Source organism: Eschscholzia californica, unplaced genomic scaffold (genome assembly GCF_041429995.1).
Source record: "Eschscholzia californica isolate CP2 unplaced genomic scaffold, dmEscCali1.0.p SCAF_1, whole genome shotgun sequence".
In the NCBI taxonomy this organism is placed as follows: domain Eukaryota; kingdom Viridiplantae; phylum Streptophyta; class Magnoliopsida; order Ranunculales; family Papaveraceae; genus Eschscholzia; species Eschscholzia californica.
In genome coordinates this window covers 51,505,130-51,577,218 of record NW_028238198.1, presented here as the reverse complement: position 1 = coordinate 51,577,218, position 72,089 = coordinate 51,505,130, and the positions used below count along the sequence as shown (strand labels likewise).

General features: G+C 36.5%; 2 protein-coding genes and 2 long non-coding RNA genes across 6 annotated transcripts; 2 read left to right on the top strand and 2 right to left on the bottom strand.

Moving 5' to 3' along the window:
• Positions 1-10,636: 10,636 nt before the first annotated feature.
• On the top strand, positions 10,637-14,940 carry LOC147567494 (trihelix transcription factor GT-1-like). Of its 2 annotated transcripts, XM_086654114.1 has the most exons (6): positions 10,637-10,866; positions 11,193-11,665; positions 12,390-12,428; positions 13,276-13,401; positions 14,091-14,315; positions 14,515-14,940. In XM_086654114.1, exons 2-6 carry the CDS (start codon positions 11,212-11,214, stop codon positions 14,712-14,714), a joined length of 1,044 nt encoding a protein of 347 aa, XP_086510240.1. In that variant the 5' UTR covers positions 10,637-10,866; positions 11,193-11,211; the 3' UTR covers positions 14,715-14,940. The 2 variants fall into 2 exon arrangements, with proteins under 2 accessions (XP_086510240.1, XP_086510241.1); XM_086654115.1 differs by lacking the exon at positions 10,637-10,866 and having other exon boundaries at positions 11,065-11,665.
• Positions 14,941-42,028: 27,088 nt separating this feature from the next.
• Positions 42,029-46,265, bottom strand: LOC147567493 (uncharacterized). Its single transcript, XR_015230777.1, has 3 exons — positions 46,061-46,265; positions 45,917-45,965; positions 42,029-42,307 (listed from the first exon to the last, which is right to left on the bottom strand). It is a non-coding gene; the product is annotated as an uncharacterized LOC147567493 (long non-coding RNA).
• Positions 46,266-48,434: 2,169 nt separating this feature from the next.
• Positions 48,435-51,754, top strand: LOC147567492 (uncharacterized). 2 transcript variants are annotated; one of them, XR_015237727.1, is made up of 3 exons: positions 48,435-48,701; positions 49,734-49,817; positions 49,915-51,754. It is a non-coding gene; the product is annotated as an uncharacterized LOC147567492 (long non-coding RNA). The 2 variants fall into 2 exon arrangements; XR_015237728.1 differs by lacking the exon at positions 48,435-48,701 and adding an exon at positions 48,712-49,239.
• A 6,902-nt stretch (positions 51,755-58,656) lies between these two features.
• Positions 58,657-67,689, bottom strand: LOC147567491 (uncharacterized). Its single transcript, XM_086657429.1, has 3 exons — positions 67,454-67,689; positions 67,244-67,327; positions 58,657-59,431 (listed from the first exon to the last, which is right to left on the bottom strand). Exons 1-3 carry the CDS (start codon positions 67,687-67,689, stop codon positions 58,657-58,659), a joined length of 1,095 nt encoding a protein of 364 aa, XP_086513555.1.
• Positions 67,690-72,089: the final 4,400 nt, after the last annotated feature.

Here is a 72,089-nt window from a genome sequence, read left to right as displayed (position 1 = left end):
CGTGGAGTCCAAACTGGCTTAAACACTTCCAGATATGTAGCCGACTGAGATCTCTTCGAAAGTTTCGGGATTCAGTCGGTAGGTCGTTTGGCGCTTCTACTTCCCCAGTTCTGGGCGTAAGACATTGGCTGAACCTGTGTGGACCCTCTTACTCCTTTGAGGATCCCAGGGCTGATCTGTTCATGCCAAGGGAGTTTTGCAAGGTTGGTTTCCTCTGCCTGACCTCCTAGTTAGGGAATGTGCGATGAGATGGGGCATCAAGGGCTCAGCTGTCATGCTGCCTTAAGCCGGGTTGACCCAATGGACTTTAGGTTTGATCTTGACTCTTCAGACGTTAGTCAACGTATTCGTGGATATCTTGCCGAAGTGATAGACTCTAAAGGAGAAGTTTCCTCATTTAGATACGTGGAGTCCAAACTGGCTTAAACACTTCGAGATATGTAGCCGAATGAGATCTCTCCAGAAGTTTCTGGATTAAGTCGGTAGGTCGCTTGGCACTTCTGCCTCCCCAATTCTCGGGGTAAGACAATGGTTGAACATGTGGGGACCCCCCTTACTCCTTTGAGGTCCAAGGGCTGATTTGTTCATGCCAAGGGAGTTTTGCAGGGCTGGTTTCCTCTGACTGACCTCCTAATTAGGGGAATATGCGACGAGATGGGCCATCAAGGGCTCAGCTGTTCTGCTGCCTTAAGCTGGGTTGACCCAATGGACATTTTGTGCATCATCAGGTACCACCTTGGATTTTTCCACGAAATTCAAATTAAAATGTTTGGTAGTGATTGGGAAGTTTGAAGTAGTGAAAAACTAGCATCCATGGTTGTCTTTTTAAGATAATAAGTCTTAATCTTTCTACTTAAACAAAATAGAGCACAACCACTTTAATTTACTTACTATTTGATAAATTAGGGAAATAATTATCTTCTTTAAAATAATTGAAAAAAGATGAAAACCGTAATTTTAAAAATGAAAATTAAATGTAACAAATATCTGAGTCGAGGATACCTCTGTCCTTAAGACAATTTACACCCTGTATATTAGTACCAACAGTGATGGTGTACGTCTCCCAGGATAAACCAAATTACCTATCAAGTTAAAGATGGTACTTCTTAGTTTTGATAGTTTGTCGAACTTTGTAAGTGTAAAATATATTTCTGCATTTCATCTTATTCCCATTATCAAGCAATATACACAAATATATACAACTAGGATTATCTCTCTTAGGAAACATATCTAGGAATATATCTTAGGTATCTATATAAGTAGGAAACAATCAGACAACTAATATATGGTTGTTATCTAGCTAATATTAAGTATACAGCTAACACTCCCCCTCAAGTTGGAGCATATATATTAATCATGTCCAACTTGTTACAAAGATAATCGACTCGAACTCCGTTTAAGGCTTTCGTAAAGATATCGCCTAGTTGTTCTCCAGTGTTTACATATCCTGTAGAAATCAAGCCTTGTTCAATTTTCTCACGCACAAAATGACAGTCAACTTCAATGTGTTTAGTTCGCTCATGAAACACCGGATTAGAGGAAATATGAAGAGCAGCTTGATTATCACACCATAATTTTGCTGGTACAGAAATTTTAATACCTACTTCAGTCAAAAGCTGATGTATCCACATTATCTCACAAACTGATTGTGCCATAACTCTATACTCCGATTCTGCACTAGATCGTGACACAACATTTTGCTTCTTGCTCTTTCATGCGACCAAGTTTCCTCCAACAAAAATACAGTAACCTGAAGTTGACCTCCTATCTATTTTAGAGCCTGCCCAATCAGCATCTGTAAAATATTCTATATGAGAGTGCCCATGATTTGCATATACAATTCTACGTCCGGGTGCCCCTTTCAAGTAGCATAGAATTTGTTCTAGTGCTGCCCACTGATGAATTGTTGGAGATGACATAAACTGACTAACAATACTGACTGAATATGCAATATCTGGGCGAGTTACTGTAAGATAATTCAGCTTTCCAACCAACCTTCAATATCTTTCGGGATCTTCGAATGGTTCTCCATCTCTCGTAAGGTGCACAGTCGAAGTCATTGGAGTACTACTAGGTTTTGCTCCTAATTTTCCTGTCTCGGTTAATAAGTCAAGGACATATTTTCTTTGAGATAGAAATATACCCTGTTTACTCCTTGTAACTTCAACACCCAAGAAATATTTTAGCATCCCTAAGTCCTTCGTGTGAAACTGTGTATGAAGAAAAGACTTGAGAGATGATATTCATATTATATCACTTCGGGTTATAACAATGTCATCAACATATACAACTAACAAAATGATACCAACTTTAGATTGTTTAGGATTTCTTTAAATCAAAAGTCTCAATAGCAGAACTATATTTTCCAAACCACGCACGAGGACTCTGTTTCAAACCGTAAAGAGATTTTCGAAGACGACAAACTCGTCCGTACTCCCCTGAGCAACAAAACCAGGAGGTTGCTCCATATACACTTCCTCTTGAAGAACGCCATGAAGGAATCCGTTCTTGATATCCTGTTGATGCAAAGACCAATTATACGTAGCTGCCATCGAAATAAACAAACGAACAGATTTCAATTTCGCAACAGGAGAGAAGGTTTCTGAGTAGTCCACTCCATACGTTTGGGCATAACCCTTTTGTCACAAGACAAGCTTTTAATCGTGCAATGGACCCATCAGGATTGCACTTGATCGCGAATGCCCATTTGCAACCGATAGGTCATTTCCCTAATGGTAAATCTACCAAGTCCTAAGTACCATTGTCATTTAAAGCATTCATTTCCTCCATCATTGCATTATGCCAACCAAGATGAGATATGGCTTCTTTAACAGTTTTAGGAACGGTAATAGAATCAAGGGAGGCAATGAAAGAACACGAGGAAGATGCCAAATTATAATATGAAACAAAAGAAGAAATAGGATAGGTACATTGGCATTTACCTTTACGCAGGCCGATAGGGAGATCATCCTTACAACGTGATATGTTGAAGAAGGAGCAGGTACAGGATATGAATCAGAAGGTTTTCGTCTGGAGTAAACAAGTATAATAGGAGGCTTACCTCTTAATTATTCTTGAGCAGATTATAGGACTTAATGGAATAGACTAACAAATCATCCTCCTCTTGACGAATGGGAATAGGTGAAGACGGGAAGTAAGGTGTGTCTTCCTTAAATGTAACATCAATTGAAACAAGATACTTGTTAAGGCTAGGACCATAACAACGATAACCTTTCTGAAGACGAGAATAACCAAGAAAGACACACTTTAATGATTCTGGGTCTAATTTAGTGACGGATGGACGAACATCCCTAACATAACAAGTGTTGCCAAATATGTGTGGATCAACAGGAAACAATGGTTTATCAGGGAAAGGAGTCTTATAAGGGATCTCACCATTAAGAACAGAAGATGGCATGCGATTGATAAGAAAACATGCCACAGAAACAGCATCAACCCAAGGTGGCCAATACGTGGACAACCGTTTTTCTTATATGGACAACTATCTTATGTGGACAACCAAAATAATTAATTTTTTTATATGGACACCAGTTTCTAAGGGGACAACTCTCTATTATTTTCACTCAAGTCCTTTTAGAATTGGATGTATTATTTTAACACCTCCCTTTTTTCTCATAAACCCTAAGTAAGTTTGGTCTTCTTCTACTACTTCATCTTCATCATCAACCCAAAATTCTAGAGAGATAATTTTTTGGAGAAGATTATGACATCAAACAAAGGGAAGGGAATTGTTGAAGGATATTCCTAACCAAAAAGATCAGATCCAAAAACCCTAAACCCCGTTAAACTTTTAAAACCTAGAAATCAAAAATTTCAAAACCCTAGATTTTTTTACAAAGAAGTAGAGTTGCTCGTGCTTCGTGGAAAATCAACAAAACACGAGAGATCTTAATTTCTGAGTTTTTGTAAAAAAAAAAAATTGACTTGCCAATTTCGTAGATTTCCTACGAAAATTTGGTAAGACAGAAGGAAACTTGCCAAGAAAGTCTAGCATATTTTCGTAGATTTCTCACGAAATTCTGGGAATTTCTTCTTCACTTCGATTTTTTGCCTTGAAATCGTTTTGTATTCTTTCAAAACCCATCAATGTAAGGTTTGATTAAAACCCATCTAAGGTTTGATAAAAAAACAAAGGGAAGTAGTAGAAACTATAGTTCACTAAAAAACAAAGAGAAGTGGTAGAAACTATAGTTTACTAAAAAATAAGGGAAGTCGAGATTGATCAGTTTTATCTTCTTCATTCATCTAGGATTTGATAAAAAAACAAAAGGAAGTGGTAGAAACTATAGTTTACTTTTAGTAGCAGTACAAGAATAAGAATAAGACTAAGAAGAAGGAAGAAGAATAAGATGATGAAGAAGAAGACAACTTAGGTTTTCAATTTCGAACTATTATTTTGTTAATGGTCCACAAGTTAGTAACTGTTAGTATTTAAGACTTTATGGAGGTGTCCCCTTATTAAATCAAAGTCAACTAAGTCAAGCATAATTGACTCGCACCGGGCCCAAAAATAGTAGTCCATATAAAAAAAACAGTTGTCCACGTATTGGCCACCCAACCCAAAATGGTTTAGGAACGTTCATTTGAAATAGAAGAGCTCGAGCAGTTTCTAGAAGATGTCTATTTTTACGCTCTGCTACACCATTCTGGGATGGAGTATCAACACAAGAAGTTTCATGAAGAATTCCATTCCGAACCATGTAAGAGTTAAACAAAGTGGATGTATATTCTTTTGCATTATCACTCCGCAAAGTACGAAGGGAAACATTAAACTGATTTTGAATTTCAGCACAAAATACAGAAAATAATTCTGAATGATTTTTCATTAAATATAACTAAGTTACACGGGAATAATCATCCACAAAGGTAACAAAATAACGAAATCCAGGTTTTGACAAAATAGGAAAGGGACCCCAAATATCAAAATGAACTAACTCAAACGGAGTTGTTACTCGTTTATTGACTCTAGGATACGAACTAAGACGATGATGTTTTGCAAACTGACACGACTCACAATCTAATGAAGACAACTTACTGTATTGCGGACAAAGTTTCTTGAGTAAAGGAAGAGAAGGATTACCCAACCGACAATGACCCTCAAACGGAGAAGTTATACTTGAGCAAACAACAGATTTTGGTACTGATGTACCGAGAATGTAGAAACCGCCAGATTCATATCTTTTTACCAATAATCTTCTTCGTCATAAGATCCTGAAACAAACAATGATCAAGATAAAATGAGACTAAACAATTGAGTTTACAAGTAAGTTGACTGACCGATAGCAAATTAAAGGATAAATGTGGTTGATGTAAGACAAACGACAAGGGGAGCAAAGGGGTAGGATTGATGGTGGCAGACCCACGAACACAAGATAATGACCCATCAGCTAAAGTAACCGTTGAAGTGGAAGTGTGTGGTTGAAAAGTATAATAGAGTTTAGAATTACCTGTCATATGATTTGTGGCACCAGAATCAATGGCTCATTTGGAGGATGAAGAAAGAAGACACGTGTTGGGTTTACCTGAATCAGCAATAGCAGTGACGGAAGGAAATGAAGACTTAAGTGACTCTTGATATTCCGTGAACCTGGCAAATTCATCGCTTGAGACAAGAATAGATTTGTCATAGTTATCATTGGTGAATGCAACGTTAGCCACCTGTTTTTGCTGATTTTTGTACTGAAGCTTTCGACATTCAAATTTAGTATGACCTGGTTTGCGACAATAGTTGCAAATGATGTTTCCAGATCCCTGTGAGCGTCCTCCTTTGGTTTCATTATAATTATTTGATCTCACAGGTGTATAGTTACTGTTTTTACTTACCAAAACACCACTGAGCGGAGCAGGTGGAGTACTTTCCGTGCGAAGAACACAACTAATTAAAACATCCTGTAAAGTTGTCATCTCAGAACCAGAAAGAATATGTGACTTAGCTGACTCAAAATCAGAAGAGAGACCAGCAAGAAAACTCATGATAGCCATCTTCTCACGTTGTCTTTGTTGAACCTTCACATCAGGGCTAAAAGGCAACAACACCTTAAGTTCCTCGTATGTCTTCTTCAATGCCATAAAATAGTTTGTAAGGGACTGATCTTGCTTCTTTGCAGGGTAAAAGGCTTTACATACCTCTCGGAATTCCGAATTTGAAGGAACAAACGAGCATCCTCTCGGAGCCATGTTTGTCCTGAACTCCCTTTCTCTATTGAATCCTCTCTTGGAGGATCATCAATCAAACAATTATCTTTGTCTATACTACGAAGATAAAGACGAACAGTTTTACTCCAATCCATATAGTTGGATCCATTTAGCTTGTGATCTATGATTTTAAAAAGCACCGCCACTACGTCCGTTACAGTAGAGCACTTATCCATACTAGTGAAATTAAGTGAGAGGGAAACCAACAAAATATAGAATGAAAGAAGGATGATACGAACAAAACCTCAACAAGGCAGCAAACAAAAGATCAACGATAGGGCAGCAGCGAAAAACAACCAGTAGCAGCAATGTATACTCTAATGTTCTGAAAGAAGACCCTTACTCTGAAAATTACTTAATGAAATATTTGTAAACCTAAATGCTCTGAAAATCAACTTGATGTTCTGAAAAAAAAAACAGAAGAAAAACTCAATGCTCTGATACCATGTAAAGTATATTTCTGCATTTCATCTTATCCCCATTATCAAGCAATATACACATATATATACAACTAGCTAGGATTATCTCTCTTACGAAACATATTTAGGAATATATCTTAGGTATCTATATAAGTAGGAAACAATCAGACAACTAATATATGACTGTTATCTAGCTAATATTAAGTATACATCTAACAGTAAACAATACGAACTTTTAAACAATGATCCTTAAACTATAATGCTTGAAAATGAATGCTAAAATATGTTAATAATTGATGATCTAGTTTGCTGAAATTTTCATGGTATTTATAAGAGTAATGGCAACACTTTGTACGGGTGCCTATAGACAAATGGGTATTTCCAACAGTTACACTTGACTGTTGGGTTTCAGGTTTAATTTCGACCATCAGATCTATCTAGATCTAGCGCCTCAAACGCCTACCCTTAGATCGCCAAATGATCTATCATATACGGCACCTAGCATCTCCGTCGACGAGTCGCCTAGATCCGTTAATTACATATCCACCGCCGGAACAAATCTCTGATCTTAAAAACAAATGACTCCGATCGCTCCTAGCAACGATGCGCAAAGTGCAAAGTGTGTGCAGGCGCCTCTAAAGGCCCAATGCGGCCACACCACGCGCGTGCGCCTCTAAAGGCCCAATATGGTAACAATAATAAAACTAGACGTTGTAGTTATCCTTATATATTCCTCAAGTAAATCAATGATAACTCATTCATATGAAATCAGATTTTGACAAACTTTATGTCTAAATTCAAGAGCGTGATGAGGCGAATCCAATTGTCCATATTGATCCTGATTTGGACAACGTTTGGTTGCCCAAATTGACCAATAAACAGATCCGGTTTCTACACATGCAACATGAGTTGATTGGAGTATAACAGTACAAAAATGATAAAGATCCGAATATTGATGACTCCTATAAAAGTTTTCCCTTTCATGCCATATTTTATTACGTATATACAACCTACATAGTTCACTTGAAGAAATTAGAGGGATAGGGAATGGATAAATATGTTGCTTCTTCGGAGAAAAATTTGTTCACTTACAATTTCCTGTTTTTTCCTGCTTTTGAACTCCCTTCTGAATTACGGCAATCATCTTCATCGTCTAGGTAGTTCCTGCCTGCAACATTAGATTGTTGATCACTAAATAAGCTATTCTTTAAATAACCCTATACTTCGTCTTTTAAGGGTTTCCATGTCAGTTTCTTTCAGTGAAAGTTCCGATATACCAGGAGCATGTTGTGGAGACATCATTTCATTTAGTGCACGATCAACAATTGCTTCCCAGTCGTCACTATTGTGATGATTGATGAACAATTGCTTCCGAATCAACATTAGGTTGTAACAAGATTAAGCATTAAGGAACCAATATCATCAACGTTTATTTCCCGTCAGATTGTCAATACCTAAAACAAAGTACGTTGAGTTATCAATCAAGCCATTAAAACGTAAAAACCTGTATAATATACCTTAAAATATAGTTAATTTTCTATTCCTCATCTAAATACCTAATTATCGACCTCACCTTAATGTTGTTGCACAATTGCAAATCATAATAAATCATACCAAAGTGGAAAGTGCAATTGGGGTGTACCATAAGAAAAGACTACGCAATGGGAGTCGAAGGGCCCGAAACAAAAAGGAGAAACATACCCTTAATTCTCGATGAACTTAAATCTACAAACTTGTGATAAGAGCCCCTCCTATGCTGTAAAGTCAAGACAACTTATACTCTCAAAGAAGCACTTTCATGCCAAACAAACATTAATTAGCAAAATATGGCATAACTCATTGGTAATAAATGATCAATACTCATGTTTTGAAGAATAATTACCTATTGAAATTTTGAAACCAAAACAGAAAAAGAATGAAATTTATTGAGAATAATTATAGAAGAAGAAGAAGAAATCACCATCATATGAGGGTGAATTGTTAGAAGCTGACGCATCATCCCCAAAACTTTACTTCCCCTAGAATCATTCTCTATTGCGCCTTTAAAACCTCTAAAAGAAACGCTAATTAAACAATATCAAACAAGTAAACAAATTGAATGACCACATATGTAGCCTTGTATCATCTCTACATGTCCTTCAACATCGGGGTCAAGATTAGGACGACCAAGTAAGAAATAGGAAGAAGTAAATGAGCACCAATCAGGGGGATAATCTGACCTATTACTTTGATTTGGAGAACTTCATTTACTTGAAGAACTTCATTCTTAAAATCAAATGAAAAAACAAGTTCTAGAGAGAAACTTCGACCCGAGTAACAATTAGGGAAAAGAATAACCAACTTCGATTTCGCTGTTAAGAGAGAGAAAATGATCGAAAGAAATAAAGAAAGAGGGAGTCAGGACAAGAGCAGATGCACTGTCCAACTAACGAGAAAATCATTTTCCACCTTGTGTTGTGGTAAAATATTTTTGAAGTTTTTCGGACCTTATTATTTCTCACATGAAATTCAAAGTAGCTCTTGTAAGAGATGTGCTTTGGTCTCTACAAAACAGAGGGAAGCTTGTGAAAGTTAGTTCACCATCTTGAAGCCTACTTTGCTTTGAAGCCAAATGAAATGTGGGCAAGAGTTAGCTTCGCAACCTGAGCCTTATTTTAGCTAGAGACTCAAAATAGGGAGATCAACTAGAAGAAACTCCGTCACCTCGATCACACATTTTTCAGAAAGAGAGCAATGGCGACGTGGAAGGCTAGACCGAGTCGAAGATCTAATTTTTATACACGAACCATTATCATGTGCCAAAGGATCGGTCAATGTTGAAAGATACACGCTCATCAGATATTAACTAACCTCCAAATACACACTTGGCTATCATCAAGACCAATGCTTACTACCGCATCATCTCAGCATGCTATGGTGAAAACGTATAAATCCTAAAAAGAGATGGAAGGTCACATTCTACCGTTAGAATTGTGAATTATTTCCTTAAATTACGAAAAAACACTCCACTGATCTGAGCGACATAGTGTCTTTTTCATTTTTTCGAGGCTTTAGTCACTTCAATCCAATGGAAAATATAAAGAAAAATTCATTATTTGATTGAAAATCTTGATAAAAAAGACCTAGAAAAAACACTTTTAGTCATCATCACACTTAGCCCCGTCTTTTTTCCACCAAAGTTGTGTTTGATATCAGGAAAATAATTCCATGGAACTAAAAGAATTCCTTGGAAAGTCTTCCAAGGAATTTATTCTGTGGAAATAAGAGTTCGTTCGTTTCATAGTCATTTATTATTCCGTGGAATTAGGAACTCTATTATTTGGCTGACAACTAAATTCTACGAATATAATATTCAATTACGAGTTTTTATTTACTCCTTATGTAGTCAAAATGACATTTTTTTCTTTTATGTTACCAAAATTACATTTTCGTTCTTATGCTGTCTAAATTACATTTTTACCCTTATGTTTTCAAAAATATATTTTTACCCCTATGTTGTAAAGTTATTTAACCTCGTGTCATTTCAATGTAGAAGTGTAGAATGCCATTTTTACAAGATAAAGGTAAGAATGTCATTGAGACCACTTAAAGGTAAAAATGTCACTTTGACAACATAAGGGTCAAATACGTCATTTTAGCTAAAAAAAATGTAATTTTGACAACAGAAGGGTAAGGTGTCAATTTGATATTATAAAAGGGTGAAAATGTAATTTTTGCTATATAAAATTAAAATGTCATTTTAACAACTTTCTAAACATGTCATTTGGTAAGAAGGGCAATAATGTCATTTGTCCAATGAATAAGTAAAACATTTATTTTGCTAATTTTATGGGTAAAATATCGTTTAGAACATATATGGAGATAAATATTAGGTTTCAAGTATCTGAAAATACCTAATTCAATGAAAATAGATTCCCTACGAAATTAAAGCCATGAAATTAAACGTCGTATCAAACAGGGAAAATACCTAATTCAATGGAAATTCTTTTATTTTCGTGGAAATAAGAGATCTCAAACCCACTCCATACTTCGTCATTCGCTTCATCCATACTTCGTCATTCGCTTCTTCTAGATTCACGTTGAAGTGAGAAAGAAGATAAACGAAGCCGAGAAAACGGAGGAAAAGAAAAACAAATAAGAAGAGAGACCCTCTCTCTCTCTCTCTCTCTTCCCGTCGGCCTGAATCGCAGATTATTTGGGATTTTTCATCTATAGCAAGAAAACTCGCACTGTAAGTTAATCTTTTTACCCTTTCTCTCACTTGAACTAGTTCACTTTAGTACATTCTTTACTGACTTCAGATTTTCAGCCATTAACACTACAAATCAAGATTCTGGGTATTCATCATTAGAGAAAAACATTTGAGCTAAACCCTAAAACATTCGTAGTTTGAAACTTGATCTGTTTCTTTTCTTTGATATCTGTTTGCTTTATTAAACCTTTAACCAAAATTCCAAGAAATGGGTTTTCTTCCGCATCGTTTCTTTATCAAAACCCATGTCTTCTTTTTTTTGCCCTAATTATGTTTTCAGCACCTGATTCTTGAGGTGTTGTCAGATTGATTATTACCGACAGTATGATTGAAGTTGCCGACAGTAGTGGATTAGAATCTCATCAAGAACAACATCAACGATTTATTTTAGCTGATAGTAGTGGGGAAGATCAAGAAATGAAAGCACCAAAGAAGAGAGCAGAAACTTGGGTTCAAGAAGAAACCCTAAGTCTTATCAATTTTCGGCGAGAAATGGATGGGTTATTCAATACTTCAAAATCAAATAAACATCTTTGGGAAGAAATTTCATCTAAGATGAGAGATAAAGGATTTGATAGATCTCCTACAATGTGTACTGATAAATGGAGGAACTTGTTGAAGGAATTTAAGAAAACAAAGTATCAAGATCAAGCTATTTCACCCAAGTTGACATACTATAAAGAACTTGATGAATTAATCAAGGGGAGGAACAAAAATGTGTCTCCTAAGACTTCTGTTCATTCAAAAGATGATACTTTCTTTCAATTCAACGAAAAAGGTATAAACTTCCCGTTCTTAAGGTTTCTGTAACTTGAAATGTCGAATTGATTGCAGTATTAGCAATTTCGATTATTTTTATTATGTCAGTACCTCAGTATGTCGTTTACCCTACTGATTTACCCTACTGATTTAAGTATCTATTCATCATCTATTGCTGAGACGTTGCTGGATTTACTATACTTATTTGGCTGAGTAGGATCTCTCATTTTCATTCTCAACTTGCTATTACATTTATGATTTATGATTCCGTGTTCTTTTCTTATTAAAAACCTATCTTGTTTAATTTCTGAGATTCTCAAAATATCAATATCTTATTCATTCTTACTGCTTTTCAATAATCAAATAGATTGATTGCTCATAACATTATGTACAATATATCGATATATATTCCAATATCAACTACATAGGTTACAATCAATTGTTTCTGCCTGATCAAGATTGCTTTCACAGCTTCAACTTTTCCTATACCCCCAAAACCATAAGTACAAAAAGGACGGAAAAGTCCAACTCTCGGTGCTTTCTATATACCCAAGTCTGCAGTTCCTTTTGTTGAATACACTAATATTAGTATTGGTAGTCATAAATTAAAACATTAGGAGACTAGTTGTTTTATTTTAGTGTCATATGGTTTATTAACGACCGTTCTTGAACCTGCGAAAGGTGAACTGTCAAGAGTTTTAAAATTAATTCTAACAGCCGCTTTCATTTTCTTGCTTGCTTAGGTCTCAGCGATGCAAGTATTCCATTTGACTCTGTGGAAGGTACTTTACCAAATTTGAATTCTATATATGTATGCACCAAAATGGTAAGAAACTAATATATAACCTTGTACTTTCTCCGCTTGTAGTTCACGATCAAAATTAATAATATCAAAAGAAAAAGAGAAAGAAAGTAAATGCGATAAAATAAAGGTAACGATGTAACGCAAATCAATCCACCGAGAGTAGGTCAGAAAGCTTATCTATATCAAGTATACTTGCATAAAGAGGGAAAGGATTTTGGTGTGAGGTCAGGGATCTGTCTTTCTCCACCAGTTCTTCTTCACGTTAATCTTACGAAGGAGAAGTTCTTAATGTAAACATAGAGAGGATCGACGTACTTAATACTTTAACAGAGAAATTTCGGTAGGAAGTATAGATAAATAATGATATTACCAATAGGCAAATAAGAAAATTTTCAGTCATTATCAATATAATATTTTATATCAAATTTAGAATTGTAGTTATTGCTTCTCAGTAATACGAGAACAAAAGTTTCAAGATGACACTTCAATAGTTAATTCTATTTCATGCTTGTTTGAATGAAGGGTTATAATAAGAAAAGGATTTATGGGGACCAAACTTTATTTGAATTTTCATCTTTCCATGGATTCAAATCCGAAGGCGTTTTTTAGGAACTCTTGGACTTGTTTCTAGAAAAACAGACTTTCTGGGATCATAATCCTTTATCAAGTGTTAAATGCTTAAAATGTTGAGCGAAGTTCATGAACTTTCATTTCAATATAACGGTTATTTTAGTTTCAATATTTCTTGCTCCTCTTGAGTCTGAGAATCCTTCTTCAAGAAAGAGAAATATTAATGAAAATTTGGTTTGCTGGATGAACATCAGGTGACAGAACTTTCAATCTTGAAAGGAGTTCGGATCATGAAAGCCACCCACTTGCCATCACAAATGATGCCGATGTTGCAGGAAACGGAGTTCCCCCATGGAACTGGAGAGACACGCCTGGAAATGGTAATTAGTTTTAAATAGATTGCATGAACAAACTATTTATAATTATTGGTTTTAGTTTTGAAGAAGTGATAGGTCAAACCTTATGTGATGATGTCGTTTTAAAGGTTTATTCCCTCGTAGAGTCTAATTAGATAACGGTTCAAAATCAATCCTTTCTTAAAAACTTAGAAGTTAAAACCCTTTGTTGAGACATAAGAGGGCCGAGGAGCCTAGCCAGTCGCCAGTAACTTCAATTGTATATTCATTCGTCAGCCTATCTTTAGTTCCCGTCTTCCATTAGAGAGTAGGTATTTCCTTGACAAGCAGACATGTTAAGAATAAAAACATAAACGCAAACACGACGTTGAAACTAAAGCTTGTAGCATCATGGCTCAGCTAAGTTTGGTAATTTTAAGACCTACCAAGTAAAAGAACAGCAAAGAAAACTTTTATCTTTACCCGGTACAGTGGTTATCAACCTAGATAACTTCTCTAAGACAACAGCAATTTTGTGAGTACTGCCAGAGCAACAAAGCTGTATCATTAATATGACTAGCTCAATCTAGTATTAAATGGCCAGTGGAGTCAATTCCCTTCCAAGTGGATTTTAATCTAGTAATCAACATTTTATGGCGCTTCAAGATTTCCAATCAGTACTATAAGTTTTCAGACAAATAATTTGTTCGTGTTTATTGGTCAACTTTTTGTAGGTGATAGCAATACCTCGTACGGTGGGAGGGTTATCACAGTCAAGTGGGGAGACCTCACCCGAAGGATCGGTATCGATGGAGATGCAGCAGCAATTAAGGAAGCAATCAAGTCTGTTTTTGGATTAAGAACAAAACGAGCATTTTGGTTGGAGGATGAAGATGAAGTTGTTCGGAGCTTCGACCGGAACATGCCATTGGGAACTTACACTCTTCACCTTGATGAGGGTAACTTTGCAACACTACTCTTCTTAAATTTGATGTACGACGTGAACATACTTTATCGCCTTCGGTACTTAAACCTGGTTTCTAGGAAAGTGCTACTTCTCTCACTATATCAACGACATTAACGAAGTAGGACAAAGTGCCACCTCAAGAAGTCACCCTTTGTGAGTCAAAGAGTTATTTCCTTCCTTTTTTCTTTCAGGAATTACGATAAAGATTTGTTACTATGACGAGTCTGGTAGGATACCTGTTCGTACAGAGGAAAAGACACTTTACAATGAAGATGCGTTCAACGAGCTCCTTGGTCGCTATGGTTGGAATTATCTTAAAGAATTGAGTGGCTTCAGAACTGTTGATTCTTTGGAGGAGCTATGTCCTGGGGTAATGTACCATGGTGTTTGATGATAATCTCAATGAAGCATAAAACTAAGCATAAAACTGAATCTGGCGAGGGTTGCTTCATCTGATGAGCCAGTAGTTTGGTAATGTTAAAACTAATTCATATCCTGCTCAACTGTGCATACACTAGAGATGCAAAATTTTTGGCATGTTGACTTCTTACAATTGTAAATATATTAGATATGGATTGCTTAATGGCATTATCATATATACATGAACTTCTTAGTTAGCGACTTGAATTGCTCTCCCCAATTGCCCCGTCTTTTGAGAAGTTATGTTCTGTTACCTTGTTTCCCTTTCGCAAGTTCATAGGTTATTCCGAATATACCAGGATGAGTGAGAAGTGTACACTGCTAGGTATTTCTGTACCATTTGGTACAGGAAGACAGATTCACTGTCACTGCAGTTGCTTTCAACTTTGAGGCGTTCAGCTACTTACTCTTGGTAGCATCTATATGGCATGTGAAATGTATGCGCATCATTATGCGGCTATCAACCATGATATGAAGGAACTATCATTAGTGTACTTGAATCAGTCAGGTTTTTTTTCACTGTTTCGGGATTGAAAACTGCTGAAGCTGGTTAGGTCTTCTCGATTGCTATGGTAAAATCAATATCATGGTTTTGGGCAATGTTACCTGGTACAGGGGTTGATCCTGTACGTGGCATGAGTGCTAGTACGCGATACACTACCATGTCAGAATCGGGTATGCCAGGAGTATACCTCTATGGGACTTTTTGGTTATTTTCTTAAATATAAACTTTAGCAATCCATATATAATGTACACACCTCCACTCAAACATTCTGTATCCATAAAACTTAAAAGTTTAACTAGTTGAATGAGAAATATTTCATTATCTGCCTTAGTAGTGGAGTTTATAGGTTTTTTTCAGAGAGAAATTGGATTAATTACGACAGAAGAATCAGGTACACCAAATTTGGGATAGTGGATGACGAATCCATCAGAAAAGAATATTAAAATCCGTTATAGGAGCCTAGGGGAAAACGGAATTAACCTTATTAATATATCTGGAAATGAATATCCATATTTCAACAAAAAAAAATCCAAAAAAAAAGGGTTAATTCCGTTTTGGCCCCCGATTTGTGACCAACTGGCCGTTTTAGCCCACATAAGTGTGCGGCAGTTCGTTTTGGTCCCAAGGACCAAATTTTTGACGAAATTATCCTCGGGGGCCAAAATAGAATTATTTCTGAAAAAGGGTAAAAACAAAAAAAAAAGCCACATCACCCCTTTCTTTATCATCCACTTCACCTTATCTCTCCTCCATCACACCACCTCCTCTCCACCTCACCCTTCTTCTCTAAGGGGAGCTTAGAGAGAGAGAGATTGAGGGAAAAGGAAGAAGAGAGAGAAAGGAAGAAAAAGAGAGAGAAAGGAAGAAGAAGAGGAGAGAGAAAGGAAGAAATTATTATTATTTTTTTTTTAGTAAAGGTGGCCGGCCGGAATTTTTTATTCCGGCCGGCAACCTTTCGCCGGAGAAGAAGGGTGAGGTGGACAGAGTGATGTGGTAATTGTGTGGACAAAGAAAAAGAAAAAAAATAATTACAGAAATGCCATGGGGGTAGAATTGGGAGGTTTAAAAAAATTTGGGACCATTTAGGAATTTTTGGGACCAAAACGAATTGCCGGACACAATCGGGGGCCAAAACGGCCAGTTGGTCACAAATCGGGGGCCAAAACGGAATTAACCCGAAAAAAAAACGGAGAAAAATAAAGTAAAAAAGAAAGGTCAGTGTGTTGGGGAAACAAGAATAGGTTCCGGAAAAAAGTGGGAACCCCAAAAACATGAACCAGACACTTTTTAAGTCGCTAGCCGAGTTAGCCGACGACGTCGGCAACTTCTTTCTCTCTATCTTCTCTCTCTCCCCCTATCTCTCTCTAACTCCGACGATGGGGAGGCACGGATTTCTTGTTTCTAGACGATCGATCATACGAGAGAAAGAGGATGAAACTCTGACCCGTATGGAAACGGGTCAGGTCAACCCGGGTTCTGTCCCGGACCCGGATTGGGCCTCAATTTTAGGCCCGACGGGCTAGGCCCGGCCACGCTTGGAAAAGCCTGGATTGAGTCCGGCAACTTGTTTTTTTTTTTTTTTTTTTTTTTTTTTTTTCCTTCCTTTTTTTAAATATTTATATTCCTCCTAATGATTTTTATCCTATTTAGAAAATATACTAACTTAAGGTGGAGAAAAAAAAATTGATAAGCTTTAAAAAATCTTATCTAAAAATAAATTTAGGTAAGTTGTTGAATAAGAAAAGAAATATTTATATTTCTGTTAAGGATTTATTTCCTTAAATAAGTTTAGAAAATCTTTACCTTTTAAGTTAGAGATATATATAAAAAATATAGGTAAGTTTCATTAAACCCTTTTTATGTAAACTTTAGAAAATCTTTATGGTGTTTGGAGTATTGATAGATGAAGCTAAAGCAGCTTTATGGTGTTATACAAAATGTATGTTTAAATGTTTATTGCACCGGCCGGGACCAAATACATGTTCCGACTTTTTTGCAAATAGGTGCTATAGATTTTTTATATCTTTAGACGACATATATGATAAGGGAGACGAGTATGTATTTACTAGTCATTCTTGTTGGACCCATTGCCCTTCTTCCATATGCTCCAATATTAACACTCCACAAGATTCTAGTATGTTATTTATATATCTTTCTTCTATCATCCTTTTTTTTTTCTTATGAATATTGTATGGAGAATTTTTGTAGGTACTCTCAATTTTGCCATAGACATATCCCAGAAAGTGTAAAAATGACTGAGTTAATTTTATTATCCTAGAAATAGAAAACATTGTTCTTGAGGCACATACAAATAATTAGGATTGTTCTACTACTTTTGTGTGATCAATGTCTTTACATTCTTTTTTTTTTTTTTTTTTTTTGTTTTCTTGATTAATCAGACAAAATAAATTTATCTATTTTTGCAGGTGAAAAAGAATTACATAGTTGTCAGGATTCCTGTTCTGATAAGTGCACCAAGAAATACTAGCTTCCATATCGTTTCCACTCTAGATAATGGGTTTATTAAATTTACGAAGGAAGGTCTTAGTACTACTCATGATACTATTTTTGAAAAATAAAATTGTACTACCTAATTATATTGGATTCGTTTAATCTTGTTGGTAAAATTCAAGTGGGGAATATGTTTTGGGTAATTCCGTTTAGACTCAAATTTGTGGCTAATTAGCCAATTTGGTTTCTATACGTGTCTGACAATTCGATTTTTCTTCGGTTATATTCGGAAGTTAGATTGAACCTCCAATTTTTGTCAAACTTTCTATTCTATGTTTATGACATTTTTATAAGAAAAAAATGAGAGAATGGTCCAAATTTTGCCCCATCAATACGCGTTCAGCCCAAACTCGGACCGAAATGCGTTTTAGGTCCAAATGTCATGGACAGCTAAGAGTTTTCTGTTTTTCAAAAAAATTATACCTGTTTTGGCCCTCCAATGGAAACGCTCTTATTTCCTGTTGTTTTCTGACGTGTTGTCAGCGTGATGGAGAGGGAGCATTTAATATCTAGGCTGGAATTAAACCCCCAAATCTCTTAAAATCTTTATAAATATCTCTAAATCCCACAAAATACTCTGTTTCTTTTTGTTTCTCTCTCTAAAACCTTCTCAAAACCGACGATTCTTCCCTATTTCATTCAAATTTTGAAAATTTTGGATAAAGTTTAGGCGAAAATTAAGCCTCCCGCCCAAATTTGTGAAAGATTTCATCTAAAGTAATTAAGCCTCCCGCCAGATTTTTGAATGATTTTTGAAAATTAAGCATCCCGCTGATTATTATTCTATATCTCTCTAAATTAATTAAGCCTCCCTCTCTCTCTAAAAATTCTCCCCCTCTCTGTCTAAACTAATCTTAGGAAGTTGATTATCTTCTTCCTCTCTCTCTTTCTAAAATTTTATTAACTTCTAATATCTCTCTCTAAAAAAAATTCTGTAAATATTTTTAGAAAAACAGAGGAACAAGATATGTAAATTTTCTCTCTCTATAGAAATATTTCGAAATCGATTGATTATATTCTCACCTCTTATATTCTTGCCATCTCTATCTTTTTGAGAAAAAGAAAGTAGTAAGATTGGAGAGAGAAAATTCTTGAGAGAAAATATGAAAAAGGAATAAAATTTAGAGAGAGAAAAAATAGGAAAAATCTAAAGAGAAATTCAAAAAGTGTCTAGTACAGAAGAATATCTCCAGTAAATTAAACAGTTTCTGGTTTACCAGAAACATCTCAGCACAAAAGTGTCTAGTACACAAGAAATTCTTAGTAAATTAAACAGTTTCCGGTAAACCAGAAAATTCGCAGTACAAAAGTGTTTAGTACACAAGAAAATTTCCAATAAATTAAACAGTTTCCGGTAAACCAGAAAATTCGCAGTACAAAAGTGTTTAGTACACAAGAAAATTTCCAATAAATTAAACAGTTTCCGGTAAACCAGAAAATTCGCAGTACAAAAGTGTTTAGTACACAAGAAAATTTCCAATAAATTAAACAGTTTCCGGTAAACCAGAAAATTCGTAGTACAAAGGTGTCTAGTGCACAAGAAAATTCCTAGTAAATTAAACAGTTTCCTGTAAACCAGAAAATTCCGAGAACAAAAGTGTCTATTCTTTGTGAAAATACCCAGTAAATTAAACAGTTTCTGGTAAACCAAAAAATTTACAGCACAAAAAAGTCTAGTAGACAAGAGAAATTCCCAGTAAATTAAACAATTTCCGGTACACGCGAAAATTCTCACTACAAAAGTGTTTACTAGATTACTAAGAAAAATCAAAATTAGTTAGAAATTGGTTAAAATTTGAGAGAAATTAGGAATTGGTTGAATTAATAAATATGGAAAGTTGGAGTGAAAAAATAGAAATTTGAACCAATCTGAAAAAATTCGAAATTTGAACCAATCTGGAAAAATTCGAAATTCGAGATAAGAAACAAATCAGGGAAAAAAAAAGAAAGAATTTTGAACCAATTGGAGAGAGAAATTTAAAGAGAAATATTTGTTGAGATTGGAGAGAGAATTTTAAAAAGAGAGGAAGTTGTTGAGATTGAAGAAAGAATAAGAATTGGAGAGAGAAAAAAAATTCTAAATTAGTTAGAAATTGGTTAAATTAGGAGAGAAATTAGGATTTAGTTAAATAAATAAAGAGAAATAAATCTGAAAAGAGAATTAGAGAGAGAAAGTAAAAGAGTACTGATGAGACATGAAAATGCCCCATCTGAATCTCTTAATTCGGGTTAGTTAATCCATTTCGAGCAGTTAGTTACTCTCATGAATTACTTGTTTCTCTTGTCCGGTGTCTTTTACAGAGTTCTATGCGAAAAACTGATAAAACCGGGAGAAAGAGACAAAAAAGGCATTTTGGTCATTTAGAGATTCTGGTAATTCTGACCATTGTTTATATTCGATTGAGAAGTATAGTCCAAGACGAACCCAATGGCGAAAACGAAAGTCAAATCGGAGTCCGGACGAGCAAACTAGAATGGGTCAAAGTTTTAGTCAAAATCAAGTCAACTTTAGAGATGCCAACGACACGTGGCGCTGATCAGAAACTCCATATCCTCGCGCGCGGGATGCTCTCGGTCGTTGCTGTAGGGAATTCGGGACTTGAACGGGATAGAGATTAGGTGTATCGCACTATCTCTTTACAATGCTCCACGAAGGAATCTGACGGACGTGAATGAATCCGCGCAGATCAGCAAAGAAGGGACAGCATTCTAGCTCTCTGTTGATGAACCGGAAGGTAGCAAATCCCTCCTTATTGCCAGCTTTCATTAACCGACTGGCTGGTCCCCAAATTTTATGGGAATATAATAATACCAATTCCTCCTTTATTCTCTTCTCCTCTACTATTTTGGAAGAAAGAAAACTTTCTCTTCCTTTCATCTCTGAATAAAACTTAAAAGAGAATGCTATCAATTGTTCCTAACTTTCTCTCTCTACCTTCGTTTCAATCGTGTCAGTCCAAATTTCAAAATCCTCTGAAATTTGCGCGTTTTCCCGGGTAAGATTTGGATGGCATTTTTCGTAAATTAGATGAGGAAAACGGATCGTTCCGTAATTTCCAAGACCCCTCTGACGCGTTGGACCGGAAACGCAATTTTGCTTAGTAATGGATTGGGCTCTCTTTTTCGGCCCAATTTTGGACCTCCCGCCCATTCCCTCTTCTTCTTTCCATTTTATCCTCCTCTTATTTCCTTCTTTCTCTTTTATTTCTTCTAGAGAATGTTTTCAAAATCTCTTCCAATCTTTAGTTATCTCTTTCTTTCTATTTCTATTCTCTTTTAAGTTTTATTCAGAGATGAAAGGAAGAGAAAGTTTTCTTTCTTCCAAAATAGTAGAGGAGAAGAGAATAAAGGAGGAATTGGTATTATTATATTGAGGGAATGGGCGGGAGGTCCAAAATTGGGCCGAAAAAGAGAGCCCAATCCATTACTAAGCAAAATTGCGTTTCCGGTCCAACGCGTCAGAGGGGTCTTGGAAATTACGGAACGATCCGTTTTCCTCATCTAATTTACGAAAAATGCCATCCAAATCTTACCCGGGAAAACGCGCAAATTTCAGAGGATTTTGAAATTTGGACTGACACGATTGAAACGAAGTGACCGTTGCAGAGAGTTGTCCCATCTTACACTCGCACGCCTCTCGAATCAGCTTCATTTTTCGTCCTCATCCCCCCAAAAACGTTCCAGTTTTCCAAATCTAAGAAGTTAACACAAAACGAACCACCACCATCAAAGCATAAAGCAGAAAATCTCTTGTTATTTAAGCTTAAAGCTGAGTGAAATCAAAAGTAAATCAAAAGTAGTTTTCATTTTTTGTTGGAAGAAAAGTGTTATTCGAAGAAACCCCAAACCGGAAGATCAAACAAAGGTATTCTTCCTAACTTTCTCTCTCTACCTTCTGTTTCTCTCTCTACCTTCTGTTCTTAAAATACTATCAATTGTTCGTGAATGGCAGAGGAAGCTAAGTGATTTCATTACTGTGTGGTGTTTCTTGATTTTAGAAAATGGTCAAACAAACTACAGCCAAAAAATCAACAACGAAGGTAGTGGAAGAAGAAACCAGATCTAGTAGATCTATGCCACCTACGGAGGAAAAAAGTCAGAGAAGGATGAGCCCTAGAAAAAGGGTAAGTTCCCTAAAACTTTTTTGTTTTCTTCTACTTTTGTCTGTTTACAAAATGATGTTATAAAATTTCTGGAAAAATTCTCAGTGTACTGTTGGAACTAAATAGTAGGGGTAAACCAGATGATTTCTTGTACACTGAATGCTAACCATGATTAAGTATTCTGTATGAAATACACGAATGATTTCCTAAAAAATAGCCTCTTTCTTATGTGGGGGGGTTCTTAAATCTGTGTTTTTATAAACTTTCATTTTATAAACACAAAATGCCTGGGAAATTGTTAAGTTTTCTGGTATGACGAAATAGTACCAGTAAACCAGTTGATTTGAGAAAACTGAATGCTAAACATGGTTTTGTAATCTGGGTTTAGGGGTTTGATGCATGTTACTTGCTGAAAATGATAGATGTGACATGATAAATTCCTAGGAAATTGTTCAGTTTGCTGGTATGAGTTTAGGGTTTAGAGTTTGCACACAAACAAATATTTGAGAAAACTGAATGCTAAACATGGTTATGTATACTGGTAAACCAGTTCTTAAATCTTCAATTTACTTATAAGACCAAGTATGAATGGTAAACCAGTTGATTTCATGAGGGCCAGATGCTACAGATAAGGTTTTTATTAAGAGGTTTCTCAAATGCGAGACATTATGTAATGTATAAAATGGGGATTTGATGCATGTTACTTGCTGAAAATGATAGATGTGACATGATAAATTCCTAGGAAATTGTTCAGTTTTCTGGTATGACGAAATAGTACCAGTAAACCAGTTGATTTGAGAAAACTGAATGCTAAACATGGTTATGTATACTGTATGGAAAAACATAAATTTCAGCTTTTCCTTATGTAAGTGTTTTTCGAAATTTTTTCAGGTCTCAATTGAGGAAAACAGAGAAGGGAAGAAACCAAATGAGGCAAAGAGAAAACTGACAAAAGATAAGAAAGAAGAGTTACCGCAAAGAAGTCCAAATTATCGGTCACTGAAGTGGGTTCTGGTAGTCAAACCAGAAAGGTCCAAAATATACTGGTTGGCTCTACTAGTGAGCCAAAAAATGTACCCGATAATTTGACTACCAAACTGACAAAGGTCTACAAGTATTCACTGAAGAACACTTGGACACAGCTGAAAATTACTTTTCCAAAGTTGTCCCAGAGGCAGAAGGATTTGTTGGCGGAGACGCCATTCAACTACTTGATCCAAGCTTTTATCAATGATAAGATCGATGTGGACAACTCACCAAGACCCAACAAAGCTGTGTTCCAACTTCTATGCTTGTATTCCTCCTCCACTGAAACAATCAACCTAGCTAGCAAATTATTAAAGGTGCACCCTCAAGACATTTCCCTGATTCTGGGTATGCCACTGGGAGGTAAGGTTAATGATGTTTTCCCAAGCACCCACGTCCTGAAGAGACCAGAAATTGAGTTTTGTGAGAAGTACTTCGGAGAGGTGCCTACGAAAGTTTCATGCATCAAGATCGGCAAGGCACTAAGAATGGCTGTCAGTGAGGAGGATGAGATGGATGCAGTCAGGTTGATAATCATGTGTATTGCTGCTAATATTCTTTTCCCGACAACTTCTGGCTAGTCGGTTTCCACACAGATTCTCCTTTATTTGGAATCAATGGAAACCATCAAGACTTACAATTGGCCAGTCGCGGTGCACCAATTTATGATAGACCACATCAACAAGCACCCGAACGACCCAATCAAAGCTTCTGGCTGCCTGCTAATCCTTCCTGTAAGTATGTTTGAGTTTCTTTCAATTACAAGTTACCATTGAAGTTCCTTACTGAAACAACAGATATTTGTTTGTGTTATTTAAAGATATGGTTTTGCGAACATACTACATCGTATGAAAGAGAGGAGAAGTACAAGGATGAAATCCCAAGGATTTTAAGGTGGCCTCTTAGCAGAATAGATGAAACATTTGTTGATAAGCTTGCAAGTCTAACAGAAGAACAGGTACAACATGTCATTTAGATGCCGGAAACTTTCTGGTTTCCAGAAAACAGTATAGTTTCCTGTAAACCAATAGTTTTTCAGAAAACTTACAAATTTGCTGAAATACTTATGTTTTTTAAAAACTAACTGACAAACTTCTAACTAATGTGTTTTCTCTTTCAGGTCACTGAAGAATATGTTGTGCCACTAACCGAAGAAGAAGAAAAGTTGGTGAAGACAACAGAAACTGGCGACAACGTAGATGAGATGTTTCTCCTCCTTGAAGAGCATAAGGAAAAGAGTGCCACCCTCGAGGCAGAACTTCATCAACTAAAGCTCGAAAATGAGGAGCTAAAGAAAGAACTGGCAGAAGCAGTTGATGAGAGAGAAGAGGCTTTGAAAGCTTACTCTGAACTTCTGGCTGAGGGGATGGTTCATCAAAAGAAGGAGAAGCATCAAGAGCAGACCAGTTTCCTGGCCGAAGAGGAGAGCAGGTTTGTGGCAGCAAAGAAAGCAGCAGCAAAACAACAGGGGGTCGAAAAAAAAGTTTCAGGAAAGGGTCAGGATAAGACCAAGGGTGTTGAGAAGAAAGTTTCGGGAAAACAACAGGAGGTGGAGAAGAAAGATTCAGGTAAAGATAGAAAGGAAGTTTTAGGAAAAAAGATTCAGCAATGGAGGAGTCAGGGGAAAAGGTTTCACCAAAGGAGGTTGCTGTAAAGACAAGGAGGGTTCAGGAAGTTTTAGCAAAGATGGGTTCAGGAAGACAGGTTCAGGGGAAGGCAGGAACAGGAAGTAAGGCAGGGAAGTCGGGAAATTCAGCAAAGTCAGGAACAGTAGGAAAGGCAGGAAAGGTAGGAAATTCAGGAAAGGCAAGAAATTCAAAAAAGGCAGGAAAGCAAGTGATTGAAGAGATATCTGAGACTGAACAAGAAGAAAATGAGGAGGAAGAAGAAGATGAGGAGGTAGTGGAAGTTGAGGATGAAGAAGATGAGGGCTCGGAAGAAGAAAAAGAGGAAAGTGAGGAAGACGAGTCAGAAGAAGAAAAAGAAGAAGAAAAGGAAGAGGAGGAAGAGAGTGAAAAAGAGGAGGTTGAAGTTGAGCCGAAAAAAATTGTTTAATTTACTGAGGATTTACTGAGGATTTCTCTCAATTTTTTTTCCAGATTGGTTCTTGTTTACGGAAATTGTTTAATTTACTGAGGATTTCTTGTGTACTAGACACTTTTGTGTTGGGAAATTTTCTGGTTTACCAGAAACTGTTTAATTTACTGGGGATTTCTTGTGTACTAGACACTTTAGTGTTGGGAAATTTTCTGGTTTACCGGAAACTGTTTAATTTACTGGGGATTTCTTGTGTACCAGACGCTTTAGTGTTGGGAAATTTTCTGGTTTACCGGAAACTGTTTAATTTACTGGGGATTTCTTGTGTACTAGACACTTTAGTGTTGGGAAATTTTCTGGTTTACCGGAAACTGTTTAATTTACTGGGGATTTCTTGTGTACTAGACACTTTTGTGTTGGGAAATTTTCTGGTTTACCGGAAACTGTTTAATTTTCGAAAAAAAATTTTGTGTACTAGACACTTTTGTATTGGAAAGTTTCTTGTTTACCGAGAATTGTTTTATTTACTAAGAATTTTCTTGTGTACTAGACACTTTTGTACTCGAAATTGACTTGTTCACCGGGAATTGTTTTATTTACTAAGAATTTTCTTGTGTACTAGACACTTTTGTACTCGAAATTGACTTGTTCACCGGGAATTGTTTTATTTACTAGGAATTTTGTTGGGTTATGTAATAGGCACCGAATTTCTCTCTAGATTTTTCCTATTTTCCCTCTCTCTAAATTTTATTCCTTTTTCATATTTTCTCTCCAGATTTTTCTCTTCCCATATTTCCTATTTTTATTCGTTTTATTTCTGTTTAAACATGTTTTCTCTCTCTAATCTTACTACTTTCCTTTTCTCAAAAAGATAGAGATGATGGCAAGAATATAATCGATTTCGAAATATTTATATATAGACAGAAAATTTATATATCTTCTTCTGTTTCTCTAAAAAATTTAGAGAGAGAAAGAAAAAAAAAATTCCAGATTTCAAAAATCTTTCCAAAATCTGGGCGGGGGGCTTAATTACTTTAGATGGAATCTTTCAAAAATCTGGGCTGGAGTTTTAATTTTCGCCAAAACTTAATCCCAAATTTTCAAAATTTGAACGAAATAAGAAAGAATCAGCGTTTTTTAGAAGGTTTTAGAGAGAGAAACAAAAAAAATAGAGTATTTTCGGGATTTAGATATATTTGGGAAAAATTGGTGCAATTTCAGAGATGATGGAGGAGATAAACTTGAAAAATTTAGAGAGAGAAAGAAAAGGAAAGAATGGTGCAATAGCAAAGAATTTGGAGAAGAAAGATTGGAAATGTAGAAATTTAGAGAAAGAAAGAAAAGGATAGAAGGGTTCTTTAGCAAAGAATTTGGAGAAGAAAGATTGGAAATGAAGAAATTTAGAGAGAGAAAGAAACGGAAAGAGGGAAGGGAAGGAAGTAGCAGGAATGGGATGGGATAGAGCATTTAATGTTCTTTCCTGTTTCAGTCACACATCTCAGGGAAAAGGGGGAGGGTCCCGTCCAAGGGCAAGATGGGAAGAAAACTAGCAAAAAAAAAAGGAAAAAAATAATTCTCTGACATTTGGACCATTTACTCATTTTCTGCCATGGTTGGACTGAAAACTAGTTTACCCCACAAAAATTGGACCATTGACTCATTTTTTGAAAGAAGAATTCTAATCAGAAGAGAGAAGGTGATGGGATTATCTTCTAGACAGAGAAGGAAAGAAATTTAAAACCAAAGATAGAGAGAGAGAGGGCTCTCGGTTAAAGGAAGATAATAGGGAGGATCTGGATATTGTTCCTATCTTCATGATCATTCAAACAACAACTAATGAAGAGAATTCGATTTTTAGTGAGAGACAAAGCTGGAGTTTCTTAACAAAGGAAGATAGAGGAAGATAACAGAGAGAGAGCTGAAGATTGAAGAGAAAAAATCAAGAAAGATCTCGGCTCCAGCTGTAGAGAGAGAAAGGAAGAAGGAAAGAATGGATTTTTATTTCTCTTCTTATTCTATAAAGACAGAGAAAGAGCAATATGGTGATCATCTCGGATTGGGGGAGCAATCCACTGAATTTAATTGGGTTTTGATCTTCTTCTCTTTTCTTCTCATTCTCTCCTGAGCTTCATCGAAATTATTGAAAGAGAGAGAAAGAAAGGCAGAGTACTGTGAGCTTATATAGACAGGTTTTATGTATAGAGAGAGAGATAGGTCTGAATCACCATTATCTTCTGTATTCTCTGTTTTGTATTTTTAGAGAGAGAGAGAGAGATAGAAACAGTGATTGTAGAGAGAGAAAGAAACAGAGAGAGAGATTGTCAGAGAGAAAGAAATCAGTACACTCAATTTATGCTGTTTAATCTTTCTTCATTTTCTTTAGCAATTTCCATTCCATATTAGTGTTAAAACAAACAGGGAACTATTTGTTGGAAAGAAAAGAAAAGAAAAGAAAAGAAAGGAAGAGAGAAAACAGTAGAGAGAGATAACAATTGAGAAGATGAGAAAACTGGTTAGAAAATAATTTTCTCAGAGAGAAATTGTTTCCGAGAAGACGAGAAAATCAATTTCCTTAGGGGACCGTTTGGCTGCAACAGAGAAAATCAGCAAGAAAAGTTAAATCTTTTTTCCTCTTTTCTCTTAATTCTTCATACTTATTAGTTTAATTTCATGAATAGCTAACTCTCTCCATCTAGGGTTTTACGATGAAACCCATTTTTGATATTTTAGAGATATAATTTTTATTGATTAACTTTTGATTAATGCTTCATAGTTTAATTCGTTTTAGTTTGATAAATAGATTTTCTTTTCACTATTTATACTTTTCGATTTGATGCATCGTGCTTATGTTAAATCATTTGACGGTTCATACTTATTAATTGATAAATAGTAGTTTAGAGATTTATTTATTTAAAATAAAATGATTACATTGTTATGTTTTATTCGGTTTTAACGAAAACATCACCCGGAATTAGGATAGTTCATTATCCGAAATTCTGAGTTATAAAAAAAAGAGAATTAACCATTTTAAGTATTTGTTTCTAAAGGTGATTTTATGTGGTGAATTTCTAAAATCCTAGGTCCTCTCCCCCATTTAAGTTCGTTGTATCATAATTTGTTTTATTAATTTATTCGTTATTATTTTATCACCAAAACCAAAATCATTTTCAAAACCGTCTTACTTCCAAGTCTTAGAATAGGTTTCACTTAGTCTCTAAGGAACGAACCGGTCTTACCGGAATTTATTACAACTTGACACCCGTGCACTTGCGGGTGTAGACCTATTTAGGGTAACCTTTTAGGCCCATCAAGTACAAGCATTCGAGACAAGCTGAACAATTAAAAAAAAAAAAGTAAAAGAGTAGAGAGAGAAAGTAAAACGCGGAGTGGAGAATCCCGTGATTTTTCAGAGTGGCAATTCCGTAAATTTCTTGGTGGCAGCTTCCGTAAATTTGATGGAAAATCGAGGGGTTCACGGTAATTTTCAGTGTGTCTGACCCTTTGGACTGGGTTTACATATTTACCCGGTAATGGACTGGGTTTATATTTTGGGCCCAGTTTTGGGCCCAACGCTCATTCCCTCTTTTTATAATTATTAATTTTTTTCATTTGCCCACCTCTTATTCCTTGCTTCCCCCCTCTCACTTCTCCGCTTCCATTTTTCCTTCTCCCCATGTCACTTGCTTCTCCTTCTTCAAGTTAAGACCGCCCACCAACGACGTTTTACCAGCGACCTTGAATTCTTTTTTTAAACTTTTCTTTCTCCTTCCACCTCTTTCTCTCGCCGACATAAATGAAGCCCTTTTTGCCTGAATCTGGAGATGAATTCCGGCAAAGAGGTTCTCTCCTTCGTCATAACAGAGAGAGACCCCTTAGTCGAAAGAGAGAGGTGTTTTTTTGTTGAAGAGAGAGGTGTTTTTTTGTTGAAGAGAGAGGTGTTCTTGGAAAGTAGTAGTTTCAAATAATTTTATGGCCCAAAAATTCAGTGTCCCTAAAGAATATGAGAAATTTCATCGTATTCTGTTAAAATTTGTGTCCCTCAAATCACTTCAAATCTCCAAATCTCCAAAGAACCTACAGACACTTGTGTCCCTCAAATTTCATTAAAAATAGAGTTGTTTCAAAGAAGTTATGTCAAACAAATTAGTGTCCATAAAGAATATCTTCCTCTCCAATAAATAGTTTTGAATGTCTCCAAAGCATCCCCAAAGACGGGTGTTCCTCAAATTTCATTAAAAATGGTGCAGTATCAGATAATTTCATGTCCATAACAATCTAGTGCCGACCCAAAATTTCATTGTACTTCTTTAAATTTGTGTCCCTCAAATCATTACGAATGTCCCAACAACACCCGCAAAGGCTTGTGTCCTAATTTCTTACTCCTAGTCACTAGTTTCTTATAAAATTTAAAGTAAAACTCACTTATCATTTAGACAAATTAGTAATTCTATTTTCAATTCGTGTTTGTTTCATAGCTAGAATTTCCATTTAAAGTTCAGAACGAATAACCCCCACTAACTTGTTTTAGTTCTTTGCTTCAAATGTCTGTATTTTCTTAAAGGAAATAATCTTTAAATCATTATTACTAGCTTAATTAAATTATGCCAGTAAATAGGTGTCGGATTAAAGTTTTTGGAGTTCGCACTTTGATCCACAGATGAATAAATTTCCTTAAGCACACTTGACCAAAAAGATAAAATATAATAACACAAGTTGGTCAAGCATTGAAACATGAAATTTGATAGCATTGTTTTTCAACCGGGAAATGTTGACCTTATTTCCTTGAGGAACTGGTAAGAAATAATCTATACAATAAAACAGAAGGGATTTGTGCCGATTGGAACAAATATTATGAATATTGTGTAGGGATTCTTTGTGATGTATAATGGAGTCATGTTCTATTTTAAAGATTCAGAGCTCCAATTCTAGCCTTTAGATTTTATCTCTCACTCATTAAATTTTTTAATTGCCACATTGATTGATTATTGCCACATTGATTGATTTTCCATTTGTAGAGAAATTATAAAGGTTTGTGAATAGCGACATTCCTATTTTATTTTGAAGAAGTTGTTCACTATAAGCATCCACAGATTCCGCGAGTATGAAGTACAAATTAAGGAAGATTATTTCTAAATTAATTCATTTGCATAATTCACTATAGCAACATTCCCAATTCCTATGGAAATCTTTCCTCTTCTCATGGGTAACATTTTTCTACCGTCTATATAAAGGCTGCGACTTTGGGGAATAAAGAAAAATCTCTGGGGCGTAAAAGTCAATCGGGATAGATTTAGGGAGCATATTTATTGTTCAACCCAAGTATTCACTTCATCGAACTTTGCCCCTTAATCTTCATCTTCACCACCACCACCTCCATCCCCACCCCCACCCCCACCATTGCCGCCTCTTCTCTCTTATTTTCTCCATCTGTATTGTTTGTCTCTCTCTAAACTATCTCTCTCGGCCACTCTCCCCCCTCCAAATCTAAACTCTAGTTATTTGGTAGAGAAAATTTTACCTATTCCCTCACTTCTTCCCAAAAGCATCTGAAACCTTCCTTCAAATCAAAGCAAACATTTTTCCCTGTAAATGACAAAATCAAGAAATCCCTAATTCCCTCTACCTCACCAAGTTGATCTTCTTGATAGATTAATGGAGACTCAGGTTAGTGCTCCTACTAGGGGAAACCTAGGTAATTTTCTCTTTCCTTCTCAGGAAAAAAATTTCCATTTCCTGTTCGTTTCAAAATTGACACGAACATGAGGAAATAGAGGAATTAGAAGTCATGAAATTAGGGTTGGAGTTGGGTATCTTAAAATTTGGAAACAAGCTGTTGAAAGAGAAATAAAGGAAATGGAGTTTAAGAGGGTCGTCGAGAATTCGAATAGTGTCGAGAAAGTTGATGATGATGATAATCTATAGACCTTGGAACGGAAGAGTGATGAGTTTAAGAAGATACTTGAAGTTCCTAAAGAAGAGAGAGATCGAATTCAAAGAATGCAAGTTAGTGATATTGTGCTGCTCAAGCTCTTCTTAAGGAAACTCCTCCATTGAAGAAAGATCTAATGAGTAGTGATGATGATCAAATTACGGCCGAGATCAAGTGAGAGAGAGAAGTCGAGAGATATAAATTCAATGAGAGAGAGTTGAGCAATATAGAGAGATAGAGAGGGATAGAGAAAACGAGCCAGAGAGATACATAGAATGTATGAGAAAGAAGAAGAGAGAGGTGCCTATGGTGGTTTGTGGTCGAAATGGTGTAGGAAATTGTGTCAGTGACGGTGATGAGAAGATGAAGATTAGGGGGTGAAATTCGATCAGTTGAATTTTTGGGTTGAACAATAAATACGTCCCCTAAATCTATCTTGATTGACTTAGTCTTTATTCCCCTGAGATTTTCTTTATTCCCCAAAGCCAATGTCTCCACTTTTCTCTTCTTCATCAAATCCACTATTTTCTCTCTCCAACCTAACAACTACAAATAATTTCATCTTCTCATAGTTTTTCTTTCTAACAATTACTCCATCTCTTAATCTATACCCTACCAAATGGTCTCTTTTTTTTCCTTGTTTTCTCTTTCCAATAATTTTTTTTTATCTCTGTAAACTTATCATTAGTGAAACATAGTTTCAGCTTGTTTCTCTAAAGATGCCATATTGATAATTTGGTGGGATAATTGATGAATTTAGATAATTTGTAGAGTTTGATGTGTGAATATTTTTTTCTTCTAAATTTGCCTTATTCTCTTTGTAAAATTTTCTATTTCATCTGTACACCGCTCAATTTCGGTCAATACCTTCTTAACCTTTTGAATACTATCTTTTTAGGGTTCATACGAATGAAACATTTTAGGACATAACATTATACAAAATTCACTGTGCCAGAAGACAAAGGCTATACCTTAGTACCCTTATAACTTTTGTCTATTTTTATCTCAAATACCATTTAATAACTTTTGGAGTGTGATCTTTATTTGTTAAAGGCCAATATCATCAATGGAAAAGTTTTTTTTTTTTTTTTTTTAAAAACTAATCGTAAAGTTTTAACCTAGCAATTTTTCACATGTTTAATGTGTGGAAAATTTTGCTTGTACTTTGTGCTGATCGGATGGAAATTGTTTTTTCTTGTTGATTATAAGATTGAGAAACTCTACTGAAGTTAGACTAATAAAAATAACAATGTTACATAAATAGAATGACAAATCTAATTGTAAATTAGATATGGAAGCAATTTATTATTTATCATGCACAATATCCTTTATATCTTTAACCATATTCGACTTTTGTCTGGTTTTCCAGAGGAAGGGTTCTGATGAAGCGACCATTCTCTTCGTCGGAACATAGAGAAAAGGATGGAGAAAGGGAGAGGAGAGACAAGAGAGAGAGAGAGAAGAAAGAGATCGTCGAGCGTCAACGACCATCTTCGGCTGACGACTTGAAAGGTGTGTTTGGTGAATATTTTTTGAGTTTTCCACTTTTTTCTTCGAAAATTTCTCTTGTTTCTCCAAAACATCGACCTTTTTGTTTTTCTAGTTTCTCCAAAACATTGATCTTTTTGTTTTGCTAGTTTCTCCAAAACATCGACCTTTTTGTTTTGCTTGTTTCATGTTTTTACTGTTTTGATGGTCTTTTATTGTTATTAAACAAAACAGTTGTTTATCACAAACACACAGTTTGTTTTTATGAGAAATCAACTACGATCTACGTTAGTCATTACATGGCATTGATACATCAAGATGTAGTAAGCACGATAACCACCAAGTTAAACTAATAACTAAAGAGACCTAAAGCCCAACAACATGAACCATGGATTTCACTTCATCTGGAAATCAAACACGATAACCACCTAAGTTAAACTAATAACTAAGGTGACCAATATATGGACAACTAATAATCATATGTGGACAACTATTTTTGGACCCGAATCAAGTTAACTGCATTTGACTTTATTGACTTTTATTTAATAAGGGGACAACTCCATAAGGTCTTCAACATCAAAATACGAATTAATCCAGGGACCGTAAACAAATATAATGGGTTAAAATAAAACCTAGTCGTCTTCTACTTCATCTTCTTCTTTATACAACGTCAACTACATCTCTCTTGGTCTTCAATGGGGAAGGTTTGGAATAAGGCCATGTGAGATTAAGCTTCATGACTATAAATAACACAAATTATAAAGCTAGCAACTAATCCCCCTAACTGTGATTTGTTTCTTCCATGATGAAATCTCACCTGGGTATTACAGAAAATGAACAACCACCAAGAATCTTCAAATGGGTTTTGTCCTATACCTCAATCCATGAATGAACTCTGCCTCTTTCTCTCTCAAGCTTTCTTTGGTCACCTCAAGCTTTCTTTCGTCATCTCAATCTTTTTCGTGCATTGGAGAGATCATCATCTCTATCTCAAGCTTCAACTAATTTTGTTTCTTTGACCTAAAGGAGATTTTGTGTTTCACTAAATTCAGAAGTTCTTTTGTTCTAGTTCATCCAAGAGTGAAATTATTTCACGATTTGCCGTTTCCAGAGAGGATCTCTCCTTGTTGAAATCATCTTGCATCTATTCTATCAACTCCTTGTCCAGATTTAAGTCACCCACGACTTCCTTGTTTCGAGCATCTGCAACCTTCACATTTGACATCTATCATCTATGTCTGTACTTTTAGGGTGAAGAAGAAGAAAGTCTAGGTTTATCGAAGAAAAGAAGGAAGACCCAAAATAGAAGTTTTAATTTTTAGAGGGCATAAGTGAAAAATAATATATTGATGTCCCCTGTAAGAGTAAGGAGATAACTTTGTTAATAAGAGAAGATAAAGAGAAGAGAGAGTGCCTATATAAAAGTTTGTTAGGTTGTTGTAACTAACTGTTTTTCCCTCTCATTCTCTAACTACACTCAAACTGTATAAATATGAGCTCTTAGCTCATTATTGAATAACTAATGAAAATCTTCTTGTTGATATTTCTCTTCCTTCCTGATTCTCTCTCTATACCTAATGCAAAATCTCACATGGTATCAGAGCTTCTAGGTTAAGAAAATTTTTCGAAATCAAGCTTCAATAATGGAGTCAGAAAGTTCAGATCGATCAAATTTCTCCTCTTCAATCTCAAAATCTCATTCTCCAGCTTTGAACATAACGAATTATATCTCAGATAAACTTGATGAATCGAATTTCTTGGTTTGGAAAGATCAATTTGAGGCAATTCTTATTAGTAATGATCTATACTGTTATGTTGATGGATCTGTTAGTAAACCAGATATTTCGATCATTGATTCAGAAGGAAGAAGCTTACCTAATCCTGATTATATCAATTGGAGAAAACAAGATAATTTCGTTAAATCTTGTCTAAAAGCAACCTTTTCTAAGTCAATTTTAGCTGATGTTCTAGGTCTTCAAACTTCTCGAGAGATTTGGAGCTACTTAGAAATAGTTTATACTGAAGAATTTGAGGCTAAACAAGATCTTCTTCGTCGTCAACTTCAAAATACAAAAAGAGGATCAGCATCTGTAAGTGAATACCTTCGTAAACTCAAATCTCTTGCTGATTCATTAACTGCTGTTAGAGATAGAGTTTCTGATAAAGAAATGATTCGGATCATATTATCTGGTTTAGGTAAAGAATTTAATCAATTCATAATCACAATTAACAATAGAACAGATAATATTACACTTCCTGAGCTTAGATCTAAGCTCCTTCATCATGAACAATGGCTTTTGAGTCAAGATCAAGATGATCAATCAGCATATTATGTCAAAACCTCTCAAGGTGGGAAACCTAATTCATATTCAAACACAAACTCTTATAGATCAAATCAGTCTGGCTCAAAATTCAACCATAATCAGCCTCCAAGACAATATTCAAACACAAATGCTACGAAATCAAATGATTCTCAGATTAGAACACAAAATTCAGGCTCACATTCAAATTCAAATTCAAACACAATCTCAAATTCAAACATAAACTCATATTCAAACACAAATCGAAATTCAAACACAAATTCAAATTCAAACACAAGCTCAAATCAAAATTTGCATAATCAGAAAGCAGTTAACTTTGATTTTTCGAGCATTCCTTGTGGAATCTGTAGGAAATGGGGTCATCAAGCCTATAAGTGCAGATTTCGATATGAATAAGATAAATATGCTCATCCTCAAGCATTTACTGGCTTGCATATTTCAGAAGATGATAAATTTGATGAGACTAAACAGGAAGAGTGTAATATTACTATTGTTGAAGAGTGTTATACTGCCTCTATGAAACCTGATTATGCATCAGGAGGTACTTGGTTAGCTGATTCAGGAGCTTCTAGCCATATGACCAATAATGCTAAGGTACTGGCTTCATCTCAACCTTATTTAGGTTCTCAATCTGTTATAGTGGGAAGTGGTAAGTCTATTCCTATTGCTAGTTCAGGAGATGTCCAAATTCAGTCCAATTCCCATGATTTTTGGCTGAAAAATACTTTGGTAGTACCTGAATTGAGAAAGAATCTCTTATCTGTGTCTAAGTTCACTAGGGATAATCAATGTTCAGTGGAGTTCTTTCCATGGGGATATGATGTTAAAGACTTAGCTACTCAAATAATTTTGACTGTTGGTCCTATGTTAAATGACTTGTATCCTATTGAATTTGACACTATTATCTCTCATGAAGAAGCTTATGTGTCGAGTGTCAATGGGTCCTTAGTCTTGTGGCATAAAAGACTTGGACATACCTCTAGAAGTACTCTTGAAACTCTTCATAAGTCTGCACTAATTAATCTTGATTCTTCTGAATCTTTAGGAGTGTGTGAACCATGTCAATTAGGTAAGAGCAAGTCTCAACCTTTTGAACTCTCATCTAGCATTACCCCTACTCCTCTTCATATGATTCATTGTGACATCTGGGGACCTTCTCCTGTTACATCTATCTCAGGAGCAAGGTATTATATTTTGTTTGTTGATGACTACAGTAGATATTTTTGGATTTATCCTATGAAGCTTAAGTCTGATAGTCTCAACTGCTTTAAGCAATTCAAATTGACATTTGAGAAGCTTCTTTCTGCTTCTATTAAAGTCTTCCAAACAGATGGTGCTCCTGAACTCTCTAAAGGAGATTTTAAGAGGTTTTTGGATGCTAATGGGATATCTTTGAGATGCTCTTGTCCCTATACTCCTCAGCAAAATGGTAGAGCTTAGAGAAAGAATAGGCAGATCACTGAGATGGGTAATACATTGGCATTTCAATCTTCTGTGCCTAAGGAATATTGGTTTGAGTCTTTTGATACAGCCTCCTACATTATAAACAGATTACCATCAAAAGTTTTAGATGGAAAATCTCCTTATGAAGTATTATTTGGTCATGTTTCTGATTTTTCAATGCTCAAAGTGTTTGGATATGCTTGCTATCCACAGTTAGGAGCTATTAGAGAAGACAAATTGAGTCCCAAGTCTGTGAGATGTGTTTTCTTGGGTTATAGCTCAATTTATAAAGGCTACAAGTGTCTGGATATGAGCACAGACAGAGTATATTTCTCAAGACATGTGGTCTTTGATGAGGATCTATTTCCTTTTGATATTGATCAAGGCTCTTTATCATCTAATGTTTCTTCTTCTCAAGTGATTCTTCCTATCATCACTACAGCTGATACACCTAGTGCTCCAGTGGTACCATCTTCTTCTTCTTCTTCTTCTTCTCAGCACTCTGTGTCTGTCCCAATTCAAGAAGATTCACATACCTCATCTCATATTGGCCCTATTACAGAGAATAGTGATGCTCCTGCTCCTGCACTAGCTGTTCAACCTATACATACTATGACCACACGATCTAAAGTGGGTGTTCACAGACCAAAGTACTTACCAGACTTTGTCTCTCATTTCTCTGTGTGTCATCCCTTACCTCAGGCCTTTGTAAGTCTCTTAGATATTCCTTCTGATCTTACCACCTATAAACAAGCTTCTAAGAGTCCTGCCTGGTGTCAAGCTATGCAAGAGGAGTATGATGCCTTGCAGAAGAATGGTACTTGGAGCTTGGTCCCTTCTACTCCATCTATGAACATTTTGGGTTGTAAATGGGTTTTTAAGACAAAATTGAAGTCAGATGGGAGTATTGACAGATACAAGGCAAGGTTGGTAGCCAAGGGGTTTCATCAACTAGATGGTCTGGACTATTCTGAGACTTTTAGTCCAGTGGTTAAGTCCTCCACTATAAGAGTGGTTCTTACAATGGCTGTTACCAATAAATGGCTCATAAAGCAGTTGGATGTATCCAATGCTTTCCTTCATGGAGTTCTTGATGAAGATGTATATATGATGCAACCACCTGGGTTTGTTGATTCAGACAACTCCTCTCTAGTTTGTCATCTCCATAAATCTCTCTATGGCTTAAAACAAGCTCCTAGAGCCTGGTACACAAGGTTTTCTGATTTTCTTCAACATTATGGGTTTCATAGGAGTTCTACAGATAATTCCATGTTTGTATACAAAAATGAAGTGGATACTCTTGTTCTCCTACTCTATGTTGATGACATTATATTAACAGGCTCTTCTTCATCTGCTATTCAAGTTCTTATTGAAACTTTGGGTCTTGAATTTGCAATGAAGGACTTAGGTCCTCTACATTACTTCTTGGGGATTGAAGTTACTTCTCTTCCTAACTCTGATCTTTTGTTGAAACAGCAGAAGTATACTTTGGAACTTCTTCAAAAAGCTGATCTTTTGGATTCCAAGCCTATTGCTACTCCTATACCATTTGGTAAAAGATTATCAGCTAATGATGGGGTACCATTGCCTGATCCCACTCTATATAGGAGTCTTGTTGGGGGTTTACAGTACTTGACAATGACCAGACCAGATATATCATTTGGTGTCAACTATGTGGCTCAATTCATGCATTCTCCAACTGATGTTCACTTACAGTTAGTTAAAAGAATTTTGAAGTATCTCAAGGGCTCTTTGGGGTCTGGTGTTCCTATTTGTGCAGGAGATACTTCTTCTCTCAAGGCTTATAGTGACTCTGATTGGGCTGGGTGTCCTGACACTAGAAGGTCAACTTCAGGTTACTGTGTGTTCCTTGGCTCCACTCTTATTGCTTGGTCTTCTAAGAAGCAGCCAACAGTGGCCAGGTCGAGTACAGAAGCAGAGTACAAGGCCTTGGCTTTTGCTTCTTCCGAGCTTCTTTGGATTTCCTATGTTCTTAATGATTTGGGAATCTCTCACTCAGGCACTTTTGAGCTATTTTGTGATAATATGGGAGCTAAACACCTTGCTATGAATCCTGTCTTCCATGCTAGAACTAAACATGTGGAGATAGACTATCACATTATCAGAGAGTTGGTAGCTTCAATGGTTCTTAAGTTGGAATTTGTTTCTTCATCAATGCAGCTTGCTGTTGTATTCACCAAGGGGCTTTCTAATCCTTTGTTTAGTTCTCTTCTTAGCTCCTTGATGGTGTTTGCTTTTTCTCCAATCTGATTTCTCACTGCTCATCAGCTTGAGGGGAAGTGTAAGAGTAAGGAAATAACTTTGTTAATAAGAGAAGATAAAGAGAAGAGAGAGTGCCTATATAAAAGTTTGTTAGGTTGTTGTAACTAACTGTTTTTCCCTCTCATTCTCTAACTACACTCAAACTGTATAAATATGAGCTCTTAGCTCATTATTGAATAACTAATGAAAATCTTCTTGTTGATCTTTCTCTTCCTTCCTGTTTCTCTCTCTATACCTAATACGAAATCTCACATCCCCTTATAAGCTGTTGTCCATATAAATTTTTTAAAGTTTCTTGTTGTCCACTTAAAATAGTTGTCCACATAAGAAATTCGGTTGTCCATATATTGGTCACCATAACTAAAGAGACCTAAAGCCCATCAATATGAACAATGGATTTCACTTCCTCTGGAAATCGAACCTGGGATCTCCATGGTTTTGGAGTTTATGTCAACACTAGCAACCACTTGGGCAACAAAGTGTTCGACACCAACACACAATTATTTGTCCTATCATACTATTTTTTTTTTCAAAAAAATACTTCAATTGTCCAATTCTTTTTTTAAAGATAATTTTCACCAACACATAGTAGTCGTTTCTACCATATTACACTTTGTCTTGAACAAACTCATGTTTGTTTCTAACACATTAATGTTCTTTAATTTTTCTTTTTTATAATTTATGAATTAAGATATTTGTTTATCCCAAACAAACTCAAATTTATCCCGAAATATACTAATGCAAGAGAAAGGCAAGCACAATCCACTTCTGATCAATCAATCTCTATTGAGTTTGATATTTCACATTGTATAAGAGCTAGGTTATTATTTAATCGCTCCTTGATTATTTTTTTCTCTATGGCTTCTTTTCATGATACTACTTCTGAAACTATGTCAATTTCTACAAATTCTTCTCATATTTTTGATGTTCATCATTTGGATTCTCCGACTTCAATTCTCATTCCCCAATTTTAAGCGGACATAACTATGCCTCCTGGTCTCGTGGGATGAAGATGACCTTAAGGGCTAAAGATAAGTTTGGTTTTGTTGATGGTACGATTCAAAACCTTCTTCTCCCTCTGACTTGCATGTATGGGGACGTTGCAATGATCTGGTAGCAAGTTGGTTGGTTAATTTTGGTACTCCAGATATTCGTCAATCAATTCTATGATGAATCGGCTGCTGCTATTTGGCAAAACTTATATGAACATTTCCACTAATGCACCTAAAGTATTCCAACTTAAGCGTGCTATATCTTCTCTTAAGCAATATGGAATGGATTTCTCTACCTATTTCATCAAGCTCAAAACACTTCAAAATGGACTTCAATCACCTATGGTGCTTGAAGCTTGTCTTTGTGATCAAGGCAAGTCTATCCTTGATTGTACTAATCAAAATCGGGCAATGGAATTTCTTCAAGGACTCCATGAGCGTTTCTCGGCTATTCGAAGTCAAATTCTCTTAATGGATCCCTTCCCATCTCTCTTAAAGATCCATAGTTTGGTTAAACAAGAGGAACCGCAACAAACCATTATGTATGATATTAATCAAGGAACTGAGGCAGCTGCCTTGGCGATTAGTCGTTTCGACTCTTCCCGGTCTACTCCATCAGATCGTTTTGACAAGCCACGATCTAAGCGGGCTCGCCCTTATTGTGACCATTGTCGTATACACGGTCATGTGAAAGAAATGTGTCATAAATTTCACGGTTATCCGCCTCGTAATCGGCAAGGCTCGACCGTCGCTTTGGTTTCTAATTACACCAAGTTTCAGGAGGTGCTGTTAGCCACATCAATGAGTCTCAATACAGATCCAATACTCAACATCACAAATCTACTAAAGAAGCAAACGGTAATGAAGAAAAGTCAGTGTTTTGGAGAAACAAGAATAGGTTTCGGGGAAAAAAGTGGGAACTCCAAAAACATGAACCAGACACACTTTTTAACTCGCTGGCCGGAGTTAGCCGACAACTTCTCTATCTTCTCTCTCCGCTCTCTCTCCCTCTCTTCTCTCTCTCCCTCTCTTCTCTCTCTTTTTCTCTCTCTCCCTCTTCTCTCTTCTCTCTCTCTGTAACTCTGACGAAGGGGGAGGAACCCCATTGCATGGTTTCTTGTTCCAGACGGTAGGAACCCCATTGCCTAATTTCTTATTTCCAAACGATCAGACGAGATCTGGTTTCGTCTGGAAACCAGATATATATATATACAGAAAGAAAGAGAAGATGAAAATGTGATCGGGATTTTTTGTGGAGGTCGCCGTAATTTCCGATGGAAGTCGTCGGTGTTCATGGTGGAAGTGGAAGATGAAGAAAAGGGAAGAAATTGAAAATATAAGAGTTTAAGCATTTGAAAGAAATTTTTCAAAAAACATTGTTTCCACCAAAATTTTGTAACCCGAATTTTTTTTTGTTTCCCTAGATCACCCACCAAAAGAAAATAAAATATAACATAGATGCACAAGAAAACCTTGAAGCCAAATACTTTAATAGGATTTGCAACAAAAAAAAAACTCTTAATAGGAGCAAGAAGCCCAATAACTATTAAATTTTAGTACCACTAAATACCGAATTATTACTCCCCTTCTCTCTTTCCCCATAACCGCTCAATAGTAGATCTCTAGGAGTTTTGCTTCTCCGGCGAAGGGTCTTCTCTTCGCCGGTTCCTTTCTTCGTTTCTTAATAAAGGTTGTTTCTTTGTTGGTCTTTTAGGGCCGTTTTGTTGATCTTAGGATCTTTTTGTTGTTTTTTTCGAATTCTAGATCGAGTGTTTTGGTCATGGAAAACCATTGGGTATTTCTTCAACAACTTAAAACTCTCTCTACCGATGCACCGGAACTAGTCATAGCCCAAAGTTCATCCCAAGAAGTTCAATCCGTAAACTATGTTGTGGTTTTTGGTACAAAATTTTGTAGTAGAAGACTCAAGTTGCTGCAATTAATGGAAGAAACCACCGACAATCCTAGACAAGAACTCATAATTAGCAAGGTACAACCACAATACAAAGAGGAGTTCGTACTTTTCCATCCAGGGAGGCGGCGGCTAGAACTACACGCCGATGGTAGACGGTTGACGGTGACGATTGACGGCGATGGGAATGGCGACGGTTGACGGCGAGAAGAGAAAAAGGTGGAAGACGTAGTGGTTAGATAACCACCCATAGATGGGCGTGGTGACTGCACCAGAATAGCAGCCCACTAGTTGGACCATGCAACTCTAGAAGCACTCCAAGTGGTCATAACTTGACTTGTTTGTCTGTTTTGGTTGTGTCTTTGTTTTTCAACTTCATGATGTAATTCTCATTAGCCTTTCGGCCTATAAATGAAGTTTGATTCCAAAAAAAAAAGCCCAATAACTGGCCAATAAATTACAATATTGACGCTGGAGCCCATTCTGGTTTTTAGTATTAATCTTAATAAAGCATAACTGATGTCAGGATGATTTCATTTTTATCATCACTAGGTATAACCCGTGCCTCCGGCACGGACGCTTCAATTGAGCGTTGTATGCGTCCTACTGTTGTCAAAAGACCTTTGTGTGGATAGACATTTTGTTATTACAATTATGGATCTTCTGTTTACTAAAACAAACCAAACCGAATATTTGAGGATGTAAAACTTCAAAACTAAATTAGATTTGCTTACTGTCATTATACAATATGAAAAATATAAAATTACAAAATTTGTAACAAAATCATTATTAACTTCTTCGAATTTAATTTTTCAACTGGTTTTAAATTCTATAAAAATTTAAGGACAAAGAAATTGGAACTTGAGAAGATAACGTAGGTAAAAAAATGTACATTACTTTAAGCCGAAACATCAACCTGCTTCTTCTGAGGTGTTTAAATATTAAATCGACGGAAGTTGGAGAACATAAGTTGTGCTTGATTTGTTCTTCTTCTTTGCAATTGATTTAGCTTCTCTGCATCGGAAGACAAAAACAAAAACCCCTTTTGGTCCAGTAAAAATTAAATAAAGCCAAATTGATTAATCCCTAAAAAAATTCAGTTTAAAAACTTGTGAAATTTAGTGGCAAGAACTGATTTAGAGATATTTACTCAGAAGAAACAAACCTGCTTTGTAATTCGCTAAAGAAGAAAACTTCATACAAAACAACAATATAAACCGATGAATGAAAGAAACATAGGAACCCATTGTAGTTGATTTTTTTTTTCGAAGTTTGAATGAACATTGTAGTTCAAAATAAACTACTAAAATAATTTTTTTCTCAAATTAGCTAGTAAAGAGAAGTCATTGACTTATTTCCCAAAACTATATAACATCTATTATTTTTCAAAAATACAATATAACATCCATAGTTTCTAATCATTAAACTAAAACAAATGCTATATAACATCTAAAGCAACAAAACTATGGATGTTTTGGGACATGAAAAAACTAAAGCAACAAAACTATATAAAATCTATGATTCAACTTCAATTTTGAAAAATATGTAACTTGCCAACTAGGGTGAGGGTTTTTTGAAGAGAGAGAAAGTCCCCTTTCTTCCCTCTTTTTTCCCAAAACAAACCCTAAACTACTCCAAGAACAATCAAAATCCACCTAATCTATCACCCCAATCCCACATGCAATTACTTTTTCTCATCCAATCTACCTACATAAGTTCACAATAGAATAATCACCACCTTGCCACTAGTATCCTCTCCCAAATACCCGACTTGGTAGCCAAGAGTAAACCCTAATTTTATAATTCTCATCACTCACAATAAACCACCTCTATCAGCCAAATCACAAACTCTTTCAACAAAAACGAACTTTAAGAGTACCACCATAGCAACCACTTCATATGTGAAGTTTCTCTCCCAATTTCAATCAACCAGTTTAGATATCAGTTAGATCTAGGTTTTCACCGATCCTTAGTTTCTTCGGGATGGATTGGGGATGCATTCAATGATGATCTCCCCTTCTGTGTAAGTTAATTTTTCCATTTCAGTCATCGGAAATTAGCAACTAGCACTGAGGTGAATACACGCAACAAGTATTTTCTTCAATGGAACGGGGGGAGTAACTACTTCTCGGAGGCTTCACCACTATCGAAGGAAACCCTCAAACGGTCGGAATCATCTATCAGGGAAGTCATCTTAGAACCTTCGGCTAATACTTACTATATTAGTTGGAGTTTATGGGTTTATTAGTCCTTATTTTACTCCTTTGGATTTCTCTGAGCATCTTGAACCTCACGTTGAACCTCTATGCATATTTCGTTCACACCTTGATTCTTCGTTATATAGTGTTTTCACCTTGTCGTTCTATTTGCGAAGGTTTTGATCAAGTTTCCATGTTAGTTTCACTCATATTTAACGATAATCAATTTAGGTACACTAATCGCACAGTAGCTGGCCAATTTGGCCTCTGGATCAGTCGAGTAACAAATAGAATCCATCTCACATTTCCATTCGACCCCGGACGTCACTATACTCCGAAAATAACTTTCCATCTTCGCCATAAAGTTTTGGTTGCTTATCTTCCATATCTTTTTTTGTCGACTACTTCTGTATATGTGGATCAAATAGATTTAACTTTCAATTCTATCAGACCAATAATTATAAGCATTTATCTATACTTTCCCTTCGATCCCGGTTTGTACTCAACTTTGTATTTTAATCGCCATCATCGTCTTGCAGTTGAGGTTTCTTATCTTCCAGCTCACTTTTTGTCGAGTACATGTGTCTTTGGTAATATTATAGATTCAATTCTGATTCCAATCTCTGTAACATGTTCACTTCCACCCCTTTTCGCAATTTTATTGCGATCCTTTGTCGGATTAGCAGGGTATTCATACTCGGGCTATGACGGCGATCCCATTTCCCAGGTGTCTGAACTATTTCTACATTGTAGAATTCGATCGGATATGGTCTCTGTATATGGAGAATACTGGCGGGATACCCCGGAATCATCCTATGATTCCAGCTTGCAGACACCCTTGTTTCTTTCGGAAACTTTGGGTGAATGTTTAATCCATCTAAAGTGTTACAAGAGGTTAGATACGAGATTCATCTTTATAGCTACCAGACGGACTATCAAGACTAAATATTGCATCTTACTCAAGAAGAGCTGTCAGCCTTGCAAGCCACAGAATGAAGACTGCTCGACAAACCGAAGTTATACAGTGCACCTCTTCAGTTCTGATATTTTGTTGTACTACTTTTCTTACTGTATTTGTATTTTTCTTTTTAACTTACTGTAATAGACTCGTTTATGTTAATGTATTCCCTTTAACAAAAAAAAAAAACTTCAAATTTGAAAATGAGCAGGATATTGATTGGAAAATATTCTTTTTAATAACTATCTTATATAATATATACGACTGCATGTTTTGGGACATGAAAAAACTGAGCTCCGAAAATATTAATTATCTTTAGGTGCCCTTTTAAAGTGAGCACCACAATTTATGACTATATATGTTGTATGCATCTCTGGAATCCAACTGAACACAGAAAAACAGCATAAATCCTATGGTGGAACATCTAAAGCTTGTTAGGAGTTGGGACAGATTGAAAAAAATTCATAGGCAAATCTGTGCATGATGTCTACAGTGTTTCATGTCTTAGAGAGTCAACTACAACTTAAGAATGATGGAGATATTTGCTTTTCGTGATGGTCATGTTTAATTATTACACAAATAGGTATAGGAAATGCATCATTTTACCTGAAGCCAACTACTCCAAAAATGTACATAAGAAGTAGATTTCAGCTGTAAATAGTCAAGTGGCAAAACGACCCATTCGGAGTTTCATTGGTTAAAATTGCTATTACAAAACAGACACCCATTATTTGAAGTGTTTTACTCAATATACAAGCCAAGAGGTGACCCATTCGGAGTTTTATATGTTAAAATTGCTTTTACAAAAAGACAGTAGATCTAGTACTAAAAAGATAGAGAAAGTGGATGCAGAGCAGTAAGATTGATTGAAGTCTTTTATCAAACAATGCCGACAAGAGTCTTAATAGTTTGAAATTGGTATTTATATATTACATTTCCTGGAGCAGTAATGAAGCTGGCAACCTTATTAGAAAGGGACACTAATATGAGTCGGTTTTGTTTCGAACGTGCATTAAGTCATATTCCAATCTAAGGAAACTTATCTAATGAGACCATCATCCCCTACTGAATATGTTATACATAGAATATGTTATTTCAAACGTACAATAAGTAAGGGATTAGGATTCTAGCATATGTTATATTAACATACTCACAAGTCACAAGTAAGGGATTAGGATTGTAGCATCTACCACTACTGAATTTGAGCATCTAACACTACTATTATACTGTATTAACATACTCACAAGTCACAAGTAAGGGATTAGGATTATAGCATCTACCACTACTGAATTTGAGCATCTTACACTAATGAATTCTCTGAACAGTCTAACACTAATGAATTCTCTGAAAAGTTGGGTATAATCCTTCCAGGATTTATATCAAATAGGTTGTGTGCAACTACCATTTTCATCAATATATCAAATGTGAAACAACTAATAACAGAACTCAGAAATCAAAGAAACTTACCGATTGGATGATCAGTGAGACGCCGAACTCAGAAATCACCACCTTATCTCTGCACCATAAAAAAAAAAGAATCAATTCAGAAAACTAAGAAGTTGAGAAAACTACACAACCAGAAAACTAAGAAGAAAACTCATTACAACTCACCCTAAGAAGAGAAAACTCCTGAATGATGATCAAATACTTAGGTTTCCACAGTTTTATAGTGGATTTCAATGATAAAATGATGGGATTGACCATTATTTCTGGCGTTAGAAGTATTTAATTTTGGAGTTACGAAAATTTTAGGTTAGGAAATGGAAGATCGTGGGATAGGAATTGGAAGATTGGGTGCTGAAGAGAATTGATTTCAGAAATAATTTCCCCCGATATCAGTTACCGGATATCTTAGTATTTTTAATGTTTAGATTTTTAAACTGTTAGATTTGATATGGACGGTCAGATTTATATGTGGGTTTGTCTATTTGCACGGGATATTTTGACGGTGAGATTGAACGGTTACTTTTTTAACGGTTAGATTTGAAGTTATTTTTTAACGTATAGATTTTTTAATGATTAGATTTGAGATGGACGACCAGATTTATCTCTGGGTTTGTCTTTGGTTTGTCAAAAAGTTTGTCCTCGTCATCACTCTTCATTCTGTTTTATATAATAGATGATGTCATAATGATTTCATCTTTTATCATAAAACCGTCATTTTTCCAAAATCTCATTTAGCATTACACACTTGAAATCCCTATAAATTGACTCCTCACTTTGCTTTATTTTTCAATCAAAACTCAAAATCACAAAAAGAAATCTAAGGAGAGTGTTTGTGGACTGTCATTTTAGGACTAGTATGATGAAGAACAAGAAATTCATGTTGGCCGTGCTGATGATAACAGTTATAGTTTTTGGGGTATTGACAGATGAAGCTAAAGCAGGTTTATGGTGTTATACAAAATGTATCTTTAAATGTGAATTCCACCCGGGACCAAATATATGTTCGGACTTTTGTACAGATAAGTGCTTGAGTTTTTATATCTTTAGACGACATATATGATAAGGGAGGCCAGTGGCGTGACTAAGAATTCGGGGGTCTGGTGTGAAAAAAAATTAGGGACCCTTTCTTCCAACAACATTAAAGCGTAAATTTCTATTTCAAATGTAATACATTTAGCAAAAATCAAAATGGACTAAGTTAGAAATTTTTTTCTTTCTTCACATGAATCTAAGTTGTGTATTTTTTGTTCCGAAAAAATTTATTTAAGCAAGAACCACAAGCATCGAAGTAAACTTATTCAATGAATGAAACAACAAGTATTACACTTCACAATTAGTCTTTAACTATACAAACTAACCTAAATCTATTGGAACAAAACAAAACTAAATCTATTTGATTATCTATTTGTAATAGTTGTTGTTGTTACTCCTAATGGTTCAAGATAACAAAGAATCGAGAAAATAAACAAAAAAGAAGACCTTTTGAGTTTTTAACTTGTGACTCCATGCCTATTTTGTAATTTGTTTACCAATTAAGCTACACATTTTTTTCTGAATTATTTTACATTGTCTAGCTATTATTAGACTTGGTTCGTAGTTTAGGGCATTCGGACAAAATAAAAATTTTGTAGTTTGAGGGGGCCCGGTGCGACTGCACCGGTGGCACCCCCTCAAACACGCCCCCGAGGGAGGCAAGTATGTTTTTACTAATCATCCTTGTTGGACCCATTGCGCTTCTTTCATATGCTCCAATATTGACACTCCAAAAGATTAAAGTATGTTATTTATATATCTTTCTTCTATCATCCTTTTTTTTTGTTATGAATATTGTATGGGGAATTTTTGTAGGTACTCTCAATTTTGCTACATATTGGGGAAAGTGTCAAAAAGACTGAGTTATTTTTATTATCCCAGAAATAGAAAACAATGTTCTTGAGGCACATACAAAAATTAGGATTGTTCTACTACATACATTCTTTATTTTTATGTTCTCTACATTAATCGAACAAAACAAATCAATCAAATTTGTAACTACTTCTGTTGATTCTTTGCAGGTGAAAAAGAATTACATGGTTGTTTGGATTCATGCTATAAGTGATAAGTGCACCAAGAAATACTTGCTTTTATACCATTTTTACTGTAAATAGTTGATTTAACAAATTTATAAAACCTCTTGGTACTACTCACGAGAAAAATACAATTGTACAACCTAATTATATTGTATTTGTTTAGTTCAAGAGAAAATGGCTATTTAGGTACTAAATTTTTTTAAAATAGCTAAAAAAGCCTCAATCTATTACTATTAGCCATTTTCTATCAAAATATTAGGTCTAAGTAAAAGTTAGGTTTAAAATAATATTGATAATTATTATTCAGGTTTTTTTAAAATATTTTAGTTCCTGAAATACCCTTGCATATCAAAACTCACTTTTCTCTCTAACAAACCAAAAATTTCTTCTTCTTGGAATCTTCTTCTTCTCCGAATCTTCTTCTTCGGTGCTTCTTCTCCGAATCTTCTTCTTCTTCGAAATCTCCTCGGCTTTTTCATGTGTTCTGATTCATTTCTCTCTCTCTCTCTCTCTCTCTAACAAGTTTAGTTCGTCATAGTTTCTTCTTCTTCTTAGATTTCTTCCGACATCGTTATCATTGTATGAAAACCTTGTTCGTCAGTAATGGAGGACGAGAGTTGCTGTTAGAGTTGTTCAGATGGCTTGTTTACTCTGTCAAAGGGTACAAGAAAACTTGGTTTCTAAGACTAATAATCAAGTTAGATCAAAAGACGACGATTCACCTGTTACTGTTGCAGGTATTTAGATTTCTTCATTGACATTTATGGGGTTTTCTTCAATTTAATAATAGATAGTGATTTTGCTTTGTTTTTGTGGGGTTTAATTCTTTCCTAATTGGGGAAATGGGTAATTAGGTTTCTTGTTCTCTGGTAATGGTTACATGCATTTTCTTTTGCTGTCATTTGAGGATCGAATTAATTGAATTGGGTGGATTCTGTTGCTCATGAAGAAGAATAAATTGAAGCCATTAAAAAAAAAAAATTATATGGAAATGCTTGAATTCAAGGGCAGGAAAGAATCGTTCAGGTAGGTAATGAGGTTGGGTTCTTGGTGTCTAGGCCTATGAAGAAGTAGCATTTGGGAAAGATTAATCTCCTCCTTTCCCATTTTAAGGTCATCCAGAACTTGGTTAAGTGAAATTTTAATTGCGTTCGCTTCATTGTTATGGGTTTAAAGCATTTGTATTTGGGATGATAAACAAATACAAAACTTGAAGTTTCTCTGGTGTTTTTTCGTGAAAGAGATGATAAACAAATCAGTATCCGTAGTTGATAGGTGAGGATCGTTCCTTCATTTTCCTTGTAGCTTCGTTTTTTAGTAATTTCTGGTTGCATTAAACACTTAATTTTGACTCAATTTATTTCATTTTTGTACGATCTCCACTTTTGTGATTCTGTCTTCGTTTGATCCGCAATGACGTTAACTTTTTGTATCTGAACTATGTTTATCTAGGTTGTTTTAGGGTTTGATTAGATCTTTCACGAGGTTAGTGTAGAATTTGGCTCCATTTTGGTCGATAAATGCTTTAGGTTAGTGATTTAGGTTTACATGATGTAAACTTTATGTCTGTAAACTTTAGTCGACGTTAATTTTGGGTTTAGCTCATTTTTGTATAAACATGGTACTTTTGGAGTTTTAACATCATATGATCGTATGCTGTAGTTTGTATTCAAAAGGTATCTTTGAAGTTTTGGCTTTGTGATGCTAGTGTTAAATTTGTGAAGCCTTTGAGGTTTTGATCCTACAACTCGGGCTTGATCTTCTAATAGGAATTTGGGTCATAAGGACTGAATTTAGGCATTGGATCCTACCCCTTCTTTCTCTCCACAGCTTCATCAAGTCTTCAAGTACAGGTACTGTTTTTCTCCTTTATGGTCAAATTGAAGTTTTCATGATTATGGGTAATGGAGTTATAATAAGATATTGGTTGTGATTCTTGTGACGGTGCAGGTGAGACCGTGTAAAGTTGAACTGCTTGGGGTTAGGTTGGACATTGTGTGTTTGAGGCGTGTCGATAATAGTGTAAGCCATCTTTATGTTGTTTAGGACTAAATGCTTATGTTGATCAGTTTGTTAGTTTTAATGGAAAATAAGCTCTGCTCTATATTCGTTTTCTCCCTAGATGTAGCTAAAGGTACCTATCATATATTATTTTTCTATTTGAAACCAGAGCGGTCTGATTACTAGTCGAAATCTCTAATTTGTCTGTGTAGTTCTTTCAGTTTCATCTTTCTTGTATTTATTTCCCCATTATCATGTCAAGTTTACTTGCTTGTACACGACTCACCACTTTCATGGGTTCTTTCTCTAGTTTTGAGTTTATGTATGTTTTTTCTTTCTCTGGAATTCACCTATTGCATCGGATATGTTTAGGTTGCACTTAGGAACTTTACATACTCACACTAAAGTGCTTAACTTCACTTCCCAGTACCAATCTCAAGCTAAAGCCTGAATTTGATTTCCCTTTCGAAACTTTTGTGCACGATGTTCATAGTATGTATTTGTTTGTGAAGTTTGAGCTTTAAATATTTCGCTTCTCAACATAAGAACATATGACCCTAAAATGACATATGTTAAGAGTGGCATTGATTCCTTATGCTCAGTATATGTACTTAAACAGATCAAACATTCATACTACAAAATCCAAATTTATTACGCTTTTTCTATTATCACGTCATGGCTTTGTTTGATGTGTGGCCTAGTCTGGGGATCTTTTCAACAATATCACTTTTATACTCTCTACTGCTAGTTGTAGTTTGTGTTTTTTCAGTAGTGCTTGCTTATCTCTACCTACTCTATTGACATGTTTTCTGCTTCAAATGACACTTGCTTTGTTTGAAATGACACTTAGATTATGAGAAAGTATAGTTACTTTGATCTGCTTCCTGTAAAGTGGTCTTGTTGACTTGTTTCATTACTTTTAAAGTAGTTCATATTGGCTTTGCTTCAAAATATGAGTTAGGCTTACAACAATGGCCTATACTAAACTTGATTCAACAGTTATCGGGCTTATCACATCGTCTTGATATAGCAATGCCTTGTAACGACATGTTTGCAGTTTACATTATGCAAACACATGTTTGCAAAACAGATTGTTGCAAACACATGTTTGCAGAACTTGTTTGCAAACATCTATTTGCAAAATAGATTGTTGCAAACACATGTTTGCAGAATAGATTGTTGCAAACACATGTTTGCAGAACCTGTTCGCAAACACTTGTTTGCAAAACATGTTGTTGCAAGCACGTGTTTGCAGAAAAACGTAAAGGGAAAAAAAAGCCGTTTTTTTTTTCTGGGAAACACGTTTGCAGAACGGATCGTTGCAAACACGTTTGCAGAACGGATCGTTGCAAACACGTTTGTAGAACGGATCGTTGCAAACACGTTTGCATAACGGATCGTTGCAAACACGTTTGCAGAAAAACGTAAAGAGAAAAACGCCGTTTTTTTCTGGATTTTTTTTTTGAAAAAAAGTATTGAAAGTGGATCTTGTTAGAAAGCTAATGAAAAACCATTTCTAAATATATAATTTTTATAGAAATCCGACATCTCAAACAAAAGTTATATCGATTTAAAGTTTAAAGAAAAATAAATGAATTTAGTTACACAAAATGACAAAAAGGGTATTTTAGTATTTGCACACTTTTTGACCTATATAATAATTTTCAAATGTTTTGTGCTTTTCTACTCATTTCCAATATTATTTTGACCTTTCTAGAAATTACCCCTTAGTTCAATCTTGTTGGTCAAAGTCAGTTAGTAGATATATTTTGTGTAATTTCATTTGGGTTAATTCCATTTTGGCCCACTAAAGATGACCAACTCACCAAAATGGCCCCCTAAAGATGACCAGCTTCATTTTGGCCCCCTTTTTCATATTTGCGTCAGTCAACTTTAACTGCTGACTTACCATTTCTTTTTTTGCCACTGTCTACAAAACTTTTTCCTCTCTCTATCCTTCGTCACTTTCTTGTTTTCGGACGTTGTCGCCTGAGGTCGGTAGGTCACCAGTCGTCGACCATCATAATAAAAAAAATGAAAATAAAATAAAAAATTCTTCTTCTGCTCTTCTTCTTTTCCTTTAGATTGGAAACAACGAAGCATTTGAATGAAGGGTATTCATCTAATGAGTCTGATGAAGATGAGTTATAAGAAAGAAGCTTGCCTCTCTCCCTCTCTCTAGAATGTTGTTGGTGGAAGGATGAGTTTTCAGATGGATCTTCATCTTTCCCATACTTTTTAATAGTCGATTCAAGGCTAAATCAGGTAAAGAGTGTTCAAGAGAGGGATAAAGAGTTTAAGAGATAGAGAGAGACAGAGACAGAGAAAGACAGAGAGTTTAAGAGAGGGAGAGAGAGATGAAGACGTAAAAAACCCACCCATTTAAGCAGATCAGAGAAGAATACCCATTTTGAGTAAGAAGAAACTGATCCAAACCCCATTTTGAGTTTGTACTTACTGAAAGTGCCCTAGATTTAGTATAACATTAGTGGGTTGTGTTAGTGGTTGTTTGAGGAAGTTTTCTTTGACAGATCATGTTAGATTTAGTTTGGAGGTGGAGGCGCCATTAATTCATGGTTTCGTTGATTAGTAATGGATAGTTACCTTAGAGCATGTCCAATGTGGGGGAGGCTGGGGCTCCCAATTCAAATTTTGGGAGCCCCAGCCCCAGCCCTCCAACCCGGGAGCCCCGGGGCTGGGCTCCCGGTGGGGCTGGGAGCCCCATGCTCCCGGGCTCCCAACCCCAATTTATATCCGTTGGGAGTCCCCAACGGCTAGTTGGGGACTCCCAACAGTTGAATTGGGGTGGGTCCCCCCACCCCAATTATAATTTTTTTTTTGTTTTTTTTTTTTGTTATTATTTTGTTTAATCTTTTTTTGATTTAATTTTTTTGGTGTAATTTTTAAATGTAAATCATTTTTTATTCTATTTTTTTTAAATAGAATTTCTTTGATTTTTTCTTAACACACTTCATTGATTGAAAACCAAATACATAATAATCGAAATAAATAATCATTTTTTAGAGCCAAAATTTAATGGGTGAAAATTAAAACACAAACCTCACACACTTACACCACACATGTACAAAATTTAGATTTGGGAGCCCAACATTGGAGTTGCTCTAAGCCCCGGGGCTCCCAAAATTCAGGGGCTCCCAAAATTGGGAGCCCGAGCCCCACATTGGAGTTGCCCTTACCTACCTATTTAGGGCACTTTCAGTGTGTTTTTTTGGTTTAATCTAGGGCACTTTCATGATAACAAAGAATCCATTACCTATCATGACTGAAAGTGCCCTAGATTGCTAATTGATAGTGGATTTTTTAATTTCTTCACCACACATCAGTGGGTTCTTTTATTTCCGAAACTAAATGGGAAGATATTGATAACTTGAAATTATGACTTGAAATAGCATCAATCATCAAATTTGAGATTAGGGAATCCGAGATTCATTCGTTTAGAAAGGGAAGATCTTGATGACTTAAGTGCTGAAGTAGTGAAGTTTTAGAGAGAAAGAGGGATCTTGGATTTTGGTGATGAGATGAAGGGAGAGACAAAAAGTTAGAGAGAGAGGATAAAATATATATTTTTTTAATAGATGATGGTTGCCGGTCGGCTGCCAGCCGGTGACTGGCGACCGACAAGAAGAAGTAACTTAGGGTAGAGAGGGAAAAAATTTGGTAGACAGGGGCAAAAAAAAGAAAAGGCAAGTCAACAGTTAAAGTTGACTGACGGAAATATGAAAAAGGGTGCCAAAATGGAAGTTGGTCATCTTTAGGGGGCCGTTTTGGTGAGTTGGTCATCTTTAGGGGGCCAAAATAGAATTAACCCCTTTGTGATCAATTAGCCAATTAGTTTCCTATAGGTGACAGACAATTCTCCAATTGTTTTTATAAGTTAGATTGGACATTCTTCGTCAAAAAAAAAAAAGTTAGATTGGACATCCCATTTTTGTCAAACTTTTCATTTCCTTTATGACATTTTTGTAATTATCAATTTTTTTACTTTGTCCACCTCATATTTCTTGCCCTTCAATCTCTCACTTCTCCACTTCATCTTTCCCTCTCCCCACGTCTCTTTCTTCTCATTCTTCAACCCATGGACGATTTTCTACTGGAGACTTTGAATTCTTTTTTTAGTTTTTCTCTCTCCTTCTACCACCACCCCCTCTCTCCGCTCTTCATCTTCTCTCTCTCTTTGACATAAATAGAGCCCTCTTTGTCTGGATAAGGGGACGAAGTTTCGGCTAAGAGGTTCTCCCCTTCGCCAGAACAGAGAGAGACCCCTTCATCAGAACAGAGAGATGTTTTTGGAAAATGAAGTAGTTTCAAATAACTTTATAGCGCAAAAAATCAATGTCCCTAAAGAATATCAGAAATTTCATTATATTCTCCTAAAATTTTTGTTCTTCAAATCACTTTGAATCTCCAAAACACCCACAAAGACTTGTGTCCCTCATATTTCATTAAAAATGTTGTTTCGAAGAACTTTTTTTTGTTTGGAAGAACTTTATGCGCAAACAATTAGTTCATAAAGAATATCTTCCTCTCAAACAAATCATTTTAAATGTCACCAAAAGCACCCACAAAGACAGGGTGTCCCTCAAATTTCATTAAAACATGGTGCAGTATCAAGTGATTTCATGTCCCCAACCATTTTTTTTTGTTGAAAGCCCAACAATCTGGTGTCTATCCAAAGTTTTGTTGTGTTTCTTTAAATTTGTGCCCTCTCAAATCATTATGAATGTCTCAAAAGCACCCACAAAGATTTCGGTCCTTAATTTTATTTTGAATTTATGTTTGCTTCATTGCTACAATTTCCATTGAACGTCCTGAACGAGTAACGGTAACCCCCCTAACAGGTTTGGTTTATTTTTTCCGAATGAAATATCCTTTAAACCATTATTAGTAACTCAAATTTGGCCAGTAAACTGATGTCCGAACAAATTTTTGGCTTTGACACATTGATCCACAGATGAATAAATTTCCTTAACACACTCATCCAAAAAGATAAAAGATTGTAAAACAAGTTGGTTAAGCAATGAAACATGAAATTTGATAACATTATTTTTCAACTAGGCTCCTTCATGTTAGAGTTCTTATGCATGCAAATGTTCTCGGGGTTCATCAAAGAATGTAAAAAATGGAATAGAAGATCCAAGACGAAGAGAAGCAGTCGAGTTTCTGCAAAAATGTACTAGGGTTTTGTAGGCTGTCGACGGAATGAACAGAGTGAGGAGTGAAATGAGGGAAAAGTATCACAACCGAAGCGAAGATTTTAAAGGCTGGATCAAGAAAAGGGGTACAAGAAAGAAACTAACATAAAATAAGAAAGAAAATAATGACTGCATAGATAAACCTGCGTACTTGAGGAGATAATGGGTGAAGGATATTCATGATATTAAGTCGATTCGTTTTTGGGTATAAAAAAGACATAAAAGACGGCCTAACTATTTCCTTGAGACGGTGAGAGCTGTTGTTTTCCGCTTTATCTCTTCTCAATTGGTAGGGCTCTTGGAGGAAATAGGATCCAGGTTGGTTTCTCATCCAAAATGGTTAATGTTTGGATCTCCATGCAAGTTATAGTTCTTGGTTCCTACCTTTTTTCGAAACGTGCGAATTTCAATAGCTCCCAAACGGCTTAACTTTTCCATTTGGTTTTATACCACGTCCAGGTTAGCTAGGACAGTGACCAAGGGAGAAAGGTTAGAGGGCTCTCTATGCTGTGTCTGATAAAGTTGTCTCTCTTTAAATATGTTCCGATTTGTCTATTGGTTAAAGGCCAATATCATCCACGGTAAAGTTTTAACCATTACCATTATTCACATGTTTTATGTGTGGAAAATTTTAGTTGTACTTTGTGTTGATATGATGGAAATTATTTTTCTTGTAGATTATAAGATTGAGAAACTCTACTAAACTCAGACTAATAATAATAAAAATTGAAGGGTTATTTCTCCAATAGCCCCCAACTTTGTGACCGGTTTCCTGCCTAGCCCCTTACTTTATCAAAAATATCCAGATGGCCCCCTTTTTCATACTCCGTTATAACACCGTTAACAAGTCATCATCTATCTCTCCTCTATCTCATCTCCTCTCTCTGCCACCTCATCTTCTCGCCACCTCATCATCTTCACCGGCAAAGGTCGCCGACCGGCCAATTTTTCGACCGGCGACCTTCAAACATTAATTTTTTTTTTCTCTCTCCTCTCTCTCTCTAAATTTTTTTTTGGAACATACCATGAAAGGTCTGTTCGTTAAGAATAGACCAAGATCTGGTCTATTCATCGCGATCAGACAAAGGTCTGTTCTTCACGAACAGACCAGATCTAGGTCTGTTAAAAAAAATTCTAGAGAGAGGAGAGAAAAAATACATTTTTTTAATGTTTGAAGGTCGCCGATCGGAAAATTGGTCGGCCGACGACCTTCGCCGGTGAAGATGATGAGGTGGCGAGAAGATGAGGTGGCAGAGAGAGGAGATTAGAGGAGATTAGAGGGAGGAGAGAGAGAGATGATGACTAGTTAACGGTGTTATAACGGAATCTGAAAAAAAGAGCCATCTGGGCATTTTTGATAAAGTAGGGCTATTAGGGAAATAACCGGTCACAAAGTTGGGGGCTATTAGGGAAATAACCTAAATTTTAAAAATGTCACATAAATAGAATGTCAAATCTAATGATAAATTAGATATTGAAGTAATTTATGATTTATCATGCACAAGTTCGTTTTATATCTCCAACTTTATACGACCTTTGTCTGTTTTCCAGACGAAGGATCTGCGCGAAGAGACGTTGTAACTTAGAGAGACAAAGATTGAGAAAGGAAGAGGAGAGATAGAAGAGAGATCGTCGGCCGTCACCGGTCACCTTCGGCCGACGACCTGAAGGGTGTGTTTGGTGAATGTTTTTTTGGGTTTTCCACCTTTTCTTCTGAAAACTTTTCTCGTATTTCCAAAACATCGACCTTTCTTTTTTGCTTGTTTCATGTTTTATTTACTGTTTTCACCTTTTTTTTCTTGATGTTAAACAAAACAATTGTTTATTACCGTCATGCAGTTGTTTGTCCAACAATATTATTTTTTTTCCAAAAAAATGTTTTAATTATCTAAATATACATTTTGGCCGCGGCTTTGGGGAATAAAGAGAAAACTACGGGGAATAAAGATTTAGTCAATCAACATGACTTAGGGGCATATATTTCTTTAGCCCAAAAATTGACATGATCAAGCATTGCTCCCCTAATCTTCATCCTCTCTCTCCCCCTGCAGTTGTTTGTCCAACAATATTATTTTTTAAAAAAAATATTTTAATTATCTAAATATATATTTTTGGCCACGGCTTTGGGGAATAAAGAAAAATCTAATGGGAATAAAGATTTACTCAATAAACATGACTTAGGGGCATATATTTTTTTGCCCAAAAATTGACATGATCAAGCATTGCCCAAAAATCTTCATATTCTCTCTCTCACTCTCTCTCACTCTATCCCTCTCTCTCTCACTCTTTCCCTCCCTCTCTCATTCTCTTACAATTTCTTTCTCTCTCGCTCTCCTCTCTTACTCTCTCTTTATCTATCACTCACTCCCACAATTTATTAAACAAGAGCATTTGAATCCACAACTATCTTCCTAAATAAGGGACCTAATCAAAGAATAGAATGAGATATCTATGAACGGTAAAAAAAGAAAAATTCAATTCAGAAAAATCAAATATCTGGTCAATTAACCAATGAACAACCCACATTATAAATAAACATATTCAATTAGATCACATAATTAAACATTGATTAAGAAATCGATCTATATCCTTGCCCTAGAACTAAGAGAATGGCTCACCGAATTGTCTAAGACGATTATCATTAGGATCGGTAATGGAATCACAAAACGCAGCAACGTCGCTGTTTGCATCATTCTAACTTTCCAATTTTGTGTAATAAGCGATCTCCCCATGGTAATTTTTTCGCCTCTTTGAATAATTTTTCATCTTCAGAAGACATTTAATTTGACCTATATATCTTCTATCTCTTGTAGACAACCTATTGAATAACAAATAAAGCTGGGTCTAAAGAAGAAATAAGAAGATAGAGACAGAAATATTATAATTTTCGATTCTCTTTTTATGTCGGCGAAGGCCCAGTGGAGGTGGTGAAGTAAACAAATGTCCAGAAGAAAGGGTTGTAGAGTTAGAATAATATCTTCTCAGGCGACTCAAGAGCGATAATTTTAGGGAGAGAAACCCTGGTTAGAGCCTCACGGAGAGAAAAGGATAATTTAAAACGTATGTTATGTGTACTTTAAAAAAGGTCCCGTGAGAGAGAGAAAAATAGAGAGAGAAGAGGTGTAAATGGTAGCCTGAATGGTGGTGGTGGGAAGTTGTGGTGGTGAAAGTGATAGAGAAGATGAAAATTAGGGAGCAATATTTGACCAAGTTAATTTTTAGGCTAAAAAAATATATGCCCTGAAAATACACGAAAAAATATGAATTCCTTAGAAAATTTATTCCCCGGAGATTATTCTTTATGTCTCAAAGGCGCGGTCATATTTTTTCGCTTTTTTTCTTTTCAGATATAAACAAACTGCAGTTTCTCACCACCACACAGTTGTTTTTTTTTTTGCATTGGAAAGCTGGGATTAAAGGGCCCAGACCCAAAGGAAAGACAAGCTGAAAAGCAACAAAATAAAAAGATTACAAGCACTCAGTGCCAACATTTCCTTAGTCTAATCTTGCCATTCCTATCATCTTTAACAATATGAAGCAATTCCCTAGGAATACTAGAGACATCCAACTCAATAACACCATTAGGCTTCCACTTAGCAAGAAAATCTGCTGCCTGATTGAGCTCCCTGATTACATGCTTGATGTTGCAATGCTGGAACTCAGTCCACAAGGTCCTAATCTTGAGCCAAGTATGCCAAACACTCCATGGAGGCAGCTTGCTAGGATCAGCCAAGATAGAAAGGACCAACATAGAGTCTGTGGCAATAATAACCTTAGGACAATCGTATTTCCTAACAAGCTGGAGCCCAAGCTCTACTCCCTGAAGCTCATGAAGAAGTATGGACTGCTTCTCAGCTGTGCCTGCACCTGACCCAAGCACATCACCATTAGCATCCATAATAATAGCACCATACCCTGCTGAATTGCTATCCATAGATCCATCAGAGTGGATGAGGAAGTAGCCAATGGGGGGAGGCTCCCACTTAAATCCCTTAACAGCAGGCCTAGAGAGAGTGACTGACAAGTTCCATCTATCAACATACTCTAGGTTTTGAATAGAGTGCTCAAGCCTGCCTTTCCAAGTTGCTGCCTTAAACTTCACTTCCTCAGTAATGATCTTTAAAAGGCCAGCAGTAGTACGAGCAACCTGTTGAAAGACCTTAGCATTTCTCTCTTGCCATATGTGGTAGATGAAAGAGTTCAGCACTAGGCAGCCAATCTTGGCTCTCACAGAAGTCCCTTGGCAATGCTCACTGTTGAAGGATATAATGCCTAAAGTCTGAAGGAATGGTATCCTTCCGAAGGAGTGTCCTTCGACCAAGGATGCAATGCGTACAATTTGGCGAATAGGATCTTAATGACCTTACTCGGAAGATCATTAGTCCGGTCCAATTAGGGGTCGTAATGCTTAGCTAGAAACCAACTACGATCGTCGAATCAAGAGTTGATTCGCGGCTAACATAGACCGGATCCTACAAGGGTTACACAACAGAGTAGTGATTTGAACGAAGAGAATTGACTAGATGGATAATGGCAAATAAGTGGATTTGATCCATTATTGGTAAGTCCCGAAAGATTCGGAGAAGTCCGAAGAGATAAATATATCCGGGCCCAAAAGGGAGGCCTAGAAAGGCTTTAGGAAGGCCGGCCATGTGATGGCCGACCTAGGCAATAGGGCCGGCCATGTGATGGCCGGCTAGGCCCTAAGTGGGCCGGCCAAGGAAGCCCATAAAGGGCTATGTTGGCCGGCCACTTTAAGTGACCCAAAGGAGGGTATTTTGGGTGTTGCCTTATAATTAGGTTTAGGAATCTTAGTTTGAGTCTAAAACCTCTTCTAGGAATTTCTATATATACCTAATTATACAACCTAAAGAAAGAAGTAATTCAGAAGTAATTCAGAAGTAATTCAGAGGCAATTCAGAGACAGAATTGTGAGTGTCTGAAAGAGTTTCAGAATATACATCTCAGAGAGAGAGAGAGAAAAGGAGTTTTCTCAAGAATCTAGTCAAGAAGAAGGAGTTCTTCATCTCAACCTTCAAGAAGGTCCTAGCTGACTGAAAGGAGGGAGTTCAAGTCATTACTCGGTGTCTCAAGTAGAGGAGCTACACTTGGATCTCTTATCTTCCGAATACTGGTCGGGATTTCGTTCGTGGGAAAGCGATTAAGAGGTAATCATCTTTCCAATCTAGTTCATTGGTATGTTCATGTATTAAACATATAGATGTTTGAGATTCCACTACCAACACTAGACAATTAGGTGTATGAGATACCCTAGTACAATCCCCTTCAGTGGCATCACGAGCCGTTTGCATGAACTATCTTTGACTAGACGAATTAGATTCATACTTGAACAACTAGATAATAGTGTTTATGATGTTTGAATAGATATTCAAGCATAGTTTGATGAGATCAAATTAGGGTTTTGAATGAGATTCATGACCTAGGAACACTAAAAACATAGTTTTATGAAAAGAGTTTTCATAAACAAGCTTTAAGGTATTAGAATTTTGATAAAAATCATCAAAACCATGAAGATTGGATGATGAATTTGTCAAAACATTACCTAACAGCAGCTAGAACAAAGAAAAACAAAAAGAAAATCAGTTGGAACGGTTGGATTTCCAAAGAGTTTGGAAACCCAACTGGCCGGACCGGACAGGACGCGTCCGGGCCGGACCAGCACGTCTCGGACTGACAGTCCGAGACAGACAGGGACACGGACTGGAAATCCCAGTCCGTGAAGGACCGGGAATCCTAGGCCGAGCCGGACTAGGAGTCCGAGACTCTCGGGTCTCGGACGTCGCAGAGCGTCTAGGACGCGTCTGGGATATCCCAGTCTGACACGGACTAGGAGTCAGAGACTCTCGGGTCTCGGACGTCCCAGCGCGTGGAAGACGCGTCTGGGATATCCCAGTCCGAGACGGAATAGGATTCCGAGACAGGAGCGTCTCGGACATCCCTGACGCGGCTTGGACGCGCTCGAGGGAACCTATTAAAGTCTCGGTGTAGGACCGAGACACTGGACGGGTGTCCGGACGCATTCAGAATGCGTCTGGAGCGACCAGACGCATCTTAGATGCGACTGGAAGCTTCCAGACGCGACTGGGATGCGACCGGAGCATCCAGAAGCGTCCAGAAGGCATCCCAGGTTGGATGGCCTTGCCGACATGTGCACAGAAGCGTCTGGGACGCGACTGTGGAGCACGAATGCATCTCGGACCGAACATCCGAGATGGCACATGTGCTATCCCAGGTCAAGACACGTACGGGACGCGTCTGGAAGTTCCAACACCTCTCGGATTGAGTACCCGAGAGGGATGAAAGGTGATCGGATGGTCTGGACGCGTCTGGGACGCGACCAGGACGCATCCTAGACATCTCACCCGAGATGTCTATGGTCTGTCCTAGGACAGAAGCGTCTAGCTGGGCTAGGAAGCGTCTGCCCGAGAAGACTGAGCACGACAGGAAGGTGTTGTCTCATGGTCCGGACCTTGACCTGGTTTAGTCAAGGGTTGACCGGAGATTAGTCAAGGGACTTTTGACCAGGGTTGACTTAGGTCTTTTTGGGTGTGACTCAAGGACTTTTAGGCCATGACCTGAAAGGGAGTTTTTCAAACTTTTTCTCCCGGTTCCGAGCATATTTTTCCGACATAGACCCGGGTTAGAGAAGAACCCGAACGGAGTTTTTCCTTATATTGATTTAGGAAACAATTAAGGAAGAAACGTAATGTGCTTCTAGTTTAAGTATTGTGAATACGAAACTTTAGATCCCATTAGACATAGAGATGTCACAAATTCCCCCGAATAGCTATACGAGACATAGCAAAACCTAGAAACGAATCTAGGATACATACTTTGTTTATTATGATTGTCATATTATTGTATGTATGGATGTATGTGATTGCGTAGGATAGTATACCTTTAGATAAGATTATCGTTTCTTGTTCTAAGCGCAAGGAGTTGTGTCCGAATAATACTTAGAGTATTGGGTCTTAGAATCTATTGACGAACTGAATGATGAGATCATGGTTCAAGTGGGAGTAGTCAATAGAGGTTCTTGGATATGGATCCAAACGAACCATAGGCGAACAAGAAATAAACTTAAAAGATGAGATCTTTTAAGGGGTAATACTAAGATTTAACAAATCATTACGCAAACCCACATAAACTTTTACGTAATAAATCATGAATGGTTATGCAAGAGTTCACAGTAAGGCAACTTGATAAATTACGTAATAAGTCCCAAAAAGTATTTTGAGTAAAGCCTACCCAGATTAAGACACCTGTTGAGCCCTTGTTCATCGATGGTGGGTCATGCCAAAGCAGGGTGCCATCTTTTACTTCGGGACAATACGGGTAGATCTATAAAGAGGTCTACATGTCTAAATGGTTATTCTCAACGAGTCAGCAAAAGGGTTTTGGACTTCGAGGCTAAAGGACGATTTAATGTTTAAATCGTTAACCAAGAGTCACAGGAGTATGATCAGTAAGGAGTTACTCACCCAGGACGACGAATTAAGGGCAGTGCCAAAGTACGCTTAATTTCGAAGGAATGGGATCTTGGAATTATATTATTCTAAGGGGACAACAAAAGTAGAATAATATAGGCAAATTAAGAAAATTGTCAGGATAACAAGTTTAATCACTTTCGCATTTCTTACATGTAGTTTAATTATGACAACAAAAGACTCAAGCAACATACGCTGGCTTCTGGAAAAAGAAAAGTTGAATGGTGACAACTTTATGGTATGGGAAAGGAATCTAGGACTTGTCCTAAGATCCGAACATAAGGCAAACGTGTTAGACACACCTATTCCTGTTCTCAATGAAGATTCGACTGAACAAGAAAGGGAGCAAGAAAGGAATATTCGGAAGAGGTCCGAACCCATAACATGCCTCATGTTGGCAACCATGGAACCTAATCTTCAGGATAAGTTCATAGAAATGGATGCCTACACCATGATTCGACAACTTAGGAATTTGTTCCAAAAGAATTCAAGAATGGAAAAGTATGAGATTTCAAGGACGATATTGGATATGCGTCTTGAAAAGGGAAAGCATGTAGGGCCACATGTTTTCAAAATGATTAGTCTTTTTGAAAAACTAAATCGACTAGGAGTCGACAATGGCCGAGATTTTGCCACTGATATTATTTTGCATTCGCTTCATAGTGGATTTAACCAATTTAGAATGCACTATAATATGAATGTCTGAGATAAATCTCTAGAAGAACTACACGCTATGCTCCAAACAGCCGAAGAGAACATTGTAATAGTTGAACCCAAGAAAGAAGTACTGATGGTTCATAAAGAAAAGGGATTTAAGAAGGACGGGAAACAGAAATTCAAAAGGAAGAAAACAGGTAAAGGGAAAGGCAAAGAAGTTGCCATGAACAAAGGTACCCATTCTGATTCCAAGTGTTTCTATTGCGATGGCACGGGCCATTGGAAAAGAAACTGTCCAAAATTCCTGGAAGACAGAAAGAATGGAACTGGGAGTTCCAGTCAAGGTAAAAATTATTAAAAGTTATTCAATTAAATACAAATTCCTCAAGGTATGTGATTCCTAAAAGACTCTTATCATTATGAATGACAGGAGCGAGGGGGAGCTGAATATTTATTGAAGAGGAGATGAACCTGTCAAAAGCTAAGAAGGCAAAAGTTGCTGGAAAAGCTCAAGAAGGATCATAGACTCGATAGGCAATACTTTAAAGCAGTTTTAGTATTTCTTTTTCTTTTCAGAACATTGACTCTGTAATGAGATTATGGGAGTGAATAAAATATGAGATATTTTATGATGTTCTTAAAAGAGCCTATTTAACTTTTAAGTAATTATACCGAATGATCCAACTTAGTCATTCTAATCTTGTAAGGGTACAAGAGTTCAGTTAATCGTAGAAACTAATGTTAGACATAAAAGCTTGCGATTAATGTGATTAGAATGGACGTAAGACTTGATTTTGGAAACAAATCCTAAATCGAGTAATGGGTCTGGGTGACTAAAGAATATGATGAGATCATAAGTTCAATAGTCATCGGTCTTCCGAAAACACAAAAGTCTAAAACGTATCTGCCAACCCACTAAAAAACCTAGAAAAGCTATAGTGAATAATTGAGTCCATATGGATATGGATATTATTTTAGAAGGAGTTCTAAAATTTGTCAATTATTCTAATGTCTAAACGTGTTAGACATAAGTTCTTCGAGAAGAAGAACGGGGTTTTCTCACAAATCATCGAAACACAATGAGATTGTTGCTCTCGATGGTGTCTTCATTAAAAGGAAGGTCCTTCAAAGAAGACAAGTTGGAGGAAAAATCGAATAGGATTCGATAAAAAGCAACAAAAAGAAGTAAGGAGTTAATTGCCTTAAAACGAAAGGGAGTAAGAGTTACTCGGCTTACGTGACGAGGGATGTCGCCTTGAACGGTTCAAGGGACAATCGCCTAGAAACTTCTTAAGGAGTTAAGAAGGTTGCTCAAAAACCCCAATGAGTCTTGAGAAGATTCAAAAGAACTATAACAGAAACCACTCTGAAATTGGATCGAAAATCCAAAAAGATAAGAGTAAGAATGGTTAAATCTTGTGTGGCAAGAAGGTAAGTGGGTGTGAAACAAGCAAGTTTCATGTCCTGTATGTAGGAGACATACACGAGAGGACAGAAGACGAGGGTAAATTAACCATGGGCATCAAAGTCTATGGAGATAGACCAAAGGATGATAAAGACTCTTTCAAAAGGAGTTTTGAAGAGGTCTGAATAAGAAGATCTCTTGGAGAGAAATTCTACCCAGCTCCCGTGATAAACATAGGAGAGACACTTATGTTTGAAAACATAAGAACGATCATGAGATGATTGTTGTTTACCCGAACATCTGAGAAGTACTTGGAGTACGAAAAGATGTCGTCACCCATACAAGTAATCTTCCGAAAATAAAGATAGGAATCTTTTAGGAAGGGCTAACAGGTGGAAAAGAGTTTTTCATGCTGGGAGTCGTTACTAACTTTACTAGATAAGAAAGTAAAATTAGAACTTGGGAAGTACTAATTTCAGTGGGAGAAACTGATATTATCTTAACTGCTTACTTAGAGTTCGAAAGCAAGATAATAACAAAGCGAAGTGAAAGGAAACTAAACTGTCACCTTAGAACGATCATGAGATGCTCGAATCTAAGGAATTAGGATCAAGGAAGGAGAATCCTAAGATGACTTGTAAAATTGAGAACGTGAAGGAGTTCACACGGGTGCTCAAATTTTACAGACTCTTGTTATCCGAAATAAACTGGGTTTATTTCGTCATCTACATTGTGGTTTAGAATTTAGACGACAGTCCAAAAGGATGGAGTGTTCCAGGTAGGTTTATTAGATACGTGATCTAATAAAAGAAACCCTACTGAGTGAACATGGAAACACACCATCTTACTATCCCTAGTCCAGGTCATTAGTTGGACAATAATGACTTAAGAAGACTAGCATGAGTGATTGACAAGATAACGCTGTTTCTTGGGCTATGGGAATAGGAGTATTCAAAGGTCAACTTCATGGGTGTATAGTTGATACACTGGAAACCCGCCAAATGAGAGTACTTCAAGAGTTGAAGTTATAAGATGTCATAACTCTCATTTAAGCAAATTGGAGAGATTCCTCAAAACATGAGTACTCACTCAGTTTATAGAAGGAATGTCGAACTTTGGTACCGTCAAACGCCATCCGTAAAAAGTGGTTATAAAAGCGGGATACTGGGGGAGACAGGATAGACATGAAGCTGAGTGGGAGTACAAGAATGGATTATGTTTTCCTGAGTAAAATCAGGATAAAGGATCTCCGGGCCACTTGATGAGAAACAACTGAAAAATGCATGGCCGTGCTCAAACGGATTAAGAGTTAATCGTTTGGATTGGAAGTTGTTCTCGGGATCAAGAGAGTCTGATGAATATGACATATCAGATGAGATGCGAAAAAACATGGGAATCGAGCATTGCACTTGTTCTAAGTACAAGTGGGAGACTGAAGGATATAATGCCTAAAGTCTGAAGGAATGGTATCCTTCCGAAGGAGTGTCCTTTGACCAAGGATGCAATGCGTACAATTTGGCGAATAGGATCTTAATGACCTTACTCAGAAGATCATTAGTCCGGTCCAATTAGGGGTCGTAATGCTTAGCTAGAAGCCAACTACGATCGTCGAATCAAGAGTTGATTCGCGGCTAACATAGACAGGATCCTACAAGGGTTACACAACAGAGTAGTGATTTGAACGGAGAGAATTGACTAGATGGATAATGGCAAATAAGTGGATTGGATCCATTATTGGTAAGTCCTGAAAGATTCGGAGAAGTCCGAAGAGATAAACATATCCGGGCCCAAAAGGGAGGCCTAGAAAGGCTTTAGGAAGGCCGGCATGTGATGGCCGACCTAGGCAATAGGGCCGGCCATGTGATGGCCGGCTAGGCCCTAAGTGGGCCGGCCAAGGAAGCCCATAAAGGGCTATGTTGGCCGGCCACTTTAAGTGACCCAAAGGAGGGTATTTTGGGTGTTGCCTTATAATTAGGTTTAGGAATCCTAGTTTGAGTCTAAAACCTCTTCTAGGGATTTCTATATATACCTAATTATACAACCTAAAGAAAGAAGTAATTCAGAAGTAATTCAGAAGTAATTCAGAGGCAATTCAGAGACAGAATTGTGAGTGTCTGAAAGAGTTTCAGAATATACATCTCAGAGAGAGAGAGAGAGAAAAGGAGTTTTCTCAAGTATCTAGTCAAGAAGAAGGAGTTCTTCATCTCAACCTTCAAGAAGGTCCTAGCTGACTGAAAGGAGGGAGCTCAAGTCATTACTCGGTGTCTCAAGTAGAGGAGCTACACTTGGAGCTCTTATCTTCCGAATACTGGTCGGGATTTAGTTCGTGGGAAAGCAATTAAGAGGTAATCATCTTTCCAATCTAGTTCATTGGTATGTTGATGTATAGATCCTGGAAACTAGTGTTAAACATATAGATGTTTGAGATTCCGCTACCAACACTAGACAATTAGGTGTATGAGATACCCTAGTACAATCCCCTTCAACTGCACCACCTGAACTCATCCTCAATAGTGGGGAGACAACCTCTATGGTAACCCAGAAGCTCTAACAACCTTATCCAGACCTCCCTAGAGAAGCTACAGTCAAAAAATAGATGGTAATCAGATTCCACACCAAGGGAACATATGCCACAACTGATTGGAACATCCAGACCCCATCTTCTGAGTTTCTCTCTAGTCTTGAGCCCATTATTCAACACTAACCAAGTGAAGAAGCAGTGTTTAGGGATGCAATTAGGGAACCAGACAATCTTCTGCCAATAAACCTGAGCTCCCCTTGGCCGGATAGCTTCATAAGTGTCCTTTAGGTTGTACACTCCATGAGAATTCACCTTCCAGACAACTCTATCATGGCTATCTGTTGCTATTGGAACTTCTAGTCTAGCAAACACACAGTTGTTTCTACCATAGTAACCATACTTTGTCTTGGACAAACTCATATTTGTTCCTAACACATTAATGTCTGTTAATGTTTCTTTTTTATAACTTGTCAAGTAGGGGCGGACTCACGTTGGGATCCGTCGAGTCATGTTCCTGGATGGGTCTAAAAGAGTGATTATTCGAAATAAAGGTAACAGTATATAAAATAGGCAAAACATCACAAACTAACGAAAAAGATGAGCCGGCTGGGGTGGTTTGCGTGTAAGGAGTTCGTGTCCCGTAGTTAGACTTCTAGTTTTTTTGTGGGTAAATTCGTCTATGCACCCTAGTTTTCAATTAACTATCATATTAGTCCTTTATTACTCCATTTTGACGCCGTATTTACAAGTTAACTCATATTTTAGCCATTTTTCTTTCTAAATTCGTTGTTGATTCTCGTAAACGAGGTTAGAGTTTTTTTTTTCTTCCTATCATTCTTATGCCTTAATTTTATTTCATTTAATAAATAGACATATATATGTATGTCTAATTTTCCGACAATTTTTCTTAAATGAGACTGCCCTCTCTGGTTTCTTCACTTGTTTTTATAACTCGAATGTGTATAAGTCTATTTATTATATTGGTTACAACCAACACAACTCTTAAGTCAATAGTAGTTGAGTTGACTTAGTGTGTAAAGATAATGTATAGAAATCTACGTCAGACCAAGATTTCTAGACGATTTAAAACTTATTATAACTAAAAGTGCCTCGCAAACAAATTTTTCAGGGTGCGCCACTGTAAGTAAGATATTTGTTTATCCCAAATAAACTCAAATTTATCCAGAAATATAGTAATGTAAGAGAAAGGCAAGCACTATCCACCAATCGGAGGGCTGGAATATGGTAGATGTAGTACTGACTGAGAAGCCAACATAACTAAGGTACTGTAAGAGAAGGGCAAGCACTTTTGTACTTTTAGTTGTTTTCATATAAAACCATGTTATCTGATAAAGTTGTCTCCCTTGGATTGGGGTACTACTCTCTGGTGAAAGGCTAATTTTATCTATTTGTAAAGTTTTATCCACAACTATTTCTACATGTTTTATGTGGAAAGTAAGAAAGTTTTACTGTTCTATTGAAACCATTAGTGGGGGTAGTCATTGGTGACTTTGGTTGACATTTTAAAGTCTGTGAATGTCTGTGGTATTTAATTGCGGACATTTCAAAGTTTGTGAATATTCTGGACATTCAATTGGTGAGATTTTAATATCTGTAAATGTCTGAGACATTCAATTATGGACATTCAAAATCCGCGAATGTTAGGGGCGTCCGCAAATCCATGGACTTTGGTCCGGTACCCGGATTACCCAACAATTTAGGCGGGCGACGGAAAACCAAACTTTGTCAAGTGCCCGCTCGATTTGTTCAGATGTCCGGACGGACAAATCGAGAATTTGTCTGTTACACCCGGAACGGAAGAGCAAGTGACCATGGATTACCCGTCCTGTCCGTTTCCCACTGACTAATAACACCCGCTAAAATTGTTGTTAGCCTCCAGGTTCTATTGGCACTCGGTACGGAGTGGGTGCCTACTAGAGAGGCACTTAGTCTGACCTACCCATTTTTTATCTTCTTCTTATCCATCTCTTCTCCTTCTTCGAATCATCATCAACACTTTATCATGGAAACAACCTTATTTCTAAACTCATCATCATCGATCAACAATGACGAGTTAAAGAGTAAATAACCTTGTTTTAGAGAGAGAAAGTAAAACCATTATTGAAAAACTTTGATTTCAAACCAACCTTGATCTATGATGAGGAGGTAGAGAGAGAAACAACCTTGATCCAAAATGTTCGCACTATTAAAAATACTCCCGCTATTGGTCTCGGACCAGTCCGCTAGGTTTCAGACAGGACAGTCCGAGCCTTGCTTTGGGGTTCGGATTGTTCAGTCTAAGAGCTTAAGCAAGGGCTCAGACTGATCACTCTGGACCCCAAAGCAAGGGCTCGGATTGTCCTGTCTGAGACCTGTCGGATTGATCAAGTTCGAAGCCTTGCTTTAGGTTTCGGACAGGTCGATCCGTGCCCAAGTGCTAACAACAATTTTAGTGGGTGTTATAAGCCACTTCCAGTAATATAAGGGACATACTAACAAAAAGTTTCGGGGCCCATGAGGTGGACAAGCCCAGTGTCGGCGCATCACCAACTTGAATGTACACATATTTTGGACGTAACTTCATCTAGTGAAATTATTTTGGCCTATACTACACCTAAATCATTATATTCTGGTCTAAGTTGTCATATTAATATTGTAGTGGCTTTTTTTACCATTAGACCGAATTATTTTAGACCAAACCACTGTTTCTCTTCATATTGGTGACCAACTTAAGTTTGACTTATGGAATCATAGACGATTTCGAGAAGATAATAGATTGAGGACAAAAAGGGAGACCTTTTGAAATGAAGGATAAAAAAGAGAAAAAAAAGATTAACTATTGAGTTTTACTGATGGAGCCTTAATCTCAGAACCGAAATCAGAATGTTGGGCAAATTTCGGGCTCAAATTTCCCAATTGGTCACAAATTGAAGGTCAAATTACAATTAGGTGATTTAATGAGCTCAAGGGTATGAGCTTGAGCTAGTTAACCGTTGGATTGTTTAGATATCTTCAAAAGATATCAAAGACAAAAATGTACAGTTTTACCCTTCCTAAATTAAAACATACCTAGTGTGTCAAAATAGTTATAAAAAATGCCATTGGGTTTTGAACAAAGAACAACGATGAATTTCAAAGAGTGGATCACAGTTGGAGAGAAATTTTTATTGGGGGATATTGGATACCCAACTAAGATTTCATCTTAGAATTTGAAAGTGCACATATGGAGCCAATAAAACGTTAAAATGTTTAAGAGATGGATGTAAAACCGGAGTTACATTCACACGAATTCGACAAAAGGTTATATCGACGCTGAGCACAAAGGAAGCTTTTTCTTTTTCAAGATCATATGTATGAGCAAAAGATGATTTAGTCACGCTCCTTCAAGTTGTTTCTTTAGATTTTGCAACTCTTTCACACTAAGTGGTCCAAGATTTTCCCCAAGCAAATGCCTTACTATTTCAAATGCAAATTACCCTTCAGTGGTGTGGCCGAGAATTTGGAAGCCTGGTGCGAAAAAAATGTTTGGGGCCCTTTCTTCAATTATATTAAACGTAAATTGTTTTCATGCATTATACATTTAGTAATTATCCTAAATGAACTATGTTCGACAAGAAAAGAAGTTTAACTCATATGAATATAAGTTGTGTATTTTTTTTCCTCCCAATACTTATATGAAAACACCTTACACATTTGACGACACTCCTTCTATGGAAATATCAGAACAATAAGTATTCAACTTCATAAACATACAAACTAAACTAAACAAATAATTTATCCATAACTTAATACCATAATCAATAGTTGCTTTTTGTGAAGAAAATAGTTGTTGTTAGAAACAGTTTGAGATAATAATGCGTTGATAAAATAAACAAAAACAGGATGTTGAGAGGATTGAACATGAGACCTCATAATCAATGTTCAGGAGGTTTACCAATTCAACTACATCACTAACTTGTTTCGTTGTATACCGCCAAATTAATATATTTACTTGGTATTTAGGGGCCCCTATCTCCATCAGACCCGTGTGGTGGGGGTGCGGGCTGTGCCCCGCACTGGGCCCCCCACCACGAGGGGCCCATTTTTCTTAATTCTGTCTTATATGCTACGCTTTCTTAGTTTTTTGTTAAGTTCAATCATCTAACAATGAAGCGATCCACCGATCACAGACCAGTTGGATTTTCACGGAGACCAAGTATAAAGGATAATCTAGTTGTACCAGGTTCGACACCCACATTCAACATTATAAATTCTCTCTCTCTCTCTTTCTCTCTCTCTCTCTCTTTTTATTCTGGAAGTTTATCTTAGTTTTTCTCTTAAATTCTGAATTTTTTATTTAAGAAACAAAACTTTACTAACCAAACCATCTTTAACATATGATAAAAACCCTAAAAGCTTTATTTAGAGAAAAAGTTAGGCCAATCATCTAGGAACGTCGTACATTGAATTTGCATTCACTACAATCTAATGTAATTTTTATAGATAACTGATCTCAAATTTTTGTTTAATATTTCGTGTGCAAGGAAAATTGAACTCTCATAGTTTTACACGAAATAGTTCTAACTGAAATTTGGCACTGGGCCCATAAATGTCAGCCACGACCCTGATCTCCATGGAAAAATTATGTGGTTTGAGAGGGCCCGGTGCGATCGCACCGCTCGCACCCCCTCAAACACGCCCTTGATACCCTTAAGACGTAATTAACTTGTACAATCCAAAAATCATAGTAGTAAAAGTTCGGTTTTATTTTTTCTGCTAGCGAGATCGAAGTACTAATAAGATTTATTGCCCCATATTGTAAGTTGTACTCTGAAATTTGG

Bases quoted from the DNA above. Each gene is read 5' to 3' on its own strand.
- LOC147567494 (XM_086654114.1), top strand. From the start codon at position 11,212: ATGATTGAAGTTGCCGACAGTAGTGGATTAGAATCTCATCAAGAACAA. The intron at 11,666-12,389 runs GTATAAACTTCC...TTGCTTGCTTAG, and splicing joins CTTTCAATTCAACGAAAAAG to GTCTCAGCGATGCAAGTATT. The intron at 14,316-14,514 runs GTAACTTTGCAA...TTTTTCTTTCAG, and splicing joins CACTCTTCACCTTGATGAGG to GAATTACGATAAAGATTTGT.
- LOC147567491 (XM_086657429.1), bottom strand. From the start codon at position 67,689: ATGAGTTTGTCCAAGACAAAGTATGGTTACTATGGTAGAAACAACTGT. The intron at 67,328-67,453 runs GTTAGTGTTGAA...TTTTGACTGTAG, and splicing joins AAACACTGCTTCTTCACTTG to CTTCTCTAGGGAGGTCTGGA. The intron at 59,432-67,243 runs GTGGTGCAGTTG...ATCCTTCAACAG, and splicing joins ACTATTGAGGATGAGTTCAG to TGAGCATTGCCAAGGGACTT.